Raw genomic sequence first — 72,089 nt, forward strand, 5'->3', positions numbered from 1 at the left:
ATGGGCAGAATGTTCGGGCCACCAACATGAATGACATGTCCACCCTGGCCACACCCACCTGGGTCCCCCAAGGTCAAACAGAACCTCAATGAAATCAAGTTGTCATCCCTGCTCGGTTATGTGGTGTTAAATTAGGAAACTCCCACCTTACAAATTGTGTTGCTCTAAGGAGACATATCCAAAGTCATGGAGAAGAACATTATCATATTCATGAAATACTGAGTCTCTCCCTCTCTCCCTCTCTTTCATCTCTCTTATCACTCCCAGAACCGCCCCCCCCCCCCATCCCCATGAATTGTCACAGTAAGATTTTGGGGAATGGAGGATCATTACTGCATTTATGAACGAATTGCCTCACAGACCTCACTAGATCTTGATGTCCTTTACCCAATCACACACTTGTTGTTGCCTAGCCTGAATCATTTCACTTGCTTTGGTTCCCAATCTCTTGTATGCATCAATTTACATAAAATCAAAAAGAGGGAATTCTCATTTCTTTCGGCCAATCCTTTTCCTCTGTTCCATCAATAAAAGGAAAAAAAAGCTGCAACGGAAAGTTGTCTGATCTTTGACTCAAATATATTTGATATTTAAGAATTTCTTCCACACTCAACCACAATAGCTATACACACACACACCCATAAGGCAAGGGAAACTAGGATGACCCCAAATTTTTCTCAATAGGATAGGAAAATTTCAATCTGAGGTATACAGTCATCTCAATTGATATTTGGATCAGGGGTGGATTCCAGCTTCTTTTACTGCCGTTTTGCTCAGGGGCGAATTTGGGCACTCATGTGCTTTGGGCATGCACACGCTTGATGTGTACTACACGCACATACACCGAAGTAAAAAAAATGCTTCTCTGCATGCGCAGAAGCAAAAAACAAGATGACGGCTCCTACGGCACCGCCAATAGAACCGGTTCGAGTACATGTCAGGCCAAGTTATTACCTACTCTGCTGAATTGGTCCAAACTGGTAGGAACCCACCTCTGGCTTGGATGCTGATCCACTGGACATTTTATGCATTTTTCAGCATCTGAAAAGAGAAATATGAAAATTTACTATAAAGCAAGATTTCCCCTAGATGCATAGTTGGGGTGAAGCTGGTAATGGTGTGGATGAATGTGTATGGAAAAAATAAATAGGTAGAATGGTAGGTAAATTCAATTAGCATAATGCAGAAGGACAAGTATACATGTTAGACATAAAAATCCAATGCAATCCACAGCCCTTCCAGCAATGACCATCACTGAATATCTATACTGGACAAGTTCAAGCACAGGAAGGGAGGAAGGAAGGAAGGAAGGAAGGAAGGAAGGAAGGAAGGAAGGAAGGAAGGAAGGAAGGAAAAAAGTTATTTTACTTATTTTAATTATCTTAGTTATTTATACCTTTCCCATGTTTGCCCACTGATACAGTTCTGTCCCTTGGTCAACTCTCACAGAGAAATTGGTATTTTTAGAATAAAAGAGAAAGGAGATATTAATTTCAATTTAGGCACAGGAAATGTTAAAATAAGCTAAACTGTAAGATGAAGAAAAAAGGAAGAGAAACCCTGAATGAGCCAAAGTTTTAATATGAGTCAAAGTTCAAAGATACTGATGCTTATTGGGATTAGAAACCTTGCCTCATCACGTTGCCATTGGATGACATTTGTTTCCCAACGTTTTTCCCCTTTGCATGTGACACATCTTGCCCATGGGCTGCCAGTTTGACACCTCTGGATTAGAAGGTAGGGAGAATTAGAAATAGGTCATATCAACTGAGGGGCATCAAATTCAAATGGGTCTGGGTGATCCTCCCCAGAAGTCTCCATGGATGCTGAAAAGCAGAGGGACATCAGAAGTCAAATCACCTCCCATTTTCCATCATCATTTTTTGGACATGTGCCAATGGATAAGACCATAACTGCAGCAGAACTCTGCTCCCACAGATGTGTCTGGCCTTTTCATGAAGAGCTTTTTCTCCAGATACATCTTTAATTATGGAATCCCAGTAGAAATTAAGGATCCCTCAGAGAACATGTTATTTTGCATTGTAATTATCATCATCTTTGTCTTTGAGGCCTCTTCTGCTGCTTCTCCAGTGCTTGCCTTTGATGTAAACAGACTGAAACAATGTGGAAGGGATCTAGCATCAGAAAAAAGATAAATACTTTTGTTCTGGCTGAAGGTTTGGCATATGTTTTAGGACAAGCAGGGTTGAAGACTACATGTTGAACGTAACTTTTTCCACCATTTATATGTGAAGACTTATTGAGCTTTGTCTGCATCAGGAAAAACACCGGTTTTCCATGTTGAGGGAATCCTTTGAATTTGTCTGCCTTCTTGACATCTGAAGACAGCGAGGTGACTGATTCAGCTCAGAGAGGAATGGACCTCCTGCTTCTGCTCCTAATACTACTACTGCTGCCTCAGGCAAATACCGAGAAGCTGGGAATCAAATGTTCCATGATTTTGGAGCAGCAGAGAGGAGTGAAGCCATGGAATTATTACAATCCAGGAGACCATTTGATTAGTGTGATTCTTACTGCAACAAATGCTATGTATAAGCCATTCCATTTCAGTGAGACACCTTTTCTTCAACCTTCGGTGTAAGTAATTCAGCCTGTAATGCACATGTATTTCTTTATTTTTTTAAATATTTTTTTTATTTTAAATTTAAAACAAACACAACATCCTTCTTTACATGCTGTAGAAAGTGTATCACTTTTGTTCATCTCTTCCACAATCAAGAAACATAATTCATCTTAACTCAAGCATTTTAACTCAAATATTTATACATGTCACCATCATCATATCTCCATTTTCATTTGACTATAATGGTTTAAGCGTCCTTAATCATAAAATATACCAAAATTTAATACATAACCACATACTGGCCTTTCAATTACTATTTCTAAAATCCTCCACTAACACTAAATCCTTATGTCCTATTCTAGCTAAACATCCATAATATTTCATTAAAAAGTTTTCTAATCCTCCTTTCCAAATCACTATCTAAAATTTACATCCAGTTTCCTTATGTTATACCCATATCTATATATATGTTGTTATTCTTATCCCTCCTTTATTTGACTATATACTGTAACATTTTCCCCCTAATAATCAAAACTTTAACTGTATCTAACTTGGTTCTTTTTTTATTAACCTTTATATATAATCCAAAGGGATTTCTAATCTTCCTTATGTGGGTACCATTCAATATTCATATCCAATTATACTCATCATAACACTACACATTGTATACATTAGTAACATTATCAATTATTTATTTAAACTATATCTATTGTCAATAAATTTCACTAAGTTTAACTAGTTTTCAATTGTATTCTCCCATCTATCAACCTGTATCTTTCCTATAGCAAAACAGTCTCATATCTTCTGCCATTAGTGATGCCAGTCCTCTAATCATCTCCTTGATCAACTTTGTATGGACTCCTCTTAGCAACTCCTTGCTTATAAGATCTCTCATGTAATCTTGATGCCCTTCTTCTGTTTCTTAGTCAGTTTATCTTTGATTGCCAGTAGTGTTATCAATGCTATTGCTAATAAAATTTCTCTCTTTAAATCCATATATTCTTTGGTTTTTTCTTCTTCTGTATCTTGCCCTCTGGGATAAATTTCCCCTCCATTTAATTCCTCTTTCAGTATTTCACTCTTTCCATTTTCAGAGATAAACCAATCACCATAAATATCAGCAAATTTAATCTCTTTATATTCATTTTCCACTTTGATTTTATGAGTTTTAACCACCACATTTTGCATTTGATAAACATCCTCAACTTCTTCATCATATTTTGCTATTATATGCTCTAGGTCTTCCAGCTTCTTCTCTATCCTCTCATATGTATTTGATAATTTCTGTATTTTTGCAATCTTAAGATTTCTGTTTGCTTTTGAAATTGTGCCATTCTCTCCAGCTAACAAACACAGCTGCTCTAGCTTGGAAGGTTAATAAAATTAAGCATAGATTCACAAAAACATTTTGTTCTCACTTTTCTCTGGTTAAAGATATTTCAAAGGGACATCTGTATGCTTCCCTTCTTATCACTCTCTATAACCAAGCAGTGAGACCTTGTAGTGCCAAGCCAAAACAATCAGTGAAGAAAAAAACTATCCCATTTCCAATACACAAACTCCAATACACAAACCTTTCAGCGTCCAAGTAGCAGTGTTATTGTTGCAAATTTCATTATTTTTTTGTATTTTTTTTATATTTCAAGTTAGAAAAAAGAGTCAATTTTTTAAATGGGTTAGAAGAACACCCATGAAAGAGAAAAAATTTAGACCATAGGTTACAGAAAAAATAAAAGAAAAAATAGGAAAAAACTTAATCCATTCATTTTAAAAGGCTTGCATAAGTTGCAATGAATGAAAACTAATCAAGGAGAGAACCAACCTAGAACTAAGGAGAAATTTCCTGACAATTAGAAGAATTAATGAGTTGCCTCCAGAAGTTGTGAGTGCTCCAACAGTGGAGGTTTTTAAGAAGAGATTAGACAACCATATGTCTAAAATGTTATAGGGTTTCTTGCTTGAGCAGGGGATTGGACTAGAGGACCTCCAAGGTTCCTTCCAATTGTGTTACTTTTTTATTCTCTCTTGCCCATATTCATTGGAATCTTCTCTCATACCAAAGTTCAAAAGCATCAATGCTGTTTCTAACTTGCTACTTCAAGTCCAACTTGCATTTTCATAGATTGTCACTGAGAATATCATTATATTCATGGTTTTGATCTTAGTGGGTAGGAAGCTCTCCATCACTTTGCTATCTTCATTGCCAATTCTAAAACTGGCTGCTCTTCCTATTATCATGATTTTGTCTTCTTGATATTTAATTTTAATCCATTTTTGCTGTGTTCCTTTACTTTTATTACTACAGCTTACTGATCCTTTGCATTTTGATATCACATTATTGATGTTTCTTCCTCCAAGCTTAAAATCATACTCATCTTCTTCAAATCCAACTTTTTTCATATAGAGATTCAACATACAGATTTAATAAATAGGGAGAAAATATCCAGTGTTGTTGCACTCCTTTGCCATCCTGGAGTTAATTTGTTTCATCATCTTCTGTCCATAGTGTGGCTTCCAGAATTGTTCAGGAAGACAAGAAGATGTTTTAGGATTTCCCAATTTTGTGACTACATCCCAAAGCTTGATGTGATTGAAACAAAAAAGCCATTACTTTTCCCATGTAGGTCTTCAGTGTGCATTGGATGATTCTAAGCATCATTTTTCTTGCAGGCTATTATTTTTGCTATTGGGGAAACAGAATACTTTTTAAGCACCGTGGACCTCACACATTTCCTAAGAGGCCCCTAAGGAGGTGTGCATAAGCACACCAGTGTGTCTACCATCACTGTCCTACTGTCCCTTTTGATACATGTTCATGGCTATGTTATACTTATTTATATTCATTTATTTGTATCAATTTCATGTGATCATGTCCATGTCTATACTAATACCTATTACTGTGCACTTGCTTGACAAATAAATAAATTCAAAATACAAATACAAACTTACAAATTCAACTTGACCAATTGGATAAAAAGCTTGATAAACTTTTAAACTAACTTGAAGATGATAACCAGATGTAAGTAATAGCAGTGCAATAAGACTTACAATCTGATGGATTGGAATATAATTTGCTGCTATAATTTTTCAATGAGACTTGAAAAATACAAGGTGGCTAGAGGACTGTGGGAAATCTTTGGATTGTAAAGACACTAAGTTAATAGAATTGACCAGTCATGAACTCAACTTTTTCAAGAAGATTGAGAAAGATTGAGGAATTGATTTATCATACCTAATTGGAAAACAAGTGTTAAGAGATATTATATTACAATTTACAAATGCTGTGGAGATATACATAAAAAGAATTTATAATTTGGGGGAAGAAAATCCAACAGTTAGGAAAGATCCTGATTCATATCTTAAGTCTCATTATTAAGACTCAGTGGAGAAGATTTGATGCTGGATGGACAAAAGACAATGACTATGGTGACGTATGGTGGACCAGAAGTCATTGTGGACTTTCTCTCTGTGAAATACAATAAATATTAACATAGGGTTTTGAAATTTAATTTACCTGTTGGTTTCACCTGTTGGCTATATTTTCATATAGTAGATGGATTTCAGGCTAAGTGAGTTTGGTAATACTTTCTAGAAATGTATAAATTGTGTGATGGCTTTGCAAGGTTGGAGGAGAATTACCTTTGTAATATATCAGATTTCAACTGGGGGGGATTTATGTATATGCCTGTTTTGTCTTTTTTAATCTATGCATTCTTTTTTGTGTAGTCTTGTTTAGTCGTCTTTTATTTTTGCTTTTTTGGGGGAGAGAGTTTGTATTTTAATGTTTTGAATAAGAATACAAATTGATAATAAAAAGGAGTTTAGATTAATATCTTCCCATAATTTTCTGCTGTGTTGTTCTCAATATTTGCTGGCATAGCATGGTTAGAACCTTGACTTCTTCTGTAGCTTATCCTATTTCTCTGGGTATTCCATCAGTTTCTGTAGCCTTCAGAGTTGGTAGTGACTGCAATACTGATATGATGACTTATTTGTTTGGTCTTCTTTGAATCAGTTACTACAGTACCTGTCCATTGGTGTCCTTTAGCATACCAGATCAAAACTGAAAGCTCCTCACTTTAGAGATATTTAGGCAAATAAAATTAGTATTAATTATATTACTTAATGCAACTAACAATACAAATCTATTTATGATTACTAAATGGTGGAAGTCTATTTTCATACCATCTTTTCAATGATAATAAAAATTAAATGTCGATCAGATAGTACAATTTGCCTTTGGATTTGGAACAATCCTGGTTTTAAACTAAAAAGGCTGATAGAATCAAACAAGAACATATTCAATATACATTATTAGGATCAATGGTGATGATGTGCACATTTATTTACAGTAAAACAGGAACTAAATATTCCAAAATTCTATCCTTCATTTTGGCCATTCAAAAGATCCGAAGGGAAACCCAGCTCCTGAACAATTTCACACTTGGCTACAACATCCATGACAATCATATGAGCATCATTGTAAGTTTAGATGCCTTGCTGGACATCGTCTCTACTGGAGAAGCTAATGTTCCCAACTACAACTGTGGAAAAAAGGACAACCTCTTGGCTCTAATTGATGGAAGTAATGATGACATCTCCGTGCAGATATCCATTGTGTTGAGCACCTACAAAATCCAACAGGTTTGTCTGACAGTATGAATGTGCAGGAAATGAAAAGGAGAGTAGAGAGGTAAATATGACACAGATTAAATCATATTATAAATGGTTATATTGCATATTACTAATTATAAACAAATATAGGATTCCTGGAAACAATTGTAAGACCAGGTTTGATTTATTAAAATCTAATAATTTAATCTTGATCTGATAAAGCCACACTTGGAATATTGCATCCAGTTTTGATTACCACAATATAAAAAGAGGTTGAGGCTCTAGAAAGAGTGCAGAGAAGACCAACAAAGGGGATTAGGGGATTGGAGGATGAAACATATGAAAAAAAGTTGCAGGAACTGGATATGCAGGAATTTAATGAAAAGAAGGACTAGGGGTGACATGATAGCAGTGTTCCAATATCTAAGGGGCTGCCACAAAGAAGATGGAGTCAAACTATTCACTGAAAGACCTAAAGCAGGACAAGAAGAAATGGATGGTAACTGATCAGGGAGAGATCAAACATATTCCCAACAGTTAGAACAATTAATCAGTAGAACAACTTTCCTCCAGAAGTTTTGGGTACACCACAGTGGTGGTTTGCAGACGGTACGCCCCAGTACGGGCGTACCAGAGCCTACCTGGAGCACCAGATACCTTTCTGGTATAGTGCTCTGGAGGGCCCAACTGCCTGCCTGAGCTCCTTACCTGTCCTTTAAGGGTTGGTGTCTTCTGTACACGTGCATGGCGTATACGGCGCCTGTGTGATGCTCCGCTGAGCAGCTGGACTGTCACGGAGGCTTGAGGAAGCGTCACAGGTAAGTATGATGCATGCACACGCACTGCACATGTGCATGTGTGTGACGACGGGGGCCGTTCCAACCGGTTGGAATGAAATACGGAACCCACCACTGGTACACCAACACTGGAGATTTTTAAGAAGATTGAGAACCATTTGTCTGAAATAGTATATTGTTTCCTAGCTTGAACAGGGGGTTGGACTAGAAGATCCCCGAGGTCCCTTCTAACTCTGTTATTCTGTTATTCTTATTCTGGTTACAGATAAAACAAAACATTATTTCTTTTCCAGATCACTTATAAACGTGTTTCAAACACACTGAGTGACAAAACTCATTTCCCCTTTTTCCATCAAATGGTCCCCAAAGAAGGAATCCAGTACCCAGCAATAGTCAAACTTCTGCTCTATTTCAAATGGACCATGGCTGGTCTTGTTGCTTCAGACACAGACAATGCAGAGAGTTTTGTCAATACATTGACTTCTATGCTAATCAGAAATGGCATTTGTGTGGTCTTTTCACAAAGATTCTCAATGACTAGATATACAGGATTCAGTACTGCTTCCCTCATTATCTGGAGACAAGTGAATGTTTTCATTTACTTTATGGAAATTAATTGGGTGCAACAAGGAATGCTGATTGTACAGGAAATACTTGAAGTCTTGCCAGGACTCATTGAAAAGAAAGTCTGGATTATCACAGCCTTAGAAGAATTTTATTATATACTTGAACGTTCCAGGGACTATTTAGATTACATCCATAGCATTTCGTATTGGTAGAAATATAGGACAAAAATCTGATTACTTTGGAGGCTATGCCTATCTTAATAGTGATTTCAAACAAAAAGCTTTTAATTGTTCTTTTTCTGAGCATGTCTTTTCTGTCAAAGGCCGGAGAAGATGCACTGAGAAAACACCATCGTTAATGCTACAGAAAAGTAATGGAATACTGATTTTTCCTCAACAAAACATCTACAGTATTGTTAAGACTGTGGCACATGCCTTGAATGCTGCCTATTCCTCCAGATCCAAGAGGAGAAGGATGAATGGCAAAAGTATGCTGGGGACTGTGAGGCTGCAGCCGTGGCAGGTATGGGGTCCTGACAAGGATTAATTCCTTCTAAGCAAGAATGGAAAAGAAGAGTCTCATCCTCCTTCTGCTCCTCCACCACCTTCTGCTCCTTCTTTTTATCCATTCTAGGGGTGGGAAAAAGACCACTGAGGATCTCTTTGGTTTTTGCTGATTATTTTCACATTGTGCCACTGTTTTCAACAACTGCAGGTAGTTTTGCTTGTCTGTGTCAAGTGGACAGGCTCTAGGACAATTGGATAGAGCTGCTCATACCAGCCTCCTCACTCCGGTCACTCTGCAGTCTGCACCATTGCGGGTGCCCTTCTATGTCCCTCCCCCATCCACTCCTCTCCAGCCATTCCTCTCCATCCTGCCCTAGAGGGAAGCAGTATTGTGTGCTTCACTTCACTTCCAGGGGAGTTGAATGAGAAGGAGTCACACAGCGCCACTTTGCTCCTCTACTGTGCATTGTCAACCTGAATAAAGTCCCATTACTTTCAAGGGATTTACTCAATCACAGGCCTCAGTCAATGAACTCAGAGCTTCTACCCCATGCTAGCCTGGTTGCTGAGTGCCAAATGCTGCTGATCTACCTGGAGGGTAATGGAGTCCTTTGGTAGTCCAGGATAGCACCCTGGCATGTGCCAGCAGTAGAACACCACTGGGGCCAGCCCTATCAACCCTCCTTTGAACTGGGCTGTCTGCTGGATAGTCCCATTCATCTCTGAAGGGTATCCTACTGTGAAACTGGCCCAGGGTAAATATAACCCAAGGGGACTGTATGACATGTGTTGGGGCTAATGTAGCTAAGCTTGCCTGGGCCCTTGCTCAGACAAGCTGGGATATATTGCAAGGAGACAGGTGGGGCGGTCATGGCTCAGTGAATAGAACTGATGCTTCAGAGGCCACTGCTACCCATTCCAGTGGAGTGGATCAGAACTTCCCTGGCTGTCACTCTCTGTGGTAGGTCATGACCAATTTCCCTGTCTGCAGTGACTTCTGTCCCCATGCTCCTGCTTCCCCAGTGCCTCCAAGCTTTCTGTCGGGTCCCCAGAGGGGCCCCAACCAAAGGCTTCAAGCCGCGTGCCTGCCTAGATCCAACTTTCTCCCTCCGGCTCTTGAGCATTTGAGGAATCTCCAATCTTGTATTGTCTTGAGATCTTTTCAGGAAGGGAGGAGAGAGGAACCGCCTTCAGTATGTCCACAACCAGACCAAGTCCAGAAAGAGGTCCCTTAATAACTGCAACTCCCCCCTCCCATGCACAGCCAGCCAGCCTTTCAGATACAGTCATCTATCTGGGTCCAAAGCCTGCCAGTCTTGTCCTAGCACCTGAGGCTGCTACATGCCCCACCCAGAGCCCTCATTGTTTGCTGCATCCAATGGGAAGGCAGAGGCCTACCATTCAGCATGTGCATTGGCTGCCAGAACAGGCACCTCTGGCACTTGGCAAGTTGTCTTATGATGAATCACCCAGGATGAGGCAGCCATAGAGGGGTGACTGGGAAGGGGTGGCAGAAGGGTAGCCACAGCTGGTCAACTGGGGCTGGGAGGGCAAGGTAAAGTGTTCAGTAGGAGGTAACTGTGGGCAATCTATGGTAGACCTATATTATGATGCTAAATACTGTGATATTTTTTTAAAAAAACACATATATCCAGTTTTAAAAATATTGGACGTATGAAATTTCATCCTACAATTTTAAAGTCATGTTGCATTAATAAAGTTGATGGAGCTCCTGATAGCATTACTCTCACCCTCACTACTCTGCAGGAATCCCAGTTAAAGCCTTGTTGGCTAGTAGCTTCCGGGTCTTTTGTGAAGACCTTCAGAAAAGGGGAGACTGAGCATCTCTGGTTCACCATCAAGCTGCTCTTCCTGCTGATATGTTTTTCATATTGTTTATTCAAAAATTGTTTTCTTTTAATTAAGCACATTTTCCCATATCCTACACTCTGTTTTTATTGTTTATACATTTTTATTAAGATTGTTTTCTATAGTAAAAGATAAATCCAAAAAAGAAAGAAAAAGAAAAGAAAAAGAAAAAAGTAAGAAAGAGAAAGAGAAACAAATCAAAAATAAATTCTATCCAACCTTCCTTTCAATAGATATTTACATGTTATCTGACTCCTCTCTTAGATGTTGTATAAACCTCTTCTACCCCTTATTCACCTCTTATTTAATCATCAAATCAATAAATTATCATTTCATTTGCTTACATGACAATTTTACAATACATTTCTCAGTTGTGACAATTTTAATATTCTTCCATTGCTGTGCATACCATAGTCTGGCTGCAGTTTATTTAGTTTAGTTTAGTTTGTCAAACATGTATGAGATAACAGTAATGTATGAATACTGGAAATGGATACAAATAAATGTGGACAGTAGGACTGGGACAGTAGGCACATTGTTGCGCTTATGCACACCTCCTTACAGACCTCTTAAGAATGGGGTGAGGTCCACAGTAGACAGTTTAAGGTTAAAGTTATGGGGGTTTGAGGATGTAACAACAGTGTCAGGTAGTGCATTCCATTCATTGATCACTTTGCTGCTGAAGTTGTATTTTCTGCAATTGAGTTTTGAGTGATTTACCTTGAGTTTGTATCTATTGTTTGCCAGTGTATTATGGCAGTTATCCTATATTCAGTCCAAACAAACCTGGAGACCACCTTGGAGGTCTTCTAGTCCAACCCCTGTTCAAGCAGGAGAATCATTTCAGATAAGTGAATGTTCAGTCTTTTCTTAAAAACCTCCAGTAATGAAGCACCTACAACTTCTGAAGGCAAACTGTTTGACTGGTTAGTTGTTCTTACTGTTAGGAAGATTCTCCTTAATTCCAGGTTGCTTCTCTCCTTGATTAGTTTCCATCCATTGTTTCTTGTCCAGCCCTCTGGTGCTTTGGAAAATAAGTTGACCCCCTTTTCTTTGTGGCAGCCCTTCAAATATGGAAATACTGCTATCATAACCTCCCTATTCCTTTTTTTCCACCAAACTGGCCCTCTTTCATTTATTGCATATTGTCCCCCAGTTGATATCAGGGTAGTTAAAGTCTCCCATTACTACTGTGATTTGTCTCCTATGTATATTTATTAATTGATTAGTGAATGGTTCATCTATTTCTTCTGCTTGGTCAGGTGGCCTATACCGATGCCATACTTTTTCCCCCTTTTATATTGACCCCATGGATTCTAGGAGGTTTCCATCCTTGGTTTGGGCTATTTCTCTAAAGATGTATAATGTGTAATGCATTTATGTATAATGCAACTCCATCTCCTCTTTTGTTAGGTCTGTTTCTTTTGAATAATTTGTACCCTTCCATCAGTACATTCCAGTCATGAGTTTCATCCCACCAAGTTTTAGTAATGGCAACTATATCATATCTGCCTTCATGTACTAATGCTTTAAGTTTATCCTGTTTCTTCTCTAAACCTTGAGTTTTAGTGTATAAGCATTATGGGTCTTGGGTATGTTTCTTATATAATCTACATTGTAACTGGGATTTCCATCCTTTCAATCGCGTGCTATTTCATTATTATTTTTTCTTTCTTTCAATTTAATGCCCTATCTTTTTATGAGATTGGTTATCTAGTGGTTTTTCTCTTGGGGTTAGATTTTAAAGATCATGAGGATTGCCCCCCTCTCCGCCTCAATTTTAGTTTGAATCAATTTTCTATAGGTCTTTTCTAGTGCATTGTTTATAAGTTTCAGTAAAAAAATTGTAATTTCTTTAAAATATTCATCTTCAAAATTCTTTGCCTCTTCATCCCACATCTTAATTATTCTGGAATTCCATTAAATTAATATTGGACCTAATAATACCCATACATTTCATATTTTTAAAAAATTAAAAATCAGTTTTCCCAAATAGTTATTCTTTTACAAGTATAATATTGTTAATTTTTTTGTTTTCTTTATTGATTCTAAATGCTGCTAATGCAACAAATTCATAAGGTTTCTACAAACACAAACACAGAAAGAGGTCTATGTCTGTCTATCTGTCTGTCTGTCTGTCTGTCTGTCTATCTGTTTATCATCTATCATCTATCATCTATCATCTATCATCTATCATCTATCATCTATCATCTATCATCTATCATCTATCATCTATCATCTATCATCTATCATCTATCATCTATCATCTATCATCTATCATCTATCATCATCTATCATCTATCATCTATCATCTATCATCTTATCCCATTTTAAACATTATGTCAACTCTGAAGCTGGCCTGACTGAGGCCATCTTTGAGGCATCACTGTTGCCACAATGGAGATGAGGGAGGGGGGAATAGAGATAGCTGGAGTTTTTGTAGCCAAAATAAAAAAAAATCTTTCCCCTGGGAACCAAGGACATTCCAACAGGTGGCTGAAGAGAGGAGGAGTGATGTTACCAAGCAACTGGACAGCACCCTGATTGGACCTTGTGACTGCTTGTTTGGGAAGAGGGGGAAACATTTACTTTTAATTAAGTGAAAAGCATGGGAACCTCTAGAGCCATGATGGAGCCATTTCTGAGGGCATGCGAGGCATTGCCCTGTCAGTGCCAGCACACATGCATGCTGGCCAAATGATTTTTGGCCTTCCTGAAGCCTCCGGAGGGCAAAAAACAGCTCAACTTGCAAAGCAGAAATGAGGAAAGGAGCTGCCATCATTAGAGAAAGACAAGCAGCAGACAAGGAGAAAAAGCAGCTTTCTTCCCTCGTGCTGGCTGCTCTGTCGTTGTCAGGTGCTCCTTCGTTTAATAATCAAGAAAGAAACTACTCAACTCAATGCTTAGAATTAAGTGTACTTTTACTAATTACAAACGATGAGTAGCAAAGCAAAGCTGAGTCTGAGTAAATTGGCGCAAAAGCAATAGATATCATGTATAATTCAATCCCCTCCCCTTGGCACCCCATTTCATAGTCCATTAATAATTCACCAAACCGTCAGGTGGGAGATGTCTTCAAAAAGCATCATGAGGGTGGAATGCTGGACAGTTGGCCTTGGCGGGAAACTCCCTTCTTCCACATGCATAGATAGTCAGGATAGCTCCTAATAACAATCCTCCAGTACATAATGATTCCCCTCCCAAATACCATGGCCCCCCTCCCCGTTTCAATGGTAGCCGAAAAAGCAGCAGTGAAGCAGAGGCTGACAGTCGTCCCCGTCCCCCCCCGCACTATCAAATAGGATCCTGCCTGGGCACTGCATTCCATAGGGAAATGAGGAAGGGAGCTGCTGGCACGAGGGAAAGACAAGCAGCAAAGGAAAAAGAAAAGTGGCTTCCTTCCCTTGTGCTGGCCCACCATCGCCCAGGCCCTTGCTTTCCCCAAGCATTTCTTTGCCTACCTGATTTCCCCTCTGTCGCATTTTTCCATCATGTTTCTTGCTGTTTTGGGCAGGGAAACAAGTTTGTGGAACTAAAAAAAACCCTTCAATCAATCAATTCAACTTCACAAGATCTTCCTCCCCCCCCCCCGAAGTTGGAATTGATTGATTGAAGTTTTTTTTAGTCCCACAAACATTGTTTCCCTGCACATGTTGGTGAGAAACACTATGGAGTTGGAAATCTGGTAGGCAAAGAAATGCTTGGGGGGAGAGAGGGCCTGGGCGATGGTGGATGTTCTATTCTATTCTATTCTATTCTATTCTATTCTATTCTATTCTATATGTCAAAAAAAAATCAATTTTTTGATAACCAAAATCCAAGTAAGAAACCCAGTTGTCTCATTTGGGATTCCTGCATTTTTTCATTGTAGTTTCATCACTTTCTAGACAAGAATGTGTTTTTCAATATTACACATGAGAAACTGTACTGGGACTCAAATGGAGATATAACAGCTGACCTGAATATTTGGAGCATGGTGGTAATCCCCAATCAGCCCTTCTTTACAAAGAAATTTGGGAGTTTTGAAAGGCAGAATCTTACCATCAGCAAAACTATTCTATCAGAACTGAAATTACTGAACAAGGTATGGAAAGTACCAGTTTCTTTTCTTGTTTTAACAAATCTTAAGACTAGCGGACTGAGACTAATCAGTGTAGAAAGCCTACCCAAAAAAGAGCGGGGTCATGTTATTTTCCAAAGCACTAGAAGGAAAGAGAAGAAACCATGGATGGAAACTAATCTAGGGGTGAAGGAACCTGGAATTGAGGAGAAACTTCCTAACAGTAAGAAAAATTAACCAGTGGAATAGTTTGCCTTCAGAAAATGTGGGTGCTCCATCACTGGAGATTTTTAAGAAAAGACTGGAAAGTCTCCCTGTCTGAAATGGTATAGGGCCTTCTGCTTGAGCAGGGGGTTGGACTAGAAGACCTTCAAGGTCCCTTCCAACTTTATTCTGATTGATTGATTGATCTATAGTAGTATCAGACAAGGCACTTATATATAAACAGGCCATGCCACTTTTATAGAAACAGAGGGCAAAACCCATTCCTTTACCAGTTGGGTAAGCAAAATTCTGCAAGAAAACAACTAAGCTCTGAGAACACCAAGGATCCAATAATGTCAAATAGTTTGAAAGGAAAAAATAATTTGATTTGACCTTTGATTTGTAAGAGGAACTTCATTTGAAGCCTACTTGAATTAAAGTGCCCCTCCAAAGGATTCAATTGGCCTAATTTGATTAGATTTTTTTTTATTGAGTTTCTCTGTATTTTTCATTTCCTTAAATCTCTTCTGGGCAAAAAGAGCCTCTGATTTTAACAAACAATAGATGTTAGATTGTTTTTCTATGGACGTTGGTGTCACTTAATTGTAGTCACTGATGAGAAAGGACCTTTTCTGGATGTCTAACTCTTCTGGAGATTGGGTAGCCATGTTTAATCTCAATTATTTTACCAAGATGCAGTCAATTGAACTGGAAAAATAAAATAAGACAAAATGGGTTGTGTTATACTATTTGAAAAGAGGAGGATATTTGCAATCTGTTTATGTAATCTGAACCTTGTCCAAGTCAGAAAATACCTTCTGACTCACAGATCACTGCACTACAAGATTTCAAAATATAGCAGTTTAAATTTCAATTAGTAGCAATAGATATTTTAACTTTAAGGATATATTAAGAATGTAGGAATGCATATTGAATTTGACCTCAGAAGGAACCCACAGGTTGTTGCTAAATATTGATACCAAAATATTGATAAGAAATGTTGAAATGTGAAACAGATTAATTTTTGACTATCCATATTTTCCAAGAGGCAAAACCTAGAAAATGGTTCAAGTTCTTATCAATATGCGAGTTGGCCAATGATTTTGCTTGAAAAAAATTAAAGCGTGGTCAGACAATGTATCCTCCATACTTTGAATTGCAAGACAGCCCCCATTCTCTTTTGAACAGTTGAGGTATGATATCTGTCCTCTGCCCTTAGATTACATGAGCCCTGAAATGCCACATCAAAATATTTTTAAAATGATACTGGTGCAATGGGAATGTTGTTCATGTGCCAGAAAAAAATAGCACAGGAAAGTCCTTTTAAAATGTCATTATTTTAGTTATATTATGGCTTATTTACAATTTTATCTAGCTCAGTGATATAATTTTGTCTATCTTACCATAGGTTAACTTTGGGCAGCTTATAGTTACATACGCATTCAAAACATAAAAAAGTTTAAATCAGACATTAAAACCAAGGACACATGAGGACGGTGGCGTTCACAGTGACAGAGTGGTGGTATCTGTTATTACTCAATCAACCACCTCCATTGTTCTGTTCCTCCACTAGGGCTCCAAGCCTAGTGAGTGGTTAATCTTTAGGCCATTATGAAAAGGTAGGAGGGTTGAGGGAAGGGGAAACCTCACTTCAATGGCCAAGTTCCTAAGTAAAGCTGTGGAAGGGAAAAGAACCTTTTCATTATCCTCAAAGGGACTGAGACTGACATCTTCTCTCAGATTACAACCACATTGGCTCCCTACAAAATTGACAAATATGTCCATAATGTTCTGCAACCTCTTTCTCACACTGTAGTGGTAAATAGGAAGAAGTGCAATGACTGGCAAAATGAGCACATGCACACTCTGTATGCCCAAGTTTCTATATGTGAGCGAAAAAATTACTTGCTTCTTCCTAACAGCTGCCCAAAGAGACCTGTGAAAATATCAACAGACCTCCTCACATCCTGGGCATAAATTGTTTCAACTCCTATCCTCAAAACAATGCTATAGAGCACTGCATACCAGAACAACTAGACACAAGAATTTTTTCCTGAATTTTTTCCTGAATGCCATCACTGCTAAACAAATAATTTCCTCAAAACTATCAAACTATTTACTAAGTCTGCATTACTATTAATCTTCTCCTCATTCCTATCATCCATCTCATACCACTTATAACTGTATGACTGTAACTTTGTTGCTTGTATCCTTACAATTTATATTGATTGTTTTTAGTATGATTTGTACCCTATGACTATCATTAACTGTTGTACCTTATGATTCTTGACGAATGTATCTTTTTATGTACACTGAGAGCATATGCACCAAAGACAAATTCCTTGTGTGTCCAATCACATTTTATAATGATCCAATCTTTATAATGATTTTACTTTTTTATAATCAATAAAATGATAACAAGAAATACACTATCAACTTGCAAAGCATACACATTGTTCGTGACATTTCTTCATTCTTTTTCCCATCGGCTCTGCCTTGAATGAACAAATTCTGCTTTCATTCAAGCCCTTTACACTCCTATTCTACAATTTTGGGATAAAGCACTTTGTTTTCTTATCGTAAAGATCAAATTTTAGTGCATAGCTGGATAAAATAGCTAAATTTGAAAATAAATCTCATGAGCTCAGCATGTCATATTTTTGTGAATAGGATATTTTAGTAAACTTTTATTTTAAGAAGATAAAATAGTACTCTGGATAAGGAGCAAATCCACCTTCATCTCCCAGTGACCACCCAGAAACCTCTGAAGTGTCCTCAAGAAGAATTTGTAAATATATGAATTATCCCAACCTCTGACTGAGAGTTTAGCCAAATCCATCCATCACAACACATCTGTATGATCCTAAATCATCAAATTTTGTAAGAATTCTTTTCTAGAAAGCTGTCCTTTTCTTCTAATTGCTTTCGGAATATACAGCCACACATATTGTTTTGCCTTCAGGTGCTTTGGGGAATATGGGGAACTCCCTCTTCTTTCCAGCAGCCCTGAAGATATTGGAATATCGTTTACGTCACCCCACCTTCTCTTTATTAAACTATACCCAATTCCTGCCTCCAGTCCTCTATTCATCTTTCTTGCTCTTCTGTACACTCTTTCTAAAGTCTCAGAAGTTTTTTTATATCATGGTGATGCAATATTCCAAGTGTGGTCTTACCAAGGCATTGTAAAGTGGTATTAATATTTCCCATGATCTTGAATCTATTCTTCTGTTAACTTAGGCCAGGACTTTGTTGATATTTTTGGGCAACTAAATAAATTATGTCCACAGTATTTTACTGGTCCTGTTAGCCATGGAAGCCATATTTAATTTAATTTAATTTAATTAACCACATTTATATGCCGCCCAATCCTGAAGGACGCTGGGATATTTTTCTTTGGAGCTTCAGGTCTGCCACATTTAGTGCTTGGAAAATGGGAGGGAGGATTTCAAAGAGTTGGTAGATGATTAGCCTTCTTTTGTTGGGGAATGTTACTTGGAGCCCTGACATTAATTCGAATCTTCTTTTAAAACTCTAACCAGCTCCTTGTTCACCAGGGTGCTGTCCAGGGTCCTGATCACTGAGCACCGACCTGTCACCTGGGTGGTATAAAGACTCAAGGAAGATAATGGAGGGGAAGGCGATAACTGAGGAGGGAGCTACTGGAACCAGCACAAGGGTCTACCTTGGGACCATCTACTCCCCTCCTGAGTGTGCAGTGCAAGCAGTGGAGGCCACAGAAGTGGAATGTTGACAGGGTACCCAGCCAAAAGAGCCAGCACCTTGGCAACTCACTCAACCAGACCCCTCCCAGTGGGGAGAAGCTACTGGTACTGGGCCACCTCAGGAGATGGGAATCGAGGTGGCACTCCCCAAATCCAGGATGGGGACCTGTCAGACGGGGCCCTCCTGGACCCCCAAGTGGAGGGAGCTGAGACCTCTGGGATCTGACAACTCCAGGGAGTGGGCCCTGCAACCACAATCACAGTGTCAATCACTGACAGGTCTCCTGGAACAGTTCAATTAGCTCAACATGGGAAGTTATGTGGTGCCACCCCAGACTGGGCAGATGGGTTCTGTCTTAGCCCACATTCACCTTCCTGGATCCATGGCCCACAAATGCATAGAGTGTGGTGATGACATCTTTCCACTCAGCGCAGGATGAAGCACATTTCATTTCATTTCATTTATTGAATTTCTAGGCCACCCAATCCCGAAGGACTCCGGGCGGCTTACAGAAATGAAAATATTAAAAAAGAATTTAAAAACGATAGGACACAACAAAGTTAAAAAGAAGCACAACATACACCCAACCAGAGGGGGGCTGGACCTCAGTCAAGAGGTCAACCGCCCCAGGCCTGCCAAAAAATCCAGGTTTTAATAGCTTTGTGGAAGGCCATGAGAGTGGGTAGGGCCCGGATCTCTGGGGGCAGCTCATTCCATAGGTCCGGAGCGGCAACAGAGAAGGCCCTACTCCTAGGCGTCGCCAGCTGGCATTGTCCCGCTGAAGGCACCAGGAGAAGGCCCATCCTGTGCGATCTTATTGGTCTAAGGGAGGTATGCGGCAGAAGTCGGTCTAGCAGATATCCGGGTCCGAGGCCATGTAGGGCTTTAAAGGTGATAACCAGGACCTTGAATCGTGCTCAGAGACCAATGGGAAGCCAGTGCAGCTCGCTGAGGATAGGTGTAGTATGGCTGTACATTGGTACACCCAATATCGCTCACGCGGCTGAATTCTGGACTAATTGTAGTCTCCGAACACTTTTCAGGGGCAGCCCCAAGTAGAGCATATTACAGTAATCCAGTCTTGAGATGATGAGGGCATGAGTAACTGTCTGAAGTGCCGCCCGGTCCAAATAGGGCTGCAACTGGTGCACCAGGCGAACCTGGGCAAAGGCCCCCCTGGTTACAGCCAACAGGTGGTGTTCCAAAGTCAGCTGCGGGTCCAGGAGGACCCCCAAGTTGCTAACCCTCTCTGAGGGGAGCAGATTTTCTCCTCCCAGGCTTAAGGACGGACTAGATGGACCGTCCTTAGGGGGCAACATCCACAGCCATTCGGTCTTGTCAGGATTGAGTGCGAGTTTGTTCACTCCCATCCAGACCCTAAAAGCTTCCAGGCACTGGCACATCACTTCCACCTCTTCACTGAGTTGGCACAGGGCGGACAGACACAACTGAGTGTCGTCCGCATACTGGTGGTATTTAATCCCGTGCCGGCGAATGATCTCACCCAGTGGCTTCATGTAGATGTTAAATAGGAGGGGGGACAAGACTGACCCCTGCAGCACCCCATAATTGAGGGGCCTAGGAGTCAACCTCAGTCCTCCGACCAACACCGACTGTGACCTGTCGGAGAGGTCGGAGGAGAACCACCGTCGCAGAAGGATACCATGGTCGATCGTATCGAAGGCCACTGAGAGGTCAAGGAGCACAAGGACAGAGGAATGCCCTCTGTCCCTGGCCTGCCAGAGATCATCGGTCAGGGCGATCAAAGTGGTTTCGGTGGCCTGAAACCAGACTGAAAAGGGTCTAGATAATCTGCTTCATCCAAGGTCCGTCAGAGTTGGAGGGCCTCCCTGCCTCCCCCAGTGGGCAGAGTGATAGCTTCCTCTGGAGCCAGGGCAGCAGAGTAACCAGAGCCAAGGGGGTTACTGGAGCCAGCCACCCACCATCACCAAATGTCTTCACACTTCAAATTCCCCCAGGCTGGGCTTTCTACTGTGGTGCAATGGATGCTGGTGCCGGCACTGCAGCAAGCCCGGTTCCACCACCCACTCCACTTCCCATTTCCCTTCTGTGGCATTGGGGCAGGGGGTTCCATCACCTGATCTTTGACTTTCTTTTGGGTGGGGAAAAACCCTCAACTTTCAGATTCAGGTTTTCCCAAATGCGCCAATATGACATCTCATATCAGACAGGGTAGTCCAATTCATGGCAAAGTTCTGGAGAGGAATTCCTAAAGGCTATTGGGTCATTTCAAGGACTCAGCTCGGCTTTTCATCTGAGTATGAATGGGACAGCGGAATGAGCTAATGCAATGATAGAACAATATTTAAGATGCTATGTGGACTACTAGCAGTCCAATTGGACAGAACTACTGCCTTTTGCAGAGGTGGTATATAACAATGCAGTACACAGCAACATGGGACTATCTCCTTTCCAAGTCACAACTGGGTCCCTCTCTACCAAATGTGTTCCAAGGAAAAGAAGGTGGACCTACAGCCACAAGCCGATTTCTGGTGGGTGTGGTAAAAAATGAGGATGCATCAACCACTACACTTTGAGCACTGCCACCATCACAGCTGCAGACTTTATTTGATAAGAAACTTCAAAATATAAAGATACTTAGTGGCTGCTTAGTGTGTGTGTGGGGGGCAGTGGTGGGATTCAAATTTTTCTGGGCGTGGCTTAGGGGGACATGGATTAGGGGCATGGCCAGGTGATCATGTGACCTATTGGGCATGGCCATGTGGTCATGTGACTGGGTGGTGTGGCTAGGTGGTCATGTAACCAGGTGGGTGTGGCTAGGTGGTCATGTACAGGCTACAGTTCATGGAAACAGGAGCGAAGAGGGCAAATTCTTGTCATGGCCAAGAATGAAATTCCTTTTTTAAAATTTTTCTATTAGCTGAAAGAATGACATCAGAATTCTTATTTCCATCATCGGGGGGAAAACCCACACAAAATAATTGATATTTTTCTGAACAGGATTGCAATTTCCTGCTGTCCATGGGTACCAAGCCAGGTCAGTCACTGGCGGATGTGTAAAGAATAAGACAAGTAACTTCCTGATCAAAGCCTCCCACCCCTTTGTTGAAAGCCTGCTGTCACAAATGGAAATTACACGACCCCAGGACAGTGCAATGGTCATAAATACATGCCAATTCACAAACACCCAAATTTTGATCATGTGAGCGTGAGGATGCTGCAATGGGCATAAATGTGAGGACAGGCCATAAGTGTGAGAAGTTTGTCATAACTAACTTTATTCAGCCCTCTGAATAGTCCCTATGTGTAGGGAAATAAACTCAGACGGTCCTCAACTTACTACCACAACTGATTCCAGCATTTCTGTTGCTTAAATGAGATGGTTGTTCAAAGTAAGTTTGGGGTATATATAGGTTAGTTTTCACAACTACAAATACAATCAAGATATGGGAGAGATATGGGAAAGATAAAAGGGAGTATGGTTTTAACTTGGGAAGTTCAAGGGAGAGTCTACAGAAGGGAGAGTCTACAGAAGGTTGGGGTAAATAGCAAAGAAGTAAGAGATGAGAATAAAATATAGATAGAATGATTTATACTATTTAAGCATAGATAAAGATGGGGGGCTGAGATCAACACAAAGAGTGGTTTCTTTTTTTTCTTTTTTTTCTTTTCTCTTTTCTTTTCTCTCTTCTTTTTTTTTCTGTTTTTCTTTCTTTTGACATATTACTTTTATTTTTTAATCCATATGTATACAAGATATTTTAGACAGAAGGTAGTGCCAGGTGTGGGCCCTGGGAAGTCGGGAGGATTAGGGTTGGGGATTTGTGGGGGGGGTGGGGGGGTGTTAACATAGTCTTAATAAGAACAAGAATGTATTTATATACGGTGGTTCTTTTTTTCTTTTATTTTTTTTTTCCCCTTGGTTCATTTTACTTTTATCAGATCAAACAACACTCGAATAAAGGCATACACCAAGGAGGGAGGTAGAGGGAAAGAAGAGGGAGGAGTAAGGAAGGAGTAAGGGGAATGTAAGGAGGGTGTCTGGGGAGTAAGGGGAGAAGGAAGGTTTGAGGGGAAAGGGAAGTAGGAGAGGAGTGTTAGAGGGAGAAAGGAAAGTTGGAGGGGGTAGATGGGGTGTATGGAGGATGGAAGGGTTAGGTGGGGTTGTGAATGATGAGTTGTGTTTCCTTTTTATTTGTTCGTTTTATTCCCTTTTTCTTTTTTTCTTTTCTTATAGTAAATACCCTGTATATAAGTGATTGCAAATGGAATGTGAAAAATGAATAAAATATATTTTAAAAAAAAAGAATTAGGCTAGAAGAAGAAGTGGTTAAAGAAACAATTTTAGCTTGGGCAAAGAACTTTGGCTAATTAGAAAAATGGCAACAACTATGGTAAAGGAATTATAAATTAACCATGTCAACAGCTTACAAAGAAAATGTTTTATAGATGGCACATGTCACCGGAAAAATTAGCAAAGATGTTTAAAGACAAGTCAGCAAAATGTTGGCAAAGTCAACAAGCAACAGGTTCATATTGTCATATGTGGTGGACATACGCAGAAGCAAGGAAATATTGGACTAAAATAAGAGCATGGCTAGAGAAAATGTTATAACAAGAAATAGAATTTAGACCAGAGACATTTTTATTGGGTATTTTCCCAGAGAAACATAAGAAAGAGGATACCTATTTGATTATACATGTAAGTACAGCAGCAAGAATTGTATTTGCCCAAAATTGGAAATTAAATAAGTTGCCAACAGATGTAGAGATAATAAAAATATATATTAGATTTTGCAGAGATCAACAGGTTGACATTGAAAATAAAGGATAAAGAGGAATCGGTGTACTTCAAGACATAGGGAAGATTTTATAATTGGCTAGAGAAAGGAAGCTAGAAAAGAAAATAAGGGGAAGATACAGAACCCAGATGATACACTATTAAATGAGAAGGGGGGGAAGAGGGGGAAACAGAAAAGAAAGTATAAATATACAAGTGTATATTGAAGAGCAAGATATAAATGGGAAAAAGGCATAGTTAGGATAGATTAGCGAAGGTAAGGGAATAAGAAATGATACTAAATTATATTTAGGTCTGCGAAAATACCATCCCAGGAAAACATAAAGTGAGATTTGAAAGAGACACCTATAACAACAGAAAATGAAAGGGAGAGAGGAGGAGAGAATGAGAGGAAGAGGAGGGAAAGAAGAAAGAGGTAAGGAGAGGAAGGTGGAAAGGAGAGAAAGAGAAGGAGAAAGGGTAGGAAGGGGGAAAGGAAGAGTAGGAGTAGGGGAGAGATAAGGGAAGAAGGAAGGGGAAGGAGAGGAGGAAGGAAAAAAGTAGAGAAAGGAGGGAGGGAGAAAAGAAAGGGAAAATAAGGTAGTGTTACAACAGGTAGAAGGGATGGTAAATAAACCAACCCAGTGTATATTATAACCGATTAAATGGAATAACAAATGTATAAGAATGACAAATGTAAAGAAGAACAACAATTCTGTGAATGTATACTTAAAATGGTATGCAAGAGAATAAAAAAATCAACTGAATTGTAAGTTAGGGCTGGGATTGCTTTTCCCAGCAGCGCCGGCATGGTCAAGGCAACCAGCCAGGGTGTCAGCGGTCCAGAAAAACCCAACTCCAATTTAAAACTCTGAGACAGGCATTTTCTCAAAGTTCCCATTTATTAGAGTAGGTGTACAGGAACATTTGGGAAAACCCGAATATGAGACTTCCAGGTTTTCCTTCAGTAAGTGAAAAGTCCAAACCCAGCCGCTGCACCCCTCAGTCCATCACATGTTCCAATTCCAACCCCTCCCAACTCAAGACATCACTCAACCACTCCTCCTCCTCCAGGTGCATGAATGCCATGATCTCAACTGAAAAGAAGAATGCTATTTTGTCTAACTACCATTCCCTCTACTAAACATTGGTGCATTTTACCAGTTCTCCAAACTGTGCAAACTCAGAACAAATGAGTCTTCCTCAACAGTCTCTAGAGATAAGACACCATGATGAAGGACAGCAGAAGTCAATACCCTTAGTGTTGACCAATTTTCTACCACCATCATTTTCTGTACCTGTTCTGACAGGAAGGACCTTAGCACCTTCAGGTGTGTATTTGTGATTTTTCACTTAAATGTTATTCTTCGGTTGACCCTGTATACTTGTAATCTTGGAAGAACTTCAGGATCCCCAGAGGAAAAATTATTTCTCATTGTAATTATCACCATCTCAGACTTTGAGACATCTTCTCCTACAGTGACTGATGTTAAAATCAGACTGAAGCAACAAGAAAGGGATCTTTCATCAGAAAAGGATAAATGCCACAGATCAGTCTCATTGCGGCAGAAGTTTTAGGGCAAGAGAGATTGTGCTCTTGAATGTACCTTTCTCTACTGTTTAGGTAAAGATTGGTTTGTCTCTGTCTGAATCAGAAAAATGTGGATGCTTTCAACTCTTCTAATTCTTCTTGTTCTTTGAGATTGATTCAGCCTTGCAAATTATGGATCTTTTGCTTCTGATGCTGTTGGTGTCTCAGGCAGTTTCTGTGGAGGTTAGAAAGATATGCCCTCTGAATTTTGAGATCCGGGATGAGAAAAAACCATGGAACTATTACAGGCCAGGAGACCATTTCATTGGTATAGTAACCTCAGAAACACACACTCCACGTGTAATTTGGCCTTTCAACATGGCTCCTTCTAGTCAATCTCACTCGTAAGTTGTTCAGGGTGATGGATCTGCATTCCTTCCATATGCAGATCTAACACTCTTATTTTCTTCTGTTTTCACTTACCTCTATATTGCAGGACCTGTCTAATTTCCTGAATAATTTTGATTTCCATAACATTCCTCTTTTCTAGGACATATTCAGATCCAAACCTGAGGCAAATAAAATCTGAAACAAGTCCTTATTATTTACCCATTCCCATCCAATGTGGAGTTCATCGCTTGGATGTTGAGTTTGGTTGTGGTAGTGATTGAGAGGGTTATAAATGCCTCTGCCCATCTGATTTCCAGATTAAAATAACCACTCATTTATATTCAATGCCTGATTCTTAGAGGAATAGAGGATGACTTCTTTGTACAGTTGCTTTTCTGGGTCACTTATGAAATTTCCTCTTCAGTTTATGGTGGTTGTGTTTAAATAATTGGGTGATTTTGAATACAGGTTACTGGGCAAATGAAAATTAGGACTGCTACAAACAATAGTGTATTTGTGCTTCTTAACAGATTCCTAATTTTCCCCATCCCATCTTCTCAATGCTCATAAAAGTTACATGCTAATAGGTGGCTATCTTGTGCCTTTGGCTTTGGATTGGTATTGGCTTAAGACACAGTAGACTTGTGGAGACAAAGAGGGTTACATTGAAAAAAAATCAGTGGATGATTATGGTAATAACATAAACATTTTTTAATAGGCTGTCAACTTATTTTAAAGTGCTAGTCCTGATTTTTGCTGTTCAAATGGTCAACAAGAACCACCAGCTCCTGCCCAATCTCACCCTTGGCTACAGCATCCATAACAACTATTTCAACACCTTTGCTACTTCAGAAGCCTTGCTAGACATGCTCTCTACTGGACAAGCCAATGTTCCCAACTACAGCTGTGGAGGGAAGGAAAACATTTTGGCTCTTGTTGATGGAGCTAAACTGGAACTCCCCATGCAGATGTCTACATTAGCAAACCCCTACAAAGTCCCACAGGTTGGTGTTGTTTTTCTAGTTGGCAAAGTGAGTAACGAGATTGTGGCTGAGTGATAGATCCAGCCATATTTTGTCTTCAAGAGCTCTTTTTTCACTATAGTCTTTACAGGTATCATGGCTGTTGTTTGGGATATACAGTGGGGAGATGTTACCATCCCCATTGCTTTTGGGGGCTTCTACTGCATACTTATGACAGTGAGAAGAGGCTTTGTGTCCAGTCAAAAGTTCTTTGGTAAAAATTGAAGGTGCAGCACTGAGGATATGTTTTATGCAAAATTTTAAACAAGACAATGATATTTTCCATGGTGAAAAATTATGGGAATCATGAAAAGAATCCCAATAACTATCTTGGCTACATTCAATATATGACTTTTGGACTTGTTCAGACCAGAGCATTAATCAACATTAAAATAATTACAAGCATGTTAGCCAAAATGTCATCTATTGTACCCCTTCATGTATTTCTTATAAAAATCATAGTAGAAAATTTGATGACAAATGAAGGCACAGAAACAATTTTCCAATGGCTGAACGATTTAAAAAAATCCCAATTGATGTAGTCCTCTACTGACAAGTTCATTTACAGATATAAGTAGTATCTACTATACACACTTTGGTGGAAGATGGCAATATTCCTCTTAATGAAAAAGGAATAAAAATGAATGTTAAAAAAAGTTCCCGTTTTTGCATGTCTTTACACAAAAGGAAAAAAAAACCTAGTACCATTACAAAAAAAAAAATACAATAGGCAAGAAAATAGTAAGAGAGCACCACCCTAGATAAGTTCAAATCATCAGGACCAGGTGGATTGCACCCTAACGTTCTAAAGGTACTGGCTGATGTGATCTCAGAATCACATAACTATATCTTTCAAAGATCCTGGGGCACCCAGGAACTACCAAATGACTGGAAAACAGCTGATGTAGTTCCCAACTTTCAAAAAAGAAAAAAGAAAGAAATATTGATACAGGAACTGGATCTACCAGCCTGACATCAATACCTGGGAAAAGCCTGGAAAAGAAAATCAAACAATGATTCTGTGAACACTTGGAGGCAAACAAAATCATAACCAAACATTAACAATGGTTTGTCAAAAACAGATATTGCCAAACAACTCTGATTGCATTTTTGGACAAAGTGACAAAATTAGTGGACCAGAGAAATACTGTAGCTGTATCCTGGCATTTGATAAATTAGGCCACAACCTACTACTTAATAAGAAAGAAAAATGTGGGTTAGACAGCATCACCACCAGATGGATTCATAACTGGCTGGCCAACCACACTCAATGTGTAGTCCTCAGTGGGATTGCATCTACATGGAGGGAAGTACGCAGTAGGTTACACCAAGGTTGTATCTCAAGCCCAGTATTCTTCAACATTTTCATCAATGATTTGGATGAGGGGGTAGATGGGGAACTCATCAGATTTGAAGATGGCACCAAGGTGTCAGGAACAGCCAACACTCCAGAAGATAGAGTTAAGAAACAGAAGGATTTTGACAGATTTAAACTTTGAGAGCTGTTTAACAAAATGAAATTCAATAGTGAAAAATGTAAGGCCAAGAAAACCCAAATGCACATGTATAGTACTGTAGGTGGTAACGGCTTTAATAGTAGTAACTGTGAGAGGGAATCCTAGTGGACAACGGTAAGAGCCAGCAATGTGCTACAGTTGCCAAAAAACCAATTCAGTTCTAGGCTGTATTAACAGAGGGATGGAATCAAGATCACGTGAAGTGTTAATACCACTTCATAATGCCTTGGTAAGGCCTCACTCGGAATACTGCATCCAGCTTTGGCCACCACAATGTAAAAATAATGTTCAGATTCTAGAAAGAGTGCAGAGAAGAGCAACAAAGATGATTAGGGGATTGGAAGGTAAAATAAGTAAAAAAAAGGTTTGCTGAAATTGGGTATGTCTACTTTAATGAAAAAAAAGACTAGAGTGACATGATAGAAGTCTTCCAATATCTGAGAGGCTGCCACAAAGAAGGATTCAATCTATTCTCAAAGCACCTGAAGGCAGGGCAAGAGGCAATGGATAGAAACTAATCAAGGAGAGAAGCAACATAAAATTAAGAAGAAATTTCCTGACAGCGAAAACAACTAATCAGTGAACAACTTGCTTCCAGAAGTTGTGCATGCTCCAACACTGGAAGTTTTCCCTTCCAACCCTGTTTATTCTGAAATCTTGCAATTACTGACCCATTTTTCTAATAAATATTCAAATGCATGCTAGCTTCCTCTGGAGTAGAGGTGAGAAAGGGTAGATGAAAGGTTCAGCCCTTGCAGAAGAAGAAGCAGGGTTTAGACAGAGTTGATCCACTATCGGCAATTGCTTTGACTTTGTCATTTCAACCCTGAGCTACAAATATCTCCTTTACTGCAACCAGAAAATTAAATGAGTGTAGATCCCACTCCCTACTAATGATATAACCTAGTTTCATAATAAAATGTCTGAAAGAAGACAAGAAAGCTCAGAGAGCACAGTTTAACCCTGAGCTACAAATATACTTCTCCATCAATTGTGTGATTATTAATAAATAAAAACTGAAATTTATGATCTTTGGAAATGACATCATAAAGATAGATGGCCGTTTAAAGATGGAACAGTAGTGTGAATTAACAATTTCTTATCTGGGAGTAATTTTCAATATTATATCTCTATCTCTGTCTCTCTCTCTCTCTCTCTACCTACCTACCTACCATTATGGTAAATTGGAAGAATGAAAGAGAAATATGATTTGCATTCTTTACTCTTATTCTTTTTAATTTGATTTTTTAATTTTATTTTTATATAAGGACTTGTTAGTATTGTGTACTATCTTGTATCATAGCATTCTTCATTGCCTTTTCAGATCAGTGATGGAATCATTTCAGAGGCTCTCAATGATAACAGTCAATTCCCTTTTTTCCACCGGATTCTCCCCCAAAAGGGGATCACCTATCCAGCCATTGTCCAAATTCTCCTCCATTTCAGATGGACCTTGATTGGACTCTTTACTTCAGACACAGAGGAGGGAGAGAATTTCATGAGGACCTTTACTACTTTGCTTGTCAGGAATGGAATTTGTGTTGTTATAGCACAACGATTCTCAGCAGCTGGACATACAACACCCCTCAGGGATGTCATCTCTAAGTGGAGACAAGTCAATGTGTTTGTGAACTACATAGAATATGTTAGACCATGGGACAGAATTCAAACGTTGCACCAAACATTTGAAACTATTCCAGGACCCATTGAAGGGAAAGTCTGGATCGTGGAAAGCATTGAGTATGTGGTAATGGCATTTGAGCCCTTTCACAAATATCTCCATAGTATTTGGTACTTTGCTTTTCAAGAAAAAAAAAGACCAGAAGATGATGTCCTTGGAACCAAAATCCTTGTGCGCATGGAAGGTCGGGATTTTCACTGCTTTTATTCAAAGCATGTTTTTTCTGTCAAAGGACGGAAAAGATGCACCCAGAAAGAACCACTGAAGCCTCTTGTGGAAAGAAGGAGGAATTATATATCATTTCAACTCCATTTACACAATTTTATTAAGACTCTGGCCTATGTCTTGAAAGCTGCATATTCTTCCAGATCCAGGAGGAGAAACAAGAAGGGTGAAGAGAGGCTGGGGGCTCCAAAGCTGCAGCCATGGCAGGTAGGGTGTCCCTAGCAGGTTCCATGAAAATGCAAAAGAGAGGGAGAGGAAGCTTCTCAAACTCCTTGTGCTACAGCTTGGCCAATCTCATCACTCAGTGTATAAAGTTGTGGGGACAAGAGACAAGAGGTTTTGGCTGACCCATCTCAAGACCAAATGCCTTTAGTTGCATGGATCTTCAGGATCCATTAATTTAACATTGTTAATTCTGGTTTGGGTTGCACTACCCCTGAGAGAACTGGTTTGTAACTTTGGGATTCACCTGGGCTTGGGACTGTTGCTCAAACAACAAGCAGATGGCAGTCATACCTAAGGGAGCCTTTGCAGAACTCTGTGTTGTGTGCCAGTTCCTCCTTTTCCTGAATAAGAAGTTCCAGTCAGGGGTGAGATTTTATCAGTGCGGAACGGTTCAGGTTAACTCCGACAATCAGCTGGGAGCGAACCGATTTGCCCTGACAATCAGATTAGCCCACCCGCCTGCCCTATTTTCCTACTTTTATCTTCTTAGCTGGTTCATATGGCAGAGTGGATTGCTGCATGAATCAGCTGTGTTACTCCTCCAAAGAAACCTGGAAGTGAAAATTTCTTCAAACTGTAAATGTGTGCACACCGCACATCAGGCACAGGTGTGCATGAAGCGCATGATAACCAAAACGGTTGTTAAACCAGGAGGATCACACCACTGGTTCCAATGTTCAGTCAATCAACCACTGGGTATCTGATTCTTGGACTACTGCAAGGCACTCTACATGGGGTTACACTTGAAGAGCATTCAGAAAATATAACTATCGCATAAGGCAGAAACATGGGCAGTTTTGGGTGCCCCTAGAGTGCCCATAGTTATACCACTGTCCTGCGAGCTATACTATAGCTACCAGTTTACTTCCAATTAAGAGACAATCCCAGCTTCCCACTGTCTATCATACTCCCTTTCTCCCCATCCTTTTAATTGTAATTTTTAATTGTAATTAGAAATATTTAGTCTTTGTGGTTTTATTTGCTTTAATGTTGTATGCTGACCATAGTCACAAATCTGAGCTAGGTAGACAGACAGACATTCCAGATGGGCACCGTAACCCATATATGTAGATGTTAAAACTGCTAGTTTCAAAACAATGTATGCATTTTAAATAATTTGCTGTACTCAGGGTTCTATGATTAGCATCATAGAGTTTGCCACAATTTGAAGGAGACTTTGAAACCATCTAGCCCAACTCTTTCTTTTTGCAGGAATTAATGTGTCTCTGACTGATGACTTCTCTGTTTTTGCATTAAGACAAACAGTGAAGGAGAGATTAATCTTTACTGGTTAACAGGCTCAGCTCTCATGCTATCTGCTCTCATGTCTCCCCTGGTCCTTCTGTTCACTAGACTAGCCATGCCCAGTTCCTGCAACCATTTTTCATATGTTTTAAACTGCAGTACCCTTATCATCTTGGTTGCTCTTCCCTGCATTCTTTCTACAGCCTCAACATTTTTTGTATAGTGTGGTGACTAATGTGGCTCTCACAGAGACTTGTTGCCTCCAAGAAGACAGATTTTATCAGCATCCATTGAACACTAAGTCCTGTCACTTTATGCCACCCTTCAAGTTTATGTTTTAGATAATCCCCAATTTTGGTAAACCTAGTCTGCTTAAATTCTAAAATTTTAGTTTTAGTGTATGTTGTATCAGTTTTAGTTTTAATGTTAAACCAAAGGCCTTGGTGATCACTGGAATCTAAGTTTTCCCCCATTCCGAAAACAGGGTCCTCTATCCCCTTTTATCAAAACTAAGTCTAGAATATGGTTTCCCCCCCCCCCTGTTGGGCATTTTACTGTTTTAGCAAGGCACCCTCTAACATATCCCTGCTCCTGATTGTAAGTGCAGTTAAAAAATTCCAATTAATGTCAGGGGTCTTGACGTTCCTCATGATTACAACCTCTCCCTTCATTGCCATCTGGGTTATCTCTTCAAGCAGAATGCTATCATAATCCTCTGAATGTCCTGGGGTCCTGTATATGACAACATTTCTGGTGACTCTTTTCTTTCCCTTTTTAATTCGTTAGCAAACCTACAAATTTATCTGGGCCTGTTTCACTTTTGAAGATAGTGGTAATACTTGTTCTCCCAACTGACAATATCTCAAAGCTAGACAACTGTAGAAGAAAGATTCAAATGTGAAAAAACCACCTGGGATAAGAAACCAAGGTTTCTGATTTTAAAATTCCTGGATGTTTCTCTTCTAGTTCCATCCATTCCTTGAGACGAATGAGTTTTTCAATATTTCCCATCAAAAATTTTACTTGGACCAAAATGGAAATATAGCAGCAGATCTGAATGTCCTAAGCTGGGTGCCTTTGCCCAGAATGGAACCCGTTGACAAGGAAATGGGGAGTTTTGAAAAGCAGAGATTTACTCTAAAAAAAGGTGCTCTATCATGGCTAAACTTGCATAAGAAGGTAGGAGAAATATTGAGTTGGCTAAGTTTCATCACCAAGGTAACTGACTTCACAGAATTGAATTGGGGTGGGTAGAAATCTCACAATTGTTAGATTGCTTGGAAGGCTTTAATACTGTTGATCAAGGTGTCCTTTACATGCTAAAATTTGGAGCAATGTTTTAAGCTGATGCTGCACTGTTCAACATGGGATGATGGGTGACAATTTTTAGGATTCAGGTCATGGCCCTTTTGTGCATCCTCTATAATCTGGTATCTCCAGAAAACTAATGAGGGAGGCCCTCAAGTACCAATGTGTGATACTGATAGACTCAAATTTGCTTGTTCCTTTTTCTAAAAAAAGCAAAGGCAATTCTGTTAAACAGTTCCCAAGTTCAGGTTTGGACTGAATCCAATGAAATTGAATCATGACTGGATAGACAGCCTCTTGGTCCCTGTAGCAAATATGCCTTGGGATTCAGATTGTCCTGGCTAGGGGCAGTGTCCACATTCAGTAATATGTTGGCCAGAATTATCCATCATTTCCTTTCACCATTGGGATAAAGCAATAGGACTTCTGCTCATTGAAAGGTGGTCGAAGGTATTTGGTTCACCTGAAATCGTAATAACTGGTCTGATGTGAGATAATGCCCTGACCCAGGAAACCAGAACACTGAAACATGACTTTGATCCAAAGAAAAGCCCTTCTTGATAGTGGAAGTAACAACGGAGAATTTGAAAGGAAATGTTACTTAGATTTGGCCTTTGGCTTTTAAAAGAGCACTTCATCTGAAAATTCCTTGAATGCAATTGTTTATTTTGATTGTTCTTTACCTTAAGTGTCTCTGGGCAGAAATGAGGCTGCAAATTTCAATATTGATAAAGATGGGCCTGTCTTTTCATGGCAATTGCTGTCACTAAATTGTATTTTCTTCAACAGATGAAACTGTTGGGCCTTAGAAATAACTTTTTCCAACAAAGGGCTCATAGTCATGTTCATCTTTGCAGCAAAAGATGCTTGACTTTTTGAGGGACATGTTTTCATGACTTTACCTCTATGTCATCTAACCATGGTTCTAAAAACTAGGGACTCAGTTTCAGTCTCATTTGACGAAGAAGATAGCCATATAAATTTTAAAAAAGAAATACAAGTAAATGAAGAACAACTCCTGTAAGGTTGACCGCCTTAGTTAGTAAGGATGTTTTTTATGCATCTTACCTGGGAGACTATTTTAGGTTACTTTAAAAGAGGAGCAGCTTTGCAATGTTTTATGTAGTCTTGAAGAAATCTTTGTAGACTTTACCAGCCATGGGTTTCCTTCTTCATCACAGTTTTATTATATTTTTATAACTCTAATAGAATAAAACTTTAATAAGTCTTTGAAAATAATTTTTATTCTAAAAGTTAATATACATTAAATTATGGATACATGAGGTACATAGGAATCAGTGTTAACATAGCCATGAGAAGGAACCCATTGGTTTTCATTTAATGCTTAAATCATTTCTTAATTCCATCCCTGTAGACTTTCCACTTCTCCATCCCTCCAAAAAGTTCCTTATTGAAATGAGATATTCCAAAAGCAAAAGGGATGAACTAAGTGAATAATCTGTCAGCAGTTGTATCTCCTGCAATCTTTCGCAACAAGTTAGAGTGTATATAATTATCTAAGTGAAGGCCAAAGGCTCTTTCATTAATGTTCATCTTGACCTATGGTTTCTATGGATGATTTGTCATTGCTTACTTTTCTGCTTAGTCGCTGCCAGAGTCGAAATGTGTGGAAAGTTGTCAGCCTGGATTTGTCAAAAGGGCTCGAGAAGGAGAACTAACTTGCTGCTATGACTGCATTCCTTGTCCAGATGGGACCATCTCCACTCAGGAAGGTGGGTAACGCCAAAGAAAAGAGCAGGTCTTATGGAATTGGATTCATCCAGATCAGAGGTGGTATTCTGCTGGTTCGGACAGGTTTGTGCATACAGTTACAGAAATTTTTACTGGTTCGCTGAACCGGTAAATAAGGCCTCTGGCTTGCCCCACTACTGCCTGCCTGGTCAACTGGTTGCTACTCGCCCATGACCGCCTGGTCGCCACTCATCCAACCTGCCCGCTCACCAGTTCACCCTGCCCTGCCCAGTCAAAGCACATTGTGTGCCATTCACTTGTGCATGTACAGTCTATGCTCTGCGGCTTGCCTGCCTAAGCTGCCTTCTCACACAGTGCCTGTGCCAAAATGGAGCTGCCTCCTCCTACCTACAGGCAAACCTGGAAGCCATGCTAGCTGCCCTACCATCCCCAGACCCTGCCATACCCCCTCCCATTGTCCCCAGGCTCATGTAGCTTGTGTAGCCACCAGTGCTGCTATATTGCAGGTCTTGTGGCTGCAAACTAGCCAGCTTCCCCCCATCACTGCTCACTTCAGCCAGGTCAGGGAACATGCCATTCGGCTTTGGCCTTGCCCTAAGCCTCTGCCTGCATGCCACCTCACTCACCTACCTTCACGCCTTGGTGGGGATGGGAACAGGATGAGGCGCGACTACATTTTGCGCTGAGAAGTCTCCAGTCACCAGTCGGTAGTTTTTGGCTGCCTTCAGAGCAGTTCCGCTGTGACACTATTCCTCCGGCACAGCAGGCTTTTCTCCTGGCTGGTGTAGCCATGAGTGGCACTGGTAGGCAATTGAGGTCGCTATGCACAGCCAGTGCAAAGAACAGGGTGGCAATGGCGGCGGTAGTCACGGATTTTACTTCAGGTCAAAAAAGAGGCCTGAAGTGAAGTCCTTTGATTACTGCTGCTGCCTTTTCCTTGCACCAGCCATGCACGCGCACAGCGCACCCCATTGCCTACCAGTGTTGTTCATGGCCACACTGGCCAGGAGAACAGCTTGCTGCGCCAGAGGGACAACATCGCAGTGGAGCTGCTTGGAAGGCAGCTGCTGCTGTCTGTTAAGGTACTTTGACGTGTAGGGGAGGGGGGACTGTACAGGGGAAGGCAGGTTGCAGGAGCTGCCTCCCAAACAGCTTCACTGTGAAGCAAGGCAGAAAAGTTCAGCTTCTCTCTGGCACAGTATTTAACTTGGCTGCTTCTCTCCTCCTTCTTGGCCTCATACACACAGAGCAAACATGTGAAGGAGAAGAGAAGCAGCCAGGTTGAATTTTCTGCCCGTTCTGTGGGCGTTGGCTTGGTGGGTGTGGCTTGGTGGGTGTCTTGTGACTGAGTGGGCATGGTCAACTCAATGTCACTCACAACAAGGTGCTACCCACCAATCCATGCCCACAGAACCAGTAGGAAAATAATTTGAATACCACCACTGATCCAGAACATTTTTATAGAAATATGTTAAAACACAGATAGAAGCACAATGTTTTCTTTTTTTCTTTTGGAACTGCACAATTTCTTACCTAATGGGAAAAACAGCAAAATGATCTTGAAAGAGAGTCTGGGATGAGATAAGAGTGTTTGTCATTATTGCCCAACCTGTATTACTGCCAGATAAAATATCTCTCCTCCTTTGTTTTCATTTTTGTTTGGATGTTTCCCTCTATATTTTGACTTCTAGGAACATCTGATTTCTTTTTCTTAGGATAATTATTGAAAAGATTATTGCTATATATTTTATACGAGCCTCTCCAAGTAGATCACTGGGATACCGCATTCCACCCATATTGCCATTTCTCCCATTAGCCATTCCAGATTATCTCCATGACTTGAGATTTCTCTACCCATTTCCAAGAGTTCACAAGATGCACATAATCTGAGTTCATTATATTAAAACACCCCATCCTGCCGGACTCAGGAAGTGTGTCTAGAAACATGAGCTGATCTATTATTAACCTCTAATACTCTAGGTTCCTAGGGAAGTTCTGAACACTTCAGAGGAAATGAGAATGGATGGATGGATTGGATGGATGGATGGATGGATGGATGGATGGATGGATGGACGGACAGACAATTATGTTCCTCAGAATTCATAATTTTACCTTAAATATTAACCAATGCTTCTTTGAAAATGCTCATGGCTGTTGCTTCAGGAATGTATTTCTTGCCATTTAAAAGGACAGAATGTTGAATAAATGTTGCTTTGTGGTTTTCTCAGATATGGAAAAATGCACCAAATGTCCTGATGATAAATATCCAAATGAGGACCGGGTGCTCTGTATCCTCAAAGTTATATCCTTCCTGCTGTATGAAGAATATCTGGGCATCATCCTGTTCTCTTTTGCCCTCCTCTTGTTCTTAACAACAGGATTTGTGTTAATCATATTTATTAAACACCGGGAAACACACATTGTGAAAGCCAACAATCGTGATCTCTCTTACATCCACCTGGTCTCCCTCCTGCTTTGTTTCTTGTCTCCCTTTCTCTTCATTGGTCAACCAAGGAAAGCCACTTGCTTACTCCGACAAATGGTTTTCAGCATCATCTTCTCAATTGCCATTTCTTCTCTCTTGGCCAAGACAATCACAGTGGTGCTGGCTTTCCTGGCCACAAAACCAGGAAACCGAGTGAAGAGATGGTTAGGGAAGAGTTTGGCCAACTCCATCATTCTTGCTTGTTCTGCTGTCCAAATTATCATCTGCTCCATCTGGCTTGGAGTTTTTCCTCCATTCCCTGACTCTGACTTCCATTCCCAGCCTGGAACGATCATCCTGCAATGCAATGAAGGCTCTGTTGTCATGTTCTACATCACTCTCAGCTACATGGGAATCCTGGCTGCCATCTGCTTCACAATGGCTTTCCTGGCTAGGAATCTGCCTGGAACCTTCAATGAAGCCAAGCTTATCACCTTCAGCATGCTGGTCTTCTGCAGTGTCTGGGTGAGTTTTGTGCCCACTTATCTGAGCACCAAAGGGAAATACATGGTGGCTGTTCAAATCTTCTCCATCCTAGCCTCCAGTGCTGGGTTGCTTGGCTGCATCTTCATCCCTAAGTGCTACATTATCATTCTGAGGCCAGACCTAAATACAAAAGAGCAACTTACTACCAGAAGAAATGTTGAAATGTGAATAAGAGGAATTTTGACTTTCCATACTTTCCAACAGGCCAAACCTAGAAAATGTCCCCAGTTGTTTTGCATCCATGAGTTGGTCAATGATTTTGCTTGAAAAAAATTAAGGGGCAGTCAATGTAATCTTCTCCTCATTCATATCATCCATCTCCTCCCACTTATAACTGTATGACTGTAACTTTGTTGCTTGTATCCTTACAATTTATATTGATTGTTTTTAGTATGATTTGTACCCTATGACTATCATTAATTGTTGTACCTTATGACGAATGTATCTTTTTATGTACACTGAGAGCATATGCACCAAAGACAAATTCCTTGTGTGTCCAATCACATTTTATAATGATCTAATCTTTATAATGATTTTACTTTTTTTTATTCTCAATAAAATGATAACAAGAAATAGACTGTCAACTTGCAAAGCATACACATTGATCGTGACATTTCTTCATTCTTTTTCACACCGGCTCTGCCTTGAATGAACAAAATCTGCTTTCATTCAAGCCCTTTACACTCCTATTCTACAATTTGGAGATAAAGCACTTTGTTTTCTTATCGTAAACATCAAATTTTAGTGCATAGCTGGATAAAATAGCTAAATTTGAAAATAAATCTCATGAGCTCAGCATGACATATTTTTTGTGAATAGGATATTTTAGTAAACTTTTATTTTAAGAAGATAAAATAGTACTCTGGATAAGGAGAAAATTCAACTTCATCTCCCACTGACCACCCAGAAACTTCTGAAGTGTCCACAAGAAGAATTTGTAAATATATGAATTATCCCAACCTCTGACTGGGAGTTTAGTTAAATCCATCCATCACATCACATCTGTATGATCCTAAATCCTCAAATTTTGTAAGAATTCTTTTCTAGAAAGCTGTCCTTTTCTTCTAATTGCTTTTAGAATATGCACCCACATATAGCTTCCAAACACCCTTATATGTCCCAGAGATGGCTTTCTCCCATATAGCACTGCATATGGAGTATCATTAATGGAGGAACTCCACAGCCTTTTGATTAAATAATTAGCAATCAATATGGCTTTACCCCAATATGACTACTCAGACCCGAATGTCATTCAATGTTTGAACTGTCAGGAAATTTATCATTAGCTCTAGGTTGGATCTCTCTTTGATTAGTTTCCATCCATTGCTTCTTGTTTTGCCTTCAGGTGCTTTGGGGAATAGGCTGACTCCCTCTTCTTTCCAGCAGCCCTGAAGATATTGGAATATCGTTTACGTCACCCCTAATACTTCTCTTTATTAAACTATACCCAATTCCTGCCTCCAGTCCTCTATTCATCTTTCTTGCTCTTCTGTACACTCTTTCTAAAGTCTCAGAAGGTTTTTTATATCATGGTGATGCAATATTCCAAGTGTGGTCTTACCAAGGCATTATAAAGTGGTATTAATATTTCCCATGATCTTGAATCTATTCTTCTGTTAACTTAGGCAAGGACTTTGTTGATATTTTTGGGCAACTAAATAAATTATGTCCACAGTATTTTACTGGTCCTGTTAGCCATGGAAGCCATATTTAATTTAATTTAATTTAATTAACCACATTTATATGCCGCCCAATCCCGAAGGACGCTGGGATATTTTTCTTTGGAGCTTTAGGTCTGCCACATTTAGTGCTTGGAAAATGGGAGTGAGGATTTCAAAGAGTTGGTAGAGGATTAGCCTTCTTTTGTTGGGGAATGTTACTTGGAACCCTGACATTAATTCAAATCTTCTTTTAAAACTAACCAACTCCTTGTTTACCAGGGTGCTGTCCAGGGTCCTGAGCACTTAGCACTGACCTGTCACCTGGGTGGTAATAAAGACTCAGGGAAGATAATGGAGGTGAAGGCGATAACCGAGGAGGGAGCTACTGGAACCAGCACAAGGGTCTACCTTGGGACCATCTACTCCCCTCCTGAGTGTGCAATGCAAGCAGTGGAGGCCACAGAAGTGGAATGTTGACAGGGTACCCAGCCAAAAGAGCCAGCACCTTGGCAACTCACTCAACCAGACCACTCCCAGTGGGGAGAAGCTACTGGTAGTGGGCCACCTCAGGAGATGGGAATCGAGGTGGCACCCCCCCAAATCCAGGATGGGGACCTGTCAGACGGGGCCCTCCAGGACCCCCAAGTGGAGGGAGCTGAGACCTCTGGGATCTGACAACTCCAGGGAGTGGGCCCTGCAACCACCATCACAGTGTCAATCACTGACAGGTCTCCTGGAACAGTTCAATTAGCTCAACATGGGAAGTTATGTGGTGCCACCCCAGACTGGACAGATGGGTTCTGGCTTAGCCCACATTCACCTTCCTGGATCCATGGCCCACAAGTGCATAGAGTGTGGTGATGACATCTTTCCACTCAGCCCAGGATGAAGCACATTTCATTTCATTTCATTTATTGAATTTCTAGGCTACCCAATCCCGAAGGACTCCGGGCGGCTTACAGAAACGAAAATATTAAAAAAGAATTTAAAAACGATAGGACACAACAAAGTTAAAAAGAAGCACAACATACACCCAATCAGAGGGGGGCTGGACCTCAGTCAAGAGGTCAACAGCCCCAGGCCTGCCAGAAAAGCCAGGTTTTAATAGCTTTGTGAAAGGCCATGAGAGTGGGTAGGGCCCGGATCTCTGGGGGCAGCTCATTCCATAGGTCCGGAGCGGCAACAGAGAAGGCCCTACTCCTAGGCGTCGCCAGCTGGCATTGTCCCGCTGAAGGCACCAGGAGAAGACCCATCCTGTGCGATCTTCTTGGTCTAAGGGAGGTATGCGGCAGAAGACGGTCTAGCAGGTATCCGGGTACGAGGCCATGTAGGCCTTTAAAGGTGATAACCAGGACCTTGAATCGTGCTCAGAGGCCAATGGGAAGCCAGTGAAGCTCGCGAAGGATAGGTGTAGTATGGCTGTATATTGGTACACCCAATATCGCTTGCGCGGCTGAATTCTGGACTAATTGTAGTCTCCGAACACTTTTCAGGGGCAGCCCCAAGTAGAGCACATTACAGTAATCCAGTCTTGAGATGATGAGGGCATGAGTAACTGTCTGAAGTGCCTCCCGGTCCAAATAGGGCCGCAACTGGTGCACCAGGCGAACCTGGGCAAAGGCCCCCCTGGTTACAGCCAACAGGTGGTGTTCCAAAGTCAGCTGCAGGTCCAGGAGGACCCCCAAGTTGCTAACCCTCTCTGAGGGGAGCAGATTTTCTCCTCCCAGGCTTAAGGACGGACTAGATGGACTGTCCTTAGGGGGCAACATCCACAGCCATTCGGTCTTGTCAGGATTGAGTGCGAGTTTGTTCACTCCCATCCAGACCCTAACAGTTTCCAGGCACTGGCGCATCACTTCCACCGCTTCACTGAGTTGGCACAGGGAGGACAGATACAACTGAGTGTCATCCGCATACTGGTGGTATTTAATCCCGTGCCAGCGAATGATCTCACCCAGTGGCTTCATGTAGATATTAAATAGGAGGGGGGACAAGACTGACCCCTGCAGCACCCCATAATTGAGGGGCCTAGGAGTCGACCTCAGTCCTCCGACCAACACCGACTGTGACCTGTCAGAGAGGTAGGAGGAGAACCACCGTCGCAGAAGGATACCATGGTCGATCGTATCGTAGGCCACTGAGAGGTCAAGGAGCACAAGGACAGAGGAATGCCCTCTGTCCCTGGCCCTCCAGAGATCATCGGTCAGTGCGATCAAAGTGGTTTCGGTGGCCTGAAACCAGACTGAAAAGGGTCTAGATAATCTGCTTCATCCAAGGTCCGTCAGAGTTGGAGGGCCTCCCTGCCTCCCCCAGTGGGCAGAGTGATAGCTTCCTCTGGAGCCAGGGCAGCAGAGTAACCAGAGCCAAGGGGGTTACTGGAGCCAGCCACCCACCATCACCAAATGTCTTCACACTTCAAATTCCCCCAGGCTGGGCTTTCTACTGTGGTGCAATGGATGCTGGTGCCGGCACTACAGCAAGCCCGGTTCCACCACCCACTCCACTTCCCATTTCCCTTCTGTGGCATCGGGGCAGGGGGTTCCATCACCTGATCTTTGACTTTCTTTTGGGTGGGGAAAAACCCTCAACTTTCAGATTCAGGTTTTCCCAAATGCTCCAATATGACATCTCATATCAGACAGGGTAGTCCAATTCATGGCAAAGTTCTGGAGAGGAATTCCTAAAGGCCATTGGGTAATTTCAAGGACTCAGCTTGGCTTTTCATCTGAGTATGAATGGGACAGCGGAATGAGCGAATGCAATGATAGAACAATATTTAAGATGCTATGTGGACTACTAGCAGTCCAATTGGACAGAACTACTGCCTTTTGCAGAGGTGGTATATAACAATGCAGTACACAGCAACATGGGACTATCTCCTTTCCAAGTCATAACTGGGTCCCTCTCTACCAAATGTGTTCCAAGGAAAAGAAGGCGGACCTACAGCCACAAGCCAATTTCTGGTGGGTGTGGTAAAAAATGAGGATGCATCAACCACTACACTTTGAGCACTGCCACCATCACAGCTGCGGACTTTATTTGATAAGAAACTTCAAAATATAAAGATACTTAGTGGCTGCTTAGTATGTGTGGGAAGGCAGTGGTGGGATTCAAATTTTTCTGGGTGTGGCTTAGGGGGACATGGCTTAGGGGCATGGCCAGGTGATCATGTGACCTATTGGGCATGGCCATGTGGTCATGTGACTGGGTGGTGTGGCTAGGTGGTCATGTAACCAGGTGGGTGTGGCTAGGTGGTCATGTACAGGCTACAGTTCATGGAAACAGGAGCGAAGAGGGCAAATTCTTGTCATGGCCAAGAATGAAATTCCTTTTTTAAAATGTTTTTATTAGCTGAAAGAATGACATCAGAATTCTTATTGCCATCATTGGGGGGGAAACCCACAGAAAATAATTGATATTTTTCTGAACAGGATTGCAATTTCCTGCTGTCCATGGATACCAAGCCACCATCATTTTCTGGACCTGTTCTGACAGGAAGGACCTTAGCACCTTCAGGTGTGTATTTGTGATTTTTCACTTAAATGTTATTCTTCGGTTGACCCTGTATACTTGTAATCTTGGAAGAACTTCAGGATCCCCAGAGGAAAAAATATTTCTCATTGTAATTATCACCATCTCAGACTTTGAGACATCTTCTCCTACAGTGACTGATGTTAAAATCAGACTGAAGCAACAAGAAAGGGATCTTTCATCAGAAAAGGATAAATGCCACAGATCAGTCTCATTGCGGCAGAAGTTTTAGGGCAAGAGAGATTGTGCTCTTGAATGTACCTTTCTCTACTGTTTAGGTAAAGATTGGTTTGTCTCTGTCTGAATCAGAAAAATGTGGATGCTTTCAACTCTTCTAATTCTTCTTGTTCTTTGAGATTGATTCAGCCTTCCAAATTATGGATCTTTTGCTTCTGATGCTGTTGGTGTCTCAGGCAGTTTCTGTGGAGGTTAGAAAGACATGCCCACTGAATTTTGAGATCCAGGATGAGAAAAAACCATGGAACTATTACAGGCCAGGAGACCATTTCATTGGCATAGTAACCTCAGAAACACACACTCCACGTGCAATTTGGCCTTTCAACATGGCTCCTTCTAGTCAATCTCACTCGTAAGTTGTTCAGGGTGATGGATCTGCATTCCTTCCATATGCAGATCTAACACTCTTATTTTCTTCTGTTTTCACTTACCTCTATATTGCTGGACCTGTCTAATTTCCTGAATAATTTTGATTTCCATGACATTCCTCTTTTCTGGGATACACTCAGATCCAAACCTGAAGCAAATAAAATGTGAAACAAGTCCTTATTATTTACCCATTCCCATTCAATGTGAAGTTCATCACTTGGATGTTGAGTTTGGTTGTGCCTGATTCTTAGAGGAACAGAGGATGACTTCTTTGTACAGTTGCTTTTCTGGGTCACTTATGAAATTTCCTCTTCAGTTTATGGTGGTTGTATTTAAATAATTGGGTGATTTTGAATACAGGTTACTGGGCAAATGAAAATTAGGACTGCTACAAACAATAGTGTATTTGTGATTCTTAACAGATTCCTAATTTTCCCCATCCCATCTTCTCAATGCTCATAAAAGTTACATGCTAATAGGTGGCTATCATGTGCCTTTGGCTTTGGATTGGTATTGGCTTAAGACACAGTAGACTTGTGGAGACAAAGAGGGTTATATTAAAAAAAATCTGTGGATGATTATGGTAATAACATAAACATTTTTAATAGGCGGTCAAATTATTTTAAAGTGCTAGTCCTGATTTTTGCTGTTCAAATGGTCAACAAGAACCACCAGCTCCTGCCCAATCTCACCCTTGGCTACAGCATCCATAACAACTATTTCAACACCTTTGCTACTTCAGAAGCCTTGCTAGACATGCTCTCTACTGGACAAGCCAATGTTCCCAACTACAGCTGTGGAGGGAAGGAAAACATTTTGGCTCTTGTTGATGGAGCTAAACTGGAACTCCCCATGCAGATGTCTACATTAGCAAACCCCTACAAAGTCCCACAGGTTGGTGGTTTTTTTCTAGTTGGCAAAGTGAGTAACGAGATTGTGGCTGAGTGATAGATCCAGCCATATTTTGTCTTCAAGAGCTCTTTTTTCACTATAGTCTTTACAGGTATCATGGCTGTTGTTTGGGATATACAGTGGGGAGATGTTACCATCCCCATTGCTTTTGGGGGCTTCTACTGCATACTTATGACAGTGAGAAGAGGCTTTGTGTCCAGTCAAAAGTTCTTTGGTAAAAATTGAAGGTGCAGCACTGAGGATATGTTTTATGCAAAATTTTAAACAAGACAATGATATTTTCCATGGTGAAAAATTATGGGAATCATGAAAAGAATCCCAATAACTATCTTGGCTACATTCAATATATGACTTTTGGACTTGTTCAGACCAGAGCATTAATCAACATTAAAATAATTACAAGCATGTTAGCCAAAATGTCATCTATTGTACCCCTTCATGTATTTCTTATAAAAATCATAGTAGAAAATTTGATGACAAATGAAGGCACAGAAACAATTTTCCAATGGCTGAACGATTTAAAAAAATCCCAATTGATGTAGTCCTCTACTGACAAGTTCATTTACAGATATAAGTAGTATCTACTATACACACTTTGGTGGAAGATGGCAATATTCCTCTTAATGAAAAAGGAATAAAAATGAATGTTAAAAAAATTTCCCGTTTTTGCATGTCTTTACACAAAAGGAAAAAAAAACCTAGTACCATTACAAAAAAAAAAATACAATAGGCAAGAAAATAGTAAGAGAGCACCACCCTAGATAAGTTCAAATCATCAGGACCAGGTGGATTGCACCCTAACGTTCTAAAGGTACTGGCTGATGTGATCTCAGAATCACATAACTATATCTTTCAAAGATCCTGGGGCACCCAGGAACTACCAAATGACTGGAAAACAGCTGATGTAGTTCCCAACTTTCAAAAAAGAAAAAAGAAAGAAATATTGATACAGGAACTGGATCTACCAGCCTGACATCAATACCTGGGAAAAGCCTGGAAAAGAAAATCAAACAATGATTCTGTGAACACTTGGAGGCAAACAAAATCATAACCAAACATTAACAATGGTTTGTCAAAAACAGATATTGCCAAACAACTCTGATTGCATTTTTGGACAAAGTGACAAAATTAGTGGACCAGAGAAATACTGTAGCTGTATCCTGGCATTTGATAAATTAGGCCACAACCTACTACTTAATAAGAAAGAAAAATGTGGGTTAGACAGCATCACCACCAGATGGATTCATAACTGGCTGGCCAACCACACTCAATGTGTAGTCCTCAGTGGGATTGCATCTACATGGAGGGAAGTACGCAGTAGGTTACACCAAGGTTGTATCTCAAGCCCAGTATTCTTCAACATTTTCATCAATGATTTGGATGAGGGGGTAGATGGGGAACTCATCAGATTTGAAGATGGCACCAAGGTGTCAGGAACAGCCAACACTCCAGAAGATAGAGTTAAGAAACAGAAGGATTTTGACAGATTTAAACTTTGAGAGCTGTTTAACAAAATGAAATTCAATAGTGAAAAATGTAAGGCTCTACATAAAGCCAAGAAAACCCAAATGCACATGTATAGTACTGTAGGTGGTAACGGCTTTAATAGTAGTAACTGTGAGAGGGAATCCTAGTGGACAACGGTAAGAGCCAGCAATGTGCTACAGTTGCCAAAAAACCAATTCAGTTCTAGGCTGTATTAACAGAGGGATGGAATCAAGATCACGTGAAGTGTTAATACCACTTCATAATGCCTTGGTAAGGCCTCACTCGGAATACTGCATCCAGCTTTGGCCACCACAATGTAAAAATAATGTTCAGATTCTAGAAAGAGTGCAGAGAAGAGCAACAAAGATGATTAGGGGATTGGAAGGTAAAATAAGTAAAAAAAAAGGTTTGCTGAAATTGGGTATGTCTACTTTAATGAAAAAAAGACTAGAGTGACATGATAGAAGTCTTCCAATATCTGAGAGGCTGCCACAAAGAAGGATTCAATCTATTCTCAAAGCACCTGAAGGCAGGGCAAGAGGCAATGGATAGAAAGAAATTTCCTGACAGCGAGAACAACTAATCAGTGAACAACTTGCTTCCAGAAGTTGTACATGCTCCAACACTGAATTTTTTAATAAGATGTTGGACAGTCATTTGCTTGAAATGGTACAGGGTTTCCTGTCGGAGCAGGATGTTGGACTAGATGACATCTAAATTCCCTTCCAACCCTGTTTATTCTGAAATCTTGCAATTACTGACCAATTTTTCTAATAAATATTGTAGTTCAAATGCATGCTAACTTCCTCTGGAGTAGAGGTGAGAATGGGTAGATGAAAGGTTCAGCCCTTGCAGAAGAAGAAGCAGGGTTTAGACAGAGTTGATCCACTATCGGCAATTGCTTTGACTTTGTCATTTCAACCCTGAGCTACAAATATCTCCTTTACTGCAACCAGAAAATTAAATGAGTGTAGATCCCACTCCCTACTAATGATATAACCTAGTTTCATAATAAAATGTCTGAAAGAAGACAAGAAAGCTCAGAGAGCACAGTTTAACCCTGAGCTACAAATATACTTCTCCATCAATTGTGTGATTATTAATAAATAAAAACTGAAATTTATGATCTTTGGAAATGACATCATAAAGATAGATGGCCGTTTAAAGATGGAACAGTAGTGTGAATTAACAATTTCTTATCTGGGAGTAATTTTCAATATTATATCTCTATCTCTGTCTCTCTCTCTCTCTCTCTACCTACCTACCTACCATTATGGTAAATTGGAAGAATGAAAGAGAAATATGATTTGCATTCTTTACTCTTATTCTTTTTAATTTGATTTTTTAATTTTATTTTTATATAAGGACTTGTTAGTATTGTGTACTATCTTGTATCATAGCATTCTTCATTGCCTTTTCAGATCAGTGATGGAATCATTTCAGAGGCTCTCAATGATAACAGTCAATTCCCTTTTTTCCACCGGATTCTCCCCCAAAAGGGGATCACCTATCCAGCCATTGTCCAAATTCTCCTCCATTTCAGATGGACCTTGATTGGACTCTTTACTTCAGACACAGAGGAGGGAGAGAATTTCATGAGGACCTTTACTACTTTGCTTGTCAGGAATGGAATTTGTGTTGTTATAGCACAACGATTCTCAGCAGCTGGACATACAACACCCCTCAGGGATGTCATCTCTAAGTGGAGACAAGTCAATGTGTTTGTGAACTACATAGAATATGTTAGACCATGGGACAGAATTCAAACTTTGCACCAAACATTTGAAACTATTCCAGGACACATTGAAGGAAAAGTCTGGATCGTGGAAAGCATTGAGTATGTGGTATTGGCATTGGAGCCCTTTCACAAATATCTCCATAGTATTTGGTACTTTGCTTTTCAGGAAAAAAAAAGACCAGAAGATGATGTCCTTGGAACCAAAATCTTTGTGCGTATGGCAGGTCGGGATTTTCACTGCTTTTATTCAAAGCACGTTTTTTCTGTCAAAGGACGGAAAAGATGCACCCAGAAAAAACCACTGAAGCCTCTTGTGGAAAGAAGGAGGAATTATATCTCATTTCAACTCCATTTACACAATTTTATTAAGACTCTGGCCTATGTCTTGAAAGCTGCATATTCTTCCAGATCCAGGAGGAGAAACAAGAAGGGTGAAGAGAGGCTGGGGACTCCAAAGCTGCAGCCATGGCAGGTAGGGTGTCCCTAGCAGATTCCATGAAAATGCAAAAGAGAGGGAGAGGAAGCTTTTCAAACTCTTTGTGCTACAGCTTGGCCAATCTCATCATTCAGGGTATAAAGTTGTGGGGAAAGGAGACAAGAGGTTTTGGCTGACCCATCTCAAGACCAAATGCCTTTAGTTGCATGGATCTTCAGGATCCATTAATTTAACATAGTTAGTTCTGGTTGGGGTTGCACTACCCCTGAGAGAACTGGTTTGTAACTTTGGGATTCACCTGGACTTGGGACTGTTGCTCAAACAACAAGCAGATGGCAGTCACAGCTAAGGGAGCCTTTGCAGAACTCTGTGTTGTGTGCCAGTTCCTCCTTTTCCTGAATAAGAAGTTCCAGTCAGGGGTGAGATTCTATCGTTTCGGAACGGTTCATGTTAACTCCGACAATCAGCTGGGAGTGAACCGGTTTGCCCTGACAATCAGATCGGCCCACCTGCCTGCCCTATTTTCCTACCTTTATCTTTTTAGCTGGTTCATATGGCAGAGTGGATTGCTGCACGAATCAGCTGTGTTACTCCTCTAAAGAAACCCGGAAGTGAAAATTTCTTCAAACTGTAAATGTGTGCACACTGCACATCAGGCACGGATGTGCACGAAGCGCGTGATGAGCAAAACGGTTGTTAAACCGGGAGGATCACACCACTGGTTCCAATGTTCAGTCAATGAACCACTGGGTATCTGATTCTTGGACTCCTGCAAGGCACTCTACATGGGGTTACACTTGAAGAGCATTCAGAAGATATAACTATCACATAAGGCAGAAACATGGGCAGTTTTGGGTGCCCCTAGAGTGCCTGTAGTTACACCACTGCCCTGCGAGCTATACTATAGCTACCAGTTTACTTCCAATTAAGAGACAATCCCAGCTTCCCACTGTCTATCATACTCCCTTTCTCCCCATCCTTTTAATTGTAATTTTTAATTGTAATTAGAAATATTTAGTCTTTGTGGTTTTATTTGCTTTAATGTTGTATGCTGACCATAGTCACAAATCTGAGCTAGGTAGACAGACAGACATTCCAGGTGGGCACCGTGACCCATATATGTAGATGTTAAAACTGCTATTTTCAAAACAATGTATGCATTTTAAATAATTTGCCGTACTCAGGGTTCTATGATTAGCATCATAGAGTTTGCCACAATTTGAAGGAGACTTTGAAACCATCTAGCCCAACTCTTTCTTTTTGCAGGAATTAATGTATCTCTGACTGATGACTTCTCTGTTTTTGCATTAAGACAAACAGTGAAGGAGAGATTAATCTTTACTGGTTAACAGGCTCACCTCTCATGCTATCTGCTCTCATGTCTCCCCTGGTCCTTCTCTTCACTAGACTAGCCATGCCCAGTTCTTGCAACCATTTTTCATATGTTTTAAACTACAGTACCCTTATCATCTTGGTTGCTCTTCCCTGCACTCTTTCTATAGCCTCAACATCTTTTTTATAGTGTGGTGACAAATGTGGCTCTCACAGAGGCTTGTTGCCTCCAAGAAGACAGATTTTATCAGCATCCATTGAACACTAACTCCTGTCACTTTATGCCACCCTTCAAGTTTATGTTTTAGATAATCCCCCATTTTGGTAAACCAAGTCTGCTTAAATTCTAAAATTTTAGTTTTAGTGTATGTTGTATCAGTTTTAGTTTTAATGTTAAACCAAAGGCCTTGGTGATCACTGGAATCTAAGTTTTCCCCCACTCCAACATCTGGTCCTCTATCCCCTTTTATCAAAACTAAGTCTAGAATATGGTTCCCCCTCCCTTGTTGGGCATTTTACTGTTTTAGCAAGGCACCCTCTAACATATCCCTGTTCCTGATTGTAAGTGCAGTTAAAAAATTCCAATTAATGTCAGGGGTCTTGAAGTTCCTCATGATTACAACCTCTCCCTACATTGCCATCTGGGTTATCTCTTCAACCAGAATGCTATCATAATCCCCTGAATGTCCTTGGGTCCTATATATGACACCATTTCTGGTGACTCTTTTTTCCCTTTTTAATTCATTAGCAAACCCACAAATTTATCTGGGCCTGTTTTACTTTTGAAGATAGTAGTAATACTTGGTCTCCCAACTGATAATATTTCAAAGCTAGACAACTGTAGAAGAAAGATTCAAATGTGAAAAGACCACCTGGGATAAGAAACCAAGGTTTCTGATTTTAAAATTCCTGGATGTTTCTCTTCTAGTTCCATTCATTCCTGGAGAAGAATGAGTTTTGCAACTTTTCCCATCAAAAATTTTACTTGGACCTAAATGGAGATGTAGCAGCAGATCTGAACGTCCTAAGCTGGGTGCCTTTGCCCAGAATGGAACCCGTTGACAAGGAAATGGGGAGTTTTGAAAAGCAGAGATTTACTGTAAAAAAAGGTGCTCTATCATGGCTAAACTTGCATAAGAAGGTAGGAGAAATATTGAGTTGGCTAAGTTTCATCACCAAGGTAACTGACTTCACTGAGAATTGAATAGGGGTGGGTAGAAATCTCACAATTGTTAGATTGCTTGGAAGGCTTTAATACTATTGATCAAGGTGTCCTTTACATGCTAAAATTTGGAGCAATATTTTAAGCTGATGCTGCACTGTTCAACATGGGATGATGGGTGACAATTTTTAGGATTCAGGTCATGGCCCTTTTGTGCATCCTCTGTAATCTGGTATCTCCAGAAAACTAATGAGGGAGGCCCTCAAGTACCAATGTGTGATACTGATAGACTCAAATTTGCTTGTTCCTTTTTCTAAAAAAAAGCAAAGGAAAAGGCAATTCTGTTAAACAGTTCCCAAGTTCAGGTTTGGAGTGAATCCAATGAAATTGAATCATGACTGGATAGATAGCCTTTTGGTCCCTCTAGCAAATAAGCCTTGGGATTCAGATTGTCCTGGCTGGGTACAGTGTCCACATTCAGTAATATGTTGGCCAGAATTATCCATCATTTCCTTTCACCATTGGGATAAAGCAATAGGACTTCTGCTCATTGGAAGGAGGTCGAAGGTATTTGGTTCACCTGAAATCGTAATAACTGGTCTGATGTGAAATAATGCCCTGACCCAGATAACCAGAACACTGAAACACGACTTTGATCCAAAGAAAAGCCCTTCTTGATAGTGGAAGTAACAACGGAGAATTTGAAAGGAAATGTTACTTAGATTTGGCCTTTGGCTTTTAAAAGAGCACTTCATCTGAAATTCCTTGAATGCAATTGTTTATTTTGATTGTTCTTTACCTTAAGTGTCTCTGGGCAGAAATGAGGCTGCAAATTTCAGTATTGATAAAGATGGGTCTATCTTTTCATGGCAATTGCTGTCACTAAATTGTATTTTCTTCAACAGATGAAACTGTTGGGCCTTAGAAATAACTTTTTTCCAACAAAGGGCTCATAGTCATGTTCATCTTTGCAGCAAAAGATGCTTGACTTTTTGAGGGACATATTTTCATGACTTTACCTCTATGTCATCTAACCATGGTTCTAAAAACTAGGGACTCAGTTTTAGTCTCATTTGACGAAGAAGATAGCCATATAAATTTTAAAAAAGAAATACAAGTAAATGAAGAACAACTCCTGTAAGGTTTACCGCCTTGGTTAGTAAGGATGTTTTTTATGCATCTTACCTGGGAGACTCTTTTAGGTTACTTTAAAAGAGGAGCAGCTTTGCAATGTTTTATGTAGTCTTGAAGAAATCTTTGTAGACTTTACCAGCCATGGGTTTCCTTCTTCATCACAGTTTTATTATATTTTTATAACTCTAATAGAATAAAACTTTAATAAGTCTTTGAAAATAATTTTTATTCCAAAAGTTAATATACATTAAATTATGGATACATGAGGTACATAGGAATCAGTGTTAACATAGCCATGAGAAGGAACTCATTGGTTTTCATTTAATGCTTAAATCATTTCTTAATTCCATCCCTGTAGACTTTCCACCTCTCCATCCCTCCAAAAAGTTCCTTATTGAAATGAGGTATTCCAAAAGCAAAAGGGATAAACTAACTGAATAATCTGTCAGCAGTTGTATCTCATGCAATCTTTCGCAACAAGTTAGAGTGTATATAACTATCTAAGTGAAGGCCAAAGGCTCTTTCATTAATGTTCATCTTGACCTGTGGTTTCTATGGATGGTTTGTCATTGGTTATTTTTCTGCTTAGTCGCTGCCAGAGTCAAAATGTGTGGAAAGTTGTCAGCCTGGATTTGTCAAAAGGGCTCGAGAAGGAGAACTAACTTGCTGCTATGACTGCATTCCTTGTCCGGATGGGACCATCTCCACTCAGGAAGGTGGGTAACACCAAAGAAAAGAGCAGGTCTTATGGAATTGGATTCATCCAGATCAGAGGTGGTATTCTGCTGGTTCGGACAGGTTTGCGCATAGAGTAACAGAAATTTTTACTGGTTCGCTGAACCGGTAAATAAGGCCTCTGGCTTGCCCCACTACTGCCTGCCTGGTCAACTGGTTGCTACTCGCCCATGACCGCCTGGTCGCCATTCATCCCACCTGCCCGCTCACCAGTTCACCCTGCCCTGCCCAGTCAAAGCACATTGTGTGCCATTCACTTGTGCATGCACAATCTATGCTCTGCGGCTTGCCTGCCAAAGCTGCCTTCTCACACAGTGCCTGTGCCCCAATGGAGCTTTCTCTTCCTACCTACAGGCAAGCCTGCAAGCCACGCTAGCTGCCCTACCATCCCCAGACCCTGCCACACATCCTCCTATTGTCCCCAGAGTCACGTAGCTTGTGTAGCCACCAGTGCTGCTATATTGCAGGCCTTGTGGCTGCAACCTAGCCAGCTTCCCCCCATCACTGCTCACTTCAGCCAGGTCAGGGAACATGCCATTTGGCTTTGGCCTTGCCCTAGGCCTCCGCCTGCATGCCGCCTCACTCACCTACCTTCACGCCTTGGTGGGGATGGGAACAGGATGAAGCTCGACTACATTTTGCGCCGAGAAGTCTCCAGTCACCAGTCGGTAGGTTTTGGCTGCCTTCAGAGCAGTTAGCAATAGCAATAGCAATAGCAGTTAGACTTATATACCGCTTCATAGGGCTTTCAGCCCTCTCTAAGCGGTTTACAGAGTCAGCATATCACCCACACAGTCTGGGTCCTCATTTCACCCACCTTGGAAGGATGGAAGGCTGAGTCAACCTTGAGCCGGTGAGATTAGAACCACTGAACTGCAGATAACAGTCAGCTGAAGTGGCTTGCAGTACTGCACCCTAACCACTGCGCCACCTCGGTTCCGATGTGACACTATTCTTCCAGCACAACAGGCTTTTCTCTTGGCTGCTGTGGCCGTGAGTGGCACTGGTAGGCAATTGAGTTCGACATGCGCCCCCAGTGTAAAGAACAGGGTGGCAATGGCGGCGGTAGTCACGGATTTTACTTCAGGTCAAAAAAGAGGCCTGAAGTGAAGTCCTGTGATTGCTGCTGCTGCCCTTTCCTTGCACCAGCCATGCACGCGCACAGCGCACCCCATTGCCTACCAGTGTTGTTCATGGCCACACTGGCCAGGAGAACAGCTTGCTGCGCCAGAGGGACAACATCGCAGTGGGGCTGCTTGGAAGGCAGCTGCTGCTGTCTGTTAAGGTACTTTGACTTTTAGGGGAGGGGGGACTGTACAGGGGAAGGCAGGCTGCAGGAGCTGCCTTCCAAGCAGCTCGACTGTGAAGCTAGGCAGAAAAGTTCAGCTTCTCTCTGGCACAGTATTTAACCTGGCTGCTTCTTTCCTCCTTCTTGGCCTCATACACACAGAGCAAACATGAGAAGGAAGAGAGAAGCATCCAGGTTGAATGCTAGAATTTTCTGCCCGATTGGTGGGCGTTGGCTTGGTGGGTGTGGCTTGGTGGGTGTCTTGTGACTGAGTGGGCCTGGTCAACTCAATGTCACTCACAACAAGGTGCCGCCCACCAATCCATGCCCACAGAACCAGTAGGAAAATAATTTGAATACCACCACTGATCCAGAACATTTTTATAGAAATATGTTAAAACACAGATAGAAGCACAATGTTTTCTTTTTTTTCTTTTGGAACTGCACAATTTCTTACCTAATGGGAAAAACAGCAAAATGATCTTGAAAGAGGGTCTGGGATGAGATAAGAGTGTTTGCCATTATTGCTCAACCTGTATTACTGCCAGATAAAATATCTCTCCTCTTTTGTTTTCATTTTTGTTTGGATGTTTCCCTCTATATTTTGACTTCTAGGAACATCAGATTTTTTTATTTTAGGATAATTATTGAAAAGATTATTGCTATATATTTTATTCGAGCCTCTCAAAGTAGATCACTGGGATACCTCATTCCACCCATATTACCATTTCTCCCATTAGCCATTCCAGATTATCTCCATGACTTGAGCTTTCTCTACCCATTTCCAAGAGTTCACAAGATGCACATAATCTGAGTTCATTATATTAAAACATCCCATCCTGCAGTACTCAGGAAGTGTGTCTAGAAACATGAGCTGATCTATTATTAACATCTAATACTCTAGGTTCCTAGGGAAGTTCTGAACACTTCAGAGGAAATGAGAATGGATGGATGGATTTGATGGATGGATGGATTGGATGAATTGGATGAATGGATCGAATGGATGGACAGACAATTATGTTCTTCCAAATTCATAATTTTACTTCAAATATTAACCAATGCTTCTTTGAAAATGCTCATGGCTGTTGCTTCAGGAATGTATTTCTTGCCATTTAAAAGGACAGAATGTTGAAGAAATGTTGCTTTGTGGTTTTCTCAGATATGGAAAAATGCACCAAATGTCCTGATGATAAATATCCAAATGATGACCGGGTGCTCTGTATCCTCAAAGTTATATCCTTCCTGCTATATGAAGAATATCTGGGCATCATCCTGTTCTCTTTTGCTCTCCTCTTGTTCTTAACAACAGGATTTGTGTTAATCATATTTATTAAACACCGGGAAACACACATTGTGAAAGCCAACAATCGTGATCTCTCTTACATCCTCCTGGTCTCCCTCCTGCTTTGTTTCTTGTCTCCCTTTCTCTTCATTGGTCAACCAAGGAAAGCCACTTGCCTTTTCCGACAAATGGTTTTCAGCATGATCTTCTCAATTGCCATTTCTTCTCTCTTGGCCAAGACAATCACAGTGGTGCTGGCTTTCCTGGCCACAAAACCAGGAAACCGAGTGAAGAGATGGTTAGGGAAGAGTTTGGCCAACTCCATCATTCTTGCTTGTTCTGCTGTCCAAATTATCATCTGCTCCATCTGGCTTGGAGTTTCTCCTCCATTCCCTGACTCTGACTTCCATTCCCAGCCTGGAACGATCATACTGCAATGCAATGAAGGCTCTGTTGTCATGTTCTACATCACTCTCAGCTACATGGGAATCCTGGCTGCCATCTGCTTCACAATGGCTTTCCTGGCTAGGAATCTGCCTGGAACCTTCAATGAAGCCAAGCTTATCACCTTCAGCATGCTGGTCTTCTGCAGTGTCTGGGTGAGTTTTGTGCCCACTTATCTGAGCACCAAAGGGAAATACATGGTGGCTGTTCAAATCTTCTCCATCCTAGCCTCCAGTGCTGGGTTGCTTGGCTGCATCTTCATCCCTAAGTGCTACATTATCATTCTGAGGCCAGACCTGAATACAAAAGAGCAACTTACTATCAGAAGAAATGTTGAAATGTGAAACAGAAGAATTTTGACTTTCCATACTTTCCAAAATGTCCCCAGTTGTTTTGCATCCATGAGTTGGTCAATGATTTTGCTTGAAATAAATTAAGGGGCAGTCAGACAATGTATCCTCCATACTTTGAATTACAAGATAGCCTCCATTCTCTTTTGAACAGTTGAAGTATGATATCTGTCCTCTGCCCTTAGATTACATGAGCCCTGAAATGCAGCATCGGAATATTTTTAAAATGACACTGGTGCAATGCGAAAGTTGTTCATATGCCAGAAAAAAATAGCACAGAAAAGTCCTTTTAAAATGTCATTATTTTAGTTATATCATGGCTTATTTACAATTTTATCTAGCTCAGTGATATAATTTTTTATGTCTGTCTATCCATATTACAATAAATTAACTTTGGGCAGCTTACAGTTACATACCCATTCAAAGCATAAAAAGTTTAAATCAGACATTAAAACCAAGGACACATGAGGAGGGTGGGATTCACAGTGTCAGAGTGATGGTATCCGTTATTACTCAATCAGCCACCTCCATTGTTCTGTTCCCCCACTAGGGCTCCAAGCCTAGTGAGAGGTTAATCTTTAGGCCATTATGAAAAGGTAGCAGGGTTGGGGGAAGAGGAAATCTCACATCAATAGCCAAGTTCCTAAGTAAAGCTGTGGAAGGGAAAAGGACCTTTTCATTATTCTCAAAGGGACTGAGACTGACATCTTCTTTCAGATTACAACCACATTGGCTACCTACAAAATCGACAAATATGTCCATAATGTTCTGCAACCTCTTTCTCACACTGTAGCAGTAAATAGGAAGAGGTGTGCAATGACCAAGCATAATGAGCAGATACCCACTTCCTGTGCCCACATTTCTATCTGCAAGAGGAGAAATTACCTGCTTCTTCCTGACAACCGAAATCTTTATCATGATTTTACTTTTCTTTTGTTCTCAATAAAAATAATCACAGGAATAAAAATTGTTCATGCCATTTCTTCATTCTTTTTCACATCAGTTCTGCCTTGAATGAACAAACTCTGGTGTCATTCAAGCCCTTTATACCCCTATTCTACAATTTTTAGATAACCCCCCCTTTTCCTATTGTAAACATCAATTTTTCGTGGATAGCTGGATAAAATAGCTAAATTTGAAAACAAGTCTTATGGGCTCAGGATGACATATCTTAGGAAACCTCCATTTTAAGAAGATAAAAAAGGCTTCTGGATAAGGAGATTGTCCACCTGCATCTCCCAGTGATCACTCAGAAGCTTTTGAAGTGTCCACAAGAAAAATGTGTAGATATAGGTGTTATTCCAACCTGTGACTGGGAGTTTATGCCAAATCCATCCCTCACATCACATCTGTGTGATCCTAAATCATCTAATTTTGTAAGAATTATTTTCTAGAAATCTTATTTTAGTTCATGTCTTCTTTATCTATTATATTTTAGATGAACAGTTGGATTATCATCCTTCTTGAGTCCAATATTACAAAGAACCCCAACTTCAGATAATGGCATGATTAGGGAGCATCCCATAAATAGGTTTCTCTTTAGTTACATTTACATTTTATTCAAATGATTATAATCCAAAATCGAAAAGAAACAAATTAAAGAGAGACAAAACTAGACAAAACATTAAAAAATGAATAAAAATACCAAAAGACAGTCCCCTGGTTGAACACTGACAAATCTATTGGAACAATAATAGCTCATCCCCACCCATTCCAAGGCAGGTTCAAAATATATAAGCTTGTACATATATTTGCAATCCAATTGCCTGGATATGACTAGAAGCAATTTAGTGTAGTGGTTAAGGCACTGGGCTAGAAATTGGGAGACTATGAGCTCTGGAAGCATCCTAAGCCATCTTTCCTTGTGTTCCCATCATCTCACCTCCACCAAGGTTCTTGAGACACAGAGAGGTGCTCAATAGAAGTGCCAATATCTCTCTCTCTCTCTCTCTCTCTCTCTCTCTCTCTCTCTCTCTCTCTCTCTCTCTCTCTCTCTGTGTGTGTGTGTGTGTGTAGAGTTTGACAACTTTTGTCGAACCCATAAAATTGTTTCTCCCTCTCCTTCTCATCTTAATTATTGGAAGAATAACTCCAAGGCACTTAGATGCTTACAGTGTACTAAATCTCACTTTGCCTGAGAATCAAATTACAATTTCTAAGTGGCCAATGAGCAGCAGAACCAAGACTCATTTTCCTTACTAGGAATTGCACAGAAACCACTAGGCATTTTGAGGGAGTGGGATGGTGTTTGGCTTGCCTTGCCAGAACCTGACCCTGATTTAGGATACCACCTAGAGCTGAACCATTTCCCAACAGGCCAGGGCTGGTTTTCTGGGAAAGGAATGTTGCTACTATATGTCCCTGGCCACCACAATAGAAGTAAAGACCTTGTCTCCATCTCAGGGTTTTCTCAGCATCTTTCAAATGAGGCCATGCACCCAAATTCTACATGGATTCCACAGGGGAGGGTTTCTCACCCATGGGTGAGGTATGGCAGGCCTAACAACGAGTTTCTTATGGACTCTGGCCTTTTGCTATTATAGGTGCCTATCTATATGCAAGCACATGTGAGTTATTCCTTGCATTGTGCCCAGACATTTAGTTTTTGTTAATTTGTGAAGAATCTCATATGCCAACTTTTCCTTAAATTAGTCATTCAGAGCAACTTCATTCTGCAAATGATGTTTTCCAAAAAGGAGTGTGCAAAAGAGCTCCAAGGCTCAAGAGCATGGCCATGGTTCTAAGCCATCACAAAAGTGAAATTCATATACAGGGATCACACCTGAGTAAATGGCATTCCCAGCAAAGAGAAGAGAGGAAACCAACAGTATCTTCTATAGGCTAACACTCCCCCAAAATTTTCTGCAGCCAACTGTCACTGATTGGAATCTTGACCCTGTTGCTAGGCAACTAACCTAGCAGAAACTCCCCTTCTGCTCTCCTTTCTCCTGGGCCATGACAAGCCAATACCTCAAGAGTCAAAATAAACAGCAAAGAGGACAAAGGAAAACCTTGACTTGTCCACTTCTAGATATCATATGGTTTTATTAGATCACCATTAACCATAATTTCAGCCTTCTGACTAGTGTCAGATTTCTTGGCAAGCCTGAGGAATTTCTCAGCAAGGTTCATATCTTCCAGAACTTTAAGCAAAAAAGGCCAATGCAAATTATCAATGGCTTTCTCTGCATCTGTTTTTTTTGTTTTTGTTTGTTGTTTTAATTATATATGACCGCGATGGCAAGGATATGGCACATGTGCCACAGGTGGCATGTGGAACCCTCTCTGCAGGCACATGAGCCATTGCCCAGCTCAGCTCCACCATGTATGTGCATGTGCCGCCCGCTGGCCAGCATTACATTATGGGTGTGGGCATGCACATGCCTGAGCCCCCTGCACTCCCCCCCCCACTTGTGGCACATGACAAGAAGGTTAACCATCGCTGTACTATGACATCCAATACAATTCTCACATTGTCATCTTTTGTCATTTCATTTAACTAAACAGCCACATTGATCTTTGTCTTATTTTCAGGGAAATACTGTAGGTGAACGGTGATTATAAATATGCAATTGGCCTCTCCCTGGAAGCAATTCTCTAGGGCTCTTAGGAAGATGCATCCTGAGTGTCCCCCATGGCCACATTGATCCCACTTGCCCCAAAGGCTCCACTTGGGGAAAATCTCATCATGGCAGCCATTTTTAGGTGGGGGCAACTCTTTTAGGACTTCAGCCTCCCCTCTGTCTGCATTTCTGGGAGTTTTTGTCTCTTTATCATCAGTAAAAAAACATTTTAATTTTATCCTTATTTGATACCCTCCTTCCCCCACCCCATCTTTATTTATTCAAATCTTTTCTCTAAGAGGCTGATTGGTGGCTGAGTTTCCAGGCAACCATTGTTGTCTTCCCTCCTGTTTGATTGGCTGCTCCTGGGCTGCCATGATGATGAGGCAGGCCAGGAATAGAGGCAGCCACTAGAAAGAGAGAAAGAGGTGGGTCTCTTGCCTTCTCTTAGAACTGGATGAGTTGAAGTGGAAAATTGTCTCTCTTTTAGGAAACTGATCAGATGCAGCCCAGAAGCAGATGTAGAGTATGAGAAAAATAAAATAATGTTTAAAAATATTTTAAAACTTAAGGAACATTTCAAGAAGGAAAATAGAAAACAGAAACTAAAAACAGATAAAAAGAAGCAAGATACAAGGAAAATGGACATTAAATGGTGAAAAAATAAGTACAGCCTCTTTGAGTTCCCTGGATTTACATATCAGGGCATAGTAAAAGTCATCTGGTACCCAACATTTCTTAAAAGTAGGTAAATACAAGCTCAGATGAATAACAACACCTGATATATTACAACCATGCCATCATTTGTTTTACAAAAATAAAGCCAAAAAGGATAAGGCAGGTGTGAAGAGAACTGAAAAGGGGATATACTTTCTTTTTCACATGGCTGTGGTGTGGATAATGAGCTTATAAAAAACAGAGAGCTGAAAGAGAAAACAGTTTTCATATTAAGATTAATGTTGTCATGTGTAAGCATTCCTCTTGTGAAATAAAAATCTCTCCTGAGCCACTGCAGACGAAAACTCAAATCACCTGTTCATGTTTCCAGTGATTTTGGAAAATTGAGTCTGTAGCAATCTACTTTTTTTTTTTACTTACTTACGTTTCAGCAATTGGTGGCAGAGATGGGATTGCCTCAGACTCCAAGATCGCTAAGTGCCATCAGTGAAGAAGAAGAATGAATTGTCTGTTAGAAAGAGGGGATTTAGTCCAGCAAGATCTCAAACCCTCCAGGCACTGGCCTCAGAAATGACCTGAGCTTTGATTAGGTAATGGGAGATGGAAAAGCTGGAAGCTTTTTTCTCCTCACACTTGGATTGGGCAGAAATAGAGGCCCACAATTTTAAAATTGCAGATTTCTGGCAAAAGGTCCTGTATCAATTGAATCCCTGGCCCTGGGAATTAACAAAGCTTCTTGGGTTTATTTGGCCACTTTATCTCAAATCTCAAGACATTTTGAATTGATCTTGGAACTAATACAAAAATATATGGAAAAATAAAAGCAAAGAGATGTCTTCCATTAAACATCTGAATTCATAGAAACACTTTATTCCAAATACAGCTCCAGCTATGATTAAGGTGGTAGAGAGAGGGCCCAGATAGATAGATAGATAGATAGATAGATAGATAGATAGATAGATAGATAGACAGACAGACAGACAGACAGACAGACTGACTGACTGACTGACTGACCTGACCTGACCTGACCTGACCTGACCTGACCTGACCTGACCTGACCTGACTGACTGACTGACTGACTGACTGACTGACTGACTGACGGAAGGGAGACCAGAGAATGGACCTCCATCTTTCCTTCCTTCCCTGTTGGTTATTATCTCCCATCCTTTCCCTAGATTTGGGTGTGGCAAAGACAGTTGCTCTCTAGGTACTTCCAGAAAAGGTGCACTTCCTGCAGCTCGCTAGACAGTGAAGACTCTGGGATTCCCTCCTGCCACTTTCTATCTTGGATTATTTTCCCATTCACACAGCAGAATGCTGAAAGCTTCCCACCTAGGGACAAGAGGATCATATGGCTTCTTTGGATAAGAGACAAATCTGATTCATGGCTGTTTTCCATTTCGTTATGTGGATCAAGTCCTTGCATACAGTGTTAAGCCTTCCAGATGCTGTCTTGTAGCAGGGTCACTACACTTTGGACATGTCCAGAAAGGATGATAGGATAGTTATGACTCAATACAGAGTAATGGAATTCTGAGGTCCCATAAGGACTATGAAGTCACCTAATACCTCCAGAAAAAAACTAGTATATATATCCAGAGTGTTGCAAGTTTGGGTCATCAGTATGATCTTGACACCAAGCTCCACTGCTCATATCTACTTTCAAGAAAAAAGTCATAGAGGGAGAAAATGACTATATTCACACAAATTTAGAGTTTAGAGTCTTATTCCTGAATGTATAACAATTTCAATTATTAATTGGTTTATTTTACTGATAATGTTTGAATTTAATTTGATTAATGTTATACTTTTCCTATGTTTATTTCCTTCACTTTTAAATAGCAATTGATTCAAAGGAAGAGTACAAAACACCAGTAACTGCAATAGAGAAGGTAATAGCTATCAGCCTAAGAAACAATTTTACAGTCATTTCTCCACTTTTATCATTAGATGTTCCTTAGTGTTTAGATCTGGCCTCAGGATGATAATGTAGCACTTTGTGAAGAAGATGCAACCCAGAAGTCCAGCACTGGAGGTCAAGATGGAGAAGACTTGGACAATCACCATGGACTTTCCTTTGGTGCTCAGATAAGTGGGCAGGAAGGAAATCCAGACACTGCAGAAGACCAGCATGCTGAAGGTGATCAGTTTGGCTTCATTGAAGGCCCCAGGCAGGTTCCTGGCCAGGAAAGCCACAGTGAAGCAAATGGCAGCTAGGAAACACATATAGCCCAGGACAACATAAAACATGGTGACAGAGCCTTCATTGCATTGCAGGATGATCTCTCCAGGCTGGGAGTGTAGGTCAGAGTCAGGGAAAGGGGAAGAAATTCCCAGCCATAAGACACAAATGAAAATTTGGCCAGCAGAACCAGAAAGAATGATGGAGTTGGCCAAGCTCTTCCCCAACCATCTTCTCACACTGTTCCCAGGTTTTGAGGCCAGGAATACCAGCACTACTGTGATTGTTTTGGCCAACACAGAAGATACGGCTATTGAGAATACAATGCTGAACACTATTTGTCGGAGAAGACAGGTGACTTTCCTTGGTCGTCCAATGAAGAAAAAGGAGGACAAGAAGCAAAGCAAGAGGGATATCAGAAGGATGAAAGAGAGGTCTCGGTTGTTGGCTTTGACAATGGGGGTTTCAAGGTATTTAATGAATATGAATAAAATGAATCCTGTAATTAGGAACAAGAGTAGAGCAAAGGAGACCAGGATGATACCCAGATGTTCTTTATAAGACAGAAAGGTTATTCTTTTATGTATACATTGGACTCTGTTCTGGGTTGGATATTGATCATCTGGGCACTTGGTGCATTTTTCAGTATCTGAGAAAAAAGGAAGTAATATTTATTTTATATCTCTTTTCACCTTCCAAGAAAGATCTTCTTTGGATGTCAGATGATACATATCAACCATGGCAGGTGCCAATATTGAAAAAAACAATAGGGGCAGGTTGACAATATTAACTGTGAGGGAAGATTCAATAACAACCCAACCAAGGAAACCATGATGGAGTCTATGCTAAATCTGGGAATGTTGAACTGGGCTATCAACAATATTTGTTTTTTTTATCCCTTAATCCATAATATGGAAAATCAAAGCACAAAAATAAAAAAAAGAACTCTAATAATGGTAAATATATGTCCCACATCTTTTATGGCAAGTTTTGGTGAGCAAAAACCATTGATCTGAAACCATTTCTCAATTTCAGAGAATGCAGATGTCCTAAGAACAATAAACATGGGAGGACAGCTCCAAATTGGCAAGAAAAGAAAAATTTCCTTGGATGCAAATAATCTTGTACAATCCATGCTGTTCTTCTATCTCTTCCTACCTCATCCCTCAAAATCTTTTCCTTATTCCTCCCATTATGGAAGAAATTTGGCATTTTGAAAATTGAGAACCACAAAATTGTGAACCGCAGATGTCTCTTTTAAATGCACATTGATCAAAATGTTCTGGTTGAATCCAGTATCCTTTTCTCTGGTAACACCCACCTTCCTGAGTGGAGATGGTCCCCTCTGGACAAGGAACACAGTCATAGCAGCAAGCTGGCTCTCCTTGCCGAGCTTGCTTGAAAAATCCAGGATGACAATTTTCCACACATTTGGATTGAGGCAGAGACTAACAAAGCAAGGAATGACAAATGAAGTATGTTAGAAGTAACCCTCAATGAAAAATTGAGGTAGACATGAACATTAGTCAAGTAGTTGCTGGACTTCACTTACCATATTTTTCAGAGTATAAGATGCAGCAAGATTTTGAAGAGGCAAATTTTTAAAAAAGTTTTTGCACTCTGCAAACCTCCGAAAAACGGTCCATTTTTCATGAAAACAGGTCACTCCCCCCCAAAAAACAGCATGGTATAGCCCTTAGAAGACTTGTAGAGTGTTTGTGGGGGGGTTGGGGGGGGAATGAGCAAAAAACTGCCCATTTTTCGCAAAAATGGGCCCTTTGGGTCAAAAAAAGGACATTAGGAAGGTTATTGAGTGCTCCTGGGGGCTGGGGGGAGCAAAAACAGGCCATTTTTTGCTCATTTCTGCCCTCCCAAGCCCCCATGAACTCTCTGAAAGCCTCCTACAAGATATGCATGGCCATTTTGGTGAAGGAGGTGGGGTTTGGGGAGGCAAAAAATGCTGTATTCAGTGTATAAGACAGACCCAGGTTTTCACCCTCTTTTTTGAGGGAAAAGCGTGCGTCTTATACTCCAAAAAATAAATAATATCTTTTTAAGTAACTCTCAATGTTTCAGGGGATATAACAACTGACAGATTCTTCATTTAGCTTCTCCCTTTGCTTCCAGAATATCTGATTGCAATACAGAACATTTCTACTTAATAAATTCTGGACTGAGCAATTGAGAAAAGAATTAGCATGAAGTGACAAATAGTGGTCCTCCACATGGTTGTATTACCATGCACTCCTCCTTTCTTCATTTACCCATGAATTTAAAGTGAGACGTTGTATTCATATTAAAAGTTAAAATGAAATTTATTCTAAAAAGTTTATGATTTTTTTCTATTTTGTAAGATTTATTAAAATTGAATAAAACTGTGGTGAAGAAACCTGTGACCGGTTGGGTCTGGAAAGGTTTCTTCTGGGCTACAAGTTATGTTGCAAGGCCATCCCCATTTTAAAGTGGTCTAGACAATCTTCAATAAAGGAAAACTTCATTACAAAGTTAGGCTGTCAATTGTTCTTTGTTCATTTGTATATTTATTTACCAATTTTATATGGACACCATGCTGGTGAACTAAGAGTAAAACTGACTGCCTAGTTTCCAAAACTAGAGAGAGATGAAATGGAGGTGAGTCATGAAAACATAACCCTCAAAAATGGTACGTCAGGCATTTTTTGCTGTATTACATGTCATGGGAATATGAACCCTTTGACAGAAAGAGATTTTTCTAAGATCAAGCAAGATCATAGAAACAGATCTTGTGTCCACAAAAAGGTTTTTTTTTCTGTTGAGCAACCACCATTAGGAGACACCAATTAGCATGAAAAGACAGAGCTACATTTATTATTGGTTAAATATGGAATCTCCTTTTCCCCAGAGAGACTTAGGGTAGCTGACAGTCAAGATAAACAATTGCATTCAAGGATGTTCCGTATGAAGTGATAAACCAAAGATCAAATCTGAGTAACTTTTTTTTCAAATTGTCCCTCATTTCTTCCAGTATGAGGAAGGACTTTTCTTTGGATCAAGGGCTTGTTTCTGGCTTCCAGAGGGCCTCCAGAGCCAAGGGGAGGGTGTATATGGCTGCACGAAGGCTCAGGAAAAGTCTCCAAAACTTGAGGAGGGCGAAAAATGGGCCTACTGGAAGTTCCAGAAGTCCATAAATGGGCCTGTTTCCAGCTTCTGGAGGACCTCAGGAGGCCAGGGGAGGCTGTTTTCACCCTCTAGGAGACTTGGGGAGCCTCTGGAGCCTGGGGAGTGTGAAAAACAGACCTCCCAGAAGTCCAGAAATGATCCTGTTTCTAGCCTCTGGAGGGCCTCTGAAGACTGGGGGATGCCCTCCCGGAGACTCAAGAACAGCCTGTGAAGCCTGGGAAGGGTGAACTCCCCCGTGCGGAGGCCAAGTAGGCCATAACTCTCATGGTCACATCCAGTGGTGCGTTTCAAAATTTTTTGGAACCTCTTCTGTAGGTGTCGCTTGCTTTCCGGGTCCACTGGTGGAACCTCTTCTAACCAGTTCGGTAGATTTGACGAACCGGTTCTACCGAAAAGGTGCGAACTGGTAGGAACCCACCTCTGGTCACGCCCACCCAGCAACTGGACAGAGAACTGGTTGCTAATTTTTTTTCATCCCACTCCTGATCTGAAGGATACCTTGCCAATTGTACTGAAGTGTTCCAAGCCATTTAACTATAAGGGTTCTATTCCCCACATTCAATTCTCACTGTATTGGCTTAGCCACTTGGAAATTGTCTCAAGGCTTTGTAAAACAGAGAAAAGACACCAGTGTTTCACCCACCTTATTGAGCAACTTAAGCTGTGAAAGAGCATCTTGGTCGATACTAAGTCTCTGTCTTTCAAAACTCCCCAGTTGCTCTAAAATGGGATCCTCCCTGGAGAGAACTATCAAGATTATGATCTTCAGATCTGCTGCCACATTACTATTTTGGTCCAAGTACAGTTTCATGTGGGAAAGATTGCAAAACTCATTCTTTTTCAGAAATGGATGTAACTAGAACAAAAATATTCAGGAATGTTAAAAGCAGAAACCTTGGTTTTTCTATCCCACATTGTTTTTTTTTTTTTTTTTTTTCAGATTTGAGTCTTTCTGCTACTTTCTGTCTCTTGAGTTGGGAGAACAAGTATTATCACTGTCCTCAAAAGAAAGGTTCAGAAAAATTTGTCAATTATATAAATATTGATAAAATAAATAATTAATGAAATTGGTAATGCGGAGCATTCTAGACTGGATCACAAATGAATTGAACGAACAAACAAATGCAAAGATTATTCAGAAAACCCTTGAAAGCAAAAGGGCAATTACCATAAAGATGATTTTGTCAAGAAGAAAGTTGTCAGGTTAATGTTGTGCCAGGCAAACTAGATGCAAAAGAGGGCCAGATGAGCTAATTCTATTTTATTGTGTTGCTGCATTAACAGAATTATAAAATTGTAAAAGTACAAATCTCCTTCCAACATTTTTTCAGCCTGAAAATTTAGGAGAATTTTTCATCAGTTCCTTTCTCTCATAACCCAGCTGTGTGTTTCCCTCTCTCATCTGAACCCTAGGCAGAAGCTCACTGTCTGAAAAGTCATTTTCACATATTATTACACTTCCTAAATAGATTATGGAATTCTGACGATATAACTAGATTTCAGATGTGATTAGGAATCTAGTTATGTGTCAGCTGAATGGTATGATAAATATCTGGATAAAAATTGCCTTTGTATTTAATAATTCTTCAATTTTCCTCATAAAACCTGCTAGTTTTAAATAGCAATTAGTCATCGATCATCTAGAATATATTTTCTGTGATAGAGAAAAGTACATTGACAATTCATGATTTTGGGTAAAACATTTAGACCAACCCATAGACAAAAGTATTTTGAACTTATTTAAAAATACCAAACTTCAAGAAAAATATTTATGATTTTGTGATACAGAGAAATGCATAAATGAAAGCCACAAGAAAAAACATCTGATTTTTAGTGACTAGAACTTAACAAAGTATGGCAACTTTAATATAGATGCGTGTTTGTGTGTGTGTACTGTTCACTGATTATAATAAATAAGTAATATTTTAATGGTTGGATAATAATCATATAAATAATTGGATATTAATGTCATTAATTATGTGCTTGGATGGAATGGATGATGGAAAGGCTAAAAATAATAAAAAGATTATCAAGCAATAAATCTGTGAACAGCTAGAAGCAAACCAAGTTAAAACAAAAACCAACATGGGTTTGTCAAAAACAAATCATGCCAAACAAATCTTATTTCATTCTTCAACAAAGTGACTAAATTTGTGGATCAGTAAAATGTTGTGAATACAGTACACTTAAATTTCAGTAAAGCATGTGATCACAACCTACTTCTTGGCAAACTATAAAAATATGGAATATATAACCCCACCACAAGGTGGGTTTGCAACTGGTTGAGAAATTGTACTCAATTTGTAATCCTCAATGGAACCACATCCACATGGATGGAAGTCAGCAGTGGAGTATCCCAAGATTCCACTTTAGGCCCATTACTCTTCAATATCTTCATAAACAATCCAGACAATGGAATAGAAGGAAGACTCATCAAATCTGAAGATGATACTAATCTGGTAGTAATAGCCAACACCTAGAGCACAAGCTCAAGATCCAAAAGGATCGTGACAGACTTGAACACTGAGCCCTATCTAACAAAATGAAATTCAATGAAGAGAAAAGTAAAGTTTTACATGTAGGCAAGAAAAACCAAATGTATAGGTACAGAATAGATTAAACTTGGCTTAATGTCAGTAACTGTGAAAGGGAACTTGGAGTTTTAGTGGACAATCACATAAATGGGTAAAGAGTTAGTGTCACCCAAAAAACTTTGTTTGTCTGGACTATGGTCTGCACTACCTCCATGATGGGCTTTTGGCAAGGGATGAGCTGCATCTCACAAAGACTGGGAAGAATATTTTCAGAAAATGACTGGTCCAACTCCTCAGGAAGGCTTTAAACTAAAATTGAGGGTGGAGGCTGACCAGTCTTTGGGATCTCCAGGACCTAATTCCAAACAACCCCCCCTAGAAAGCAAGTCAAATAATGAGGTAAAGAGGGATGGGAAAGAAGACAAACTCAAACACCAAATAGGAGACATAGGAAGCATACCCAGAACCAGACATAAAGATCTCAAATGTCTATATACAAATGCACAAAGTTTGGGGAAGTAACAGGGTGAACTTGAATTATTAATGCATGAAGGTCAATATGATATAGTTGGAATTACAGAAACTTAATGGGATGAAACACATGACTGGGACATAGTAATAGAATGATACAAACTGTTTAAAAAATCCCAGATCTCATAAAAGAAGAGGTGGAGTTGCATTGTATGTAAAGGACCACTATACCGCTACAGGAACACACAAAATCAAAGCAAAAAAAGTCCTAGAATGCATATGGGTCAATATAATACAAAAAAAAATGACATTGCCATAGGTGCATAATACAGGCCACCAAACCAAGCAGAAAAAAATAGATATACTTTTTGCTAACCAACTAATAAATTATATGTAGGAAACATACTACAATAGTAATGGGGGATTTCAATTACCCTGTCATCAATTGAAAAACTAATTCTGCACCAAGTGACAAATCAAATAGGTTCCTGACCAACCTACCTGTCCAAAAGATAGAGGAGGAAACTAGAGGGACAGCCATACTGAACTTAGTTCTTACAAACAGAGAATTCTTAATTCTTACAAAAGTGATAGAGGTAATTGAAATCACAGGAATCTTGGGTGAGAGCCATCATGTCATACTAAAATTCAACATAACACAAACACAAGCAACTTAACTAAGGCAGAATATTTTGAGGAATACAAATCTAGGGGACTTGATGGATTATATCACAGAGTTCTAAAGGAGCTGTATTTGTATTTCTATTTGTATTTGGTTTATTTGTATGCCGCCCTTCTCCAGGAGGGACTCAGGGCAACGAACAACTCAGGGGGGAAAGGGAACATAAACAACAGTACACATAATTAAAATGCATGAAAATCACACAGCCATACCAGTCGAGAGGGGAGGGGAACTCATCAACCCCAGGCCTGCCGGCACAGCCAGGTTTTGACGGCTTTCCGGAAGGCCTGGAGATAGGTGAGGGTCCGGATCTCTGTGGGGAGTTCATTCCAAAGGGCTGGAGCTGCTACAGAGAAGACCCTCCCCCGGGTAGTAGCCAGATGGCATTGGCTGGTGGACGGAACCCGGAGGAGGCCGACCCTGTGAGATCTGACGGGTCTTTGGGAGGTAATTGGCAGCAAGCGGTCTCTCAAGTACCCAGGTCCAATACCATGAAGGGCTTTATAAGTTACAACTAGCACTTTGAAGCGTATCCGGAGACCAATCGGTAGCCAGTGCAGCTCGCGGAGGATAGGTGTAACGTGGGTGTACCGGGGATGTCATCTCAGAACCACTGTACCACATCTTTCAAAAATCCTGGAACACCAGGGAACTACCAGAGGACTGGAAAAGAGTAGATGTAGTTCCCATCTTGAAAAAAGGAAGGGAAAAAACAGACCCAGGAAACTACAGACCAGTCAGCCTAACATCAATACCTGGGAAGATACTGGAAAGGATACTTAAAAAAACAGATCTGAGGGGATAGAAGGGGAATTTACCAAATTTGTGGATGATATTAAGTGGCAGGAATAGTTAACACTTTAAAAGATAGGGTCAAGATCCAGATGGATCCTGACAGACTTGAACACTGGGTCCTATTTAACAAAATGAAATTCAATGTAGAGAAAAGTAACATCTTACACTTAGGCAAGAAAAAAACAAAAGAACACATATAGACAGGGTGAAACCAGGCTTAATATCAGTAACTGTGATAGAGATCTTGGAGTCTTAGTGGACAATTAAATATGAGCCGTGAGTGTGCGGCAGCAGCCAAAAAGCCAATGCAATCCTAAATTGAATTAACGGAGAGATACAATCATGATCAAGTGAGGTATTAATACCACTCTATAAAGCTTTAGTAAGGACCACACCTAGAATAGTGCATCCACTTTTGGTCTATAAAAAATATGTTGAAACTCTAGAAAAAATGAAGACAAGAGCAAGTAAAGTGAGTAGGGGACTGGAGTTGCAAAATTTTGTCATGACTAGTCTAGTAAAGAGAAGGACCAGGGGAGACATGATATCAGTCATCCAATATTTGAGGGGCTGTCACAGAGATGAAGGGGCCAAGCTATTTTCCAAGGCATTCAAAATTTAGAAAAGGAATAATGAATGGAAATTGATCAAAGAGAGATTCAACCTGGAAATTAGGAGAATTTTTTTGACAGTGATAACAATCAACCAATGGAAGAGCTTGCCTCTGGAAGTTGTTGGAGCTTCATTACTGGAAGCTTTCAAGAAGCGATTGGACTGCCATTTGTCAGAAATGGTGTAGGTTCTCCTGCTTGGGCGAAGGATTCCTACCTACAAGGTTCCTTCCAACTGTGTTAATCTGATAAAATATGAGCCAAAAATGTGTGTCAGCAGCCAAAATAAAAAAATGAGATCCTAGATTGCATTAATAGAAAGATAGAATCAAGATCACATGAAGTTCTAGTAAAGTGCTTAGTAAAGGCTTTGAAATACTGCATCCAGTTCTGGTCACCACAATATAAAAAAGACAAGATCCTGAAAAGAATGCAGAGTAGAACAAAAAGAATGATTAGGAGGCTGGTGGCTAAAATATATCAACAATGGTTACAAGAATTGGTATGTCCAGTCTAATGTAAATAACCTGATAGCAGTATTCCAATTTTTGAGGATCTCCAGCACAGATGAAGGGAGTCAAACTAATTTCTTGAAGCACCAAAAGGGAAGGCAAGTAACAATGGATGGACACTGATCAAAGAGAGAAGTAACCTAGAACTAAGGAGAAATGTCCTAAGGGTGAGAGCAATCAACCAGTGGAATAGATTGTCTTCAGAGGTTGTGGATGCTCCATCATTGGACGGCTTTCAAAAAGACACTGGACAAGCATATGTCTGAAATGATATAGGGTCTCCTGCTTGTACAGGGATATGAACTAGAAGACCTCCAAGTCTCTTCCAACTCTATTATTCTGTGTGTCATAGTTCCGAGTAATTAACTCTGGGAAGTCAGGAATCTGACACGTTGTTCAGATTCAAGAAACCCTTTAATGAGTACATCATTTGGCACTTAGAAAGCTGAAGCTAGCTCCAGATTATTCCTGTAAATAGAGATAGTTAAAAGAATAGAATCCCCCTCCCCAGGTCTCTCAGGTCACATGGATCAATCAGTCTAGTCGTAGGTTCACGCCCAGCTTTGACATATGTCCATAGATACGATCTTAGTTCACACGCTGGGTAGTAGAAGTTATGATTAGTCAGATGAGATACCACATTCCAAAGTTCCCCCCTCTCCCCCTTGAATGACTACCAAGAAATGAAGCAGAAGTAAACAACACTTCAGTTGCAGTTGTTTTGCAGGTGGACACTATATGATTAAAATATTTCTGAAAATGATGTTAAAATAGTAGTTTGCAGGCCAAATGAGAGTTGGCAATATGATATCTGTGAAATAAAGGCAAATGAATACATAAAAATGTTAGGTGTGAATGTCTTGGTTTGGAGAGAAACTAACTCAAATATAAATTCATTTTGAAGGCACCACACTTTGAAAAGACATTGCACAAATATTGGATCACTTTAGAGATGTACCAAGGAACCAAGGAAAGGATGAAAAGAGCTGGTCTTAGAATTAGGGAAGGAGAAGGAGAAGAAGAGGCATGTTGGTCTATGGGACTGAAAATCTTGAGGAGATGGAATCTGGTTGGAGAAGGGAGGTTATAGCACTTCCAATAACTGAAATTTGTTACACATAGGTTTGCTGTTATTCCAGAGTGTTGGACATGGAAACTGAGCTCAGTCACAAGAGAGGAGATTCTGACTGAATGAGATAAAAAACATTCAAAAAGGAGGAACAATTTTAGAGCTGATCCAGTAAACCAGAGAAGTTCAGTTTCCTCTTCACTGATTGCTTTGATGC

General features: G+C 40.4%; 1 protein-coding gene across 1 annotated transcript; it reads left to right on the top strand.

Annotated features, from left to right (window-relative positions):
- Positions 1-6,907: 6,907 nt before the first annotated feature.
- Positions 6,908-55,610, top strand: LOC106543638 (vomeronasal type-2 receptor 26-like). Its single transcript, XM_087707728.1, has 5 exons — positions 6,908-7,228; positions 9,021-9,084; positions 14,825-15,021; positions 52,107-52,233; positions 54,700-55,610. Exons 1-5 carry the CDS (start codon positions 6,908-6,910, stop codon positions 55,608-55,610), a joined length of 1,620 nt encoding a protein of 539 aa, XP_087563854.1.
- The last annotated feature ends 16,479 nt before the right edge of the window (positions 55,611-72,089 follow it).

Source organism: Thamnophis sirtalis, unplaced genomic scaffold (genome assembly GCF_051295495.1).
Source record: "Thamnophis sirtalis isolate CommonGarterSnake01/CBP01778 unplaced genomic scaffold, rThaSir2_p1.2 scaffold_3, whole genome shotgun sequence".
NCBI classification, from domain to species: Eukaryota; Metazoa; Chordata; class Lepidosauria; order Squamata; family Natricidae; genus Thamnophis; species Thamnophis sirtalis.

Bases quoted from the DNA above. Each gene is read 5' to 3' on its own strand.
- LOC106543638 (XM_087707728.1), top strand. From the start codon at position 6,908: ATGGTGATGATGTGCACATTTATTTACAGTAAAACAGGAACTAAATAT. The intron at 7,229-9,020 runs GTTTGTCTGACA...CTATTCCTCCAG, and splicing joins GCACCTACAAAATCCAACAG to ATCCAAGAGGAGAAGGATGA. The intron at 9,085-14,824 runs GTATGGGGTCCT...ATCACTTTCTAG, and splicing joins TGAGGCTGCAGCCGTGGCAG to ACAAGAATGTGTTTTTCAAT.